Here is a 72,089-nt window from a genome sequence, read left to right on the forward strand (position 1 = left end):
TTTTTTTTATTTATTTTTTTTTATAAACAATGCTTACGAAAATCTGAAATCTGAAATTGTTTATTTTAAATTTTAAAATTTTTTTTTATTTTTTTTTTATTTTTTTTATTTTTTTTTTATTTTTATATTTTTTTTTATAAAGGAATAACAAAAACAAAAAGAATAATAATAATAATAACAATAGTAATAAATTTTTAATTTTAATTTTAAATTTTTTTTTGTTTTTTTTTCATGTTTTAGGTCGTCAAACACCGCGTGGGCATGCCAAGATTATAAAACATCCACTGACCTCAGGAGACACAAACACCGCGTGGGCACGCCAAGATTGCAATTCATCTACTGAGCTCAGGAGGCACCAACACCGCGTGGGCACGCCAAGATTGCAATTCATCTACTGACCTCAGGAGGCACCAACACCGCGTGGGCACGCCAAGATTTCACTTCCTGATTCAGTGAAGGAAATATTAGTATTGATACTACCCAACGAGTAAATGACCCAATGCAAAAGAAAAACAACTAGAAATACCAAAACAACTAGAAATAACAAAACTAATATTCGGGTTGCCTCCCAAACTAGCGTCTTTCTTTAGTGTCTTTGGTTAGACATAGCCCATAATCTGCTTAAACCAAGCAAATTGGGTTCTCCAAATGCATCATCTCTACCCGCTCAACTGGAACCTCATCATAATATGGCTTGAGGCGATGACCATTCACCACAAATTTCTTCTCCGTCTTTAGACTCTGGATCTCTACTGCACCATAATCAAAGACATTAGTTACAACAAAGGGACCAATCCAACGAGAACGTAGCTTACCTGGAAACAACTTCAATTTGGAGTGATACAGTAGAACTTTTTGTCCACATTCAAACGTCTTCCTAGAGATCTGTTGGTCATAAAAAATCTTGTTTTTCTCCTTATAAATCACAGCATTCTCGTAGGCTTCATTGCGAATCTCCTCCAATTCTTGTAACTGTAGCTTCCTTTGAATTCCGCCCTCTTCGATATCCATGTTGCATTGCTTGACCGCCCAAAATGCTCTATGCTCGAACTCGACAGGGAGGTGGCATGACTTCCCAAATACCAAACGGTAAAGGGACATGCCGATTGGTGTCTTGTACGCCGTTCTATATGCCCACAAGGCATCTTCAAGTCTCACACTCCAGTCCTTCCTATCTGGTCGAACCATTTTTTCCAAAATCGCCTTGATCTCCCGGTTCGATGCTTCCGCCTGACCATTTGTCTGCGGATGGTAAGACGTGGAGACTTTGTGCAAGACACCGTACCTCCTAAAAAGTGCAGCAATTGTCTTGTTGCAGAAATGGGTACCCCGATCACTTACAATTGCTCGCGGCATCCCAAATCGGACAAAGATATTAGACTTGATGAATTCTGCAACTACTTTGGAATCATTAGTACGGGTGGCCTTTGCTTCCACCCATTCGAGACATAGTCTACAGCAAGCAATATATATAAAAAGCCAAAAGATGAAGGAAAAGGACCCATAAAGTCAATACCCCAAACATCAAAAATCTCAACAAAAATCATTGGGGTCTGGGTCATTTGATCCCTTCGAGAAATATTACCTACTCGTTGACACTTATCACATGACTTACAAAATAAGTAGGTATCCTTAAAGAGGGTCGGCCAATAAAATCCACTCTCTAAAACCTTACGAGCAGTCCTCTTTGGTCCAAAGTGACCTCCACATGCGAAAGAGTGACAATAAGCTAAAATAGATTGGAATTCATTTTCACTTACACATCTACGAATGATTTGGTCAGCACCACGTTTCCAGAGGTACGGGTCATCCCAGATGTAAGACTTTGCGTCACTCCTCAATTTGTCCCTTTTTGCCTTAGGCCATCCTGCAGGAAACTTGTCAGTAACTAGAAAATTAACCATATCCGCATACCAAGGCAAAGACAAATTAATAGAAAATAAATGCTCATCGGGAAAAGTTTCTCTCAATGGGATATTATCTTCTTCGACTTGCACTCGACTTAAATGATCCGCTACCAGATTTTCAGCCCATTTCTTATCCCTGATCTCCAAGTCGAACTCTTGGAGCAGTAGTATCCACCTTATCAGTCGCGGCTTCGCCTCTTTTTTGGTCAACAGATACCGCAGGGCTGCATGATCAGAGAAAATAATAACTTTAGCACCAAGTAAATATGACCGAAATTTCTCTAACGCAAAAATTACAGCTAAAAGCTCCTTTTCGGTGGTCGAATAGTTCAACTGAGCCCCGTTCAAGGCTCGAGAGGCGTAGTATATAGCATAGGCTGCCTTCCCCACTCTTTGACCCAGGACCGCGCCCACGGCATAGTCGCTGGCATCGCACATGATCTCGAACGGTAGGTTCCAATCAGGGGGTTGGATAATAGGTGAGGAGGTCAGTAGCTCCTTTAACCTATCAAACGCCCCCTTACATGACTCATTGAACTCGAAGGGTACCTCTTTCTGCAAAAGTTGGAACAGGGGCGCTCCAATCTTGGAGAAGTCCTTTATGAATCTCCGGTAGAAACCTGCGTGACCCAAAAAAGAACGTACCTCCCGCACACTCGCGGGGTAAGATAAAGTAGATATAACATCTATTTTTGCCTTATCAACCTCAATACCCCTAGACGATACCACATGACCCAAAACTATCCCGTGCTCGACCATAAAATGGCATTTTTCCCAATTGAGTACGAGATTAGCTTCTATGCACCTTATTAGAATTAATTTCAGGTTATCTAGGTAGTTATCAAAACTATCCCCATACACACTGAAATCATCCATAAAAACCTCAATAATCTTCTCAACATATTCTGAAAAAATACTTACCATACAGCGCTGGAAGGTGGCAGGTGCATTGCATAGCCCAAATGGCATCCTCCGGTATGCGAATGTTCCAAACGGGCACGTGAAGGTAGTTTTCTCCTGGTCCTCAGGTGCGATAGCAATCTGGAAATAACCTGAAAAACCATCCAAAAAACAATAATAAGCTCGACCTGCTAATCGCTCTACCATTTGATCAATAAAAGGAAGGGGAAAATGATCCTTTTTCATGACGGCGTTCAATTTCCTATAATCTATGCACTGCCGCCACCCAGTGGGCTTCCGGACTGGCACGAGCTCACCCTCTTGATTTGATTCTACCGTCACCCCTGCCTTCTTTGGGACCACCTGTACTGGACTTACCCAGGGGCTATCTGATATAGCAAAAATTATCCCCACATCCAGTAGTTTTAGGATCTCTTTCTTCACTACCTCCATCATGAGAGGATTCAATCTCCTTTGAGCCTGCCGAATAGGTCTAGCGCCCTCTTCGAGTCGAATCCGATGTGTACATACCGCGGGGCTAATTCCCTTGATATCGGCGATAGTCCATCCTATCGCCTGCTTATGGTCCCTCAAAACTCTAATCAATTTGTCTTCTTGGACTGTTGATAAACTGGCGGAGATAATCACTGGGAGTGTCTCCCCCTCGCCTAAGTACGCATACTTTAGGTGTTTTGGCAGCGGTTTCAACTCTAAGACAGGCGCCTGCACCACAGATGGAAGTAGCCTTTGGTGAGGTTCAGGTGTAAACACGGGTGCGAGGTCATACCTTATCTTTGTGGTTGGCAACGTCTGCAACGTTCCAATCACACATTTGAGCTCTTTACTCAACTCTATCTCAGCGGTCATCTCTGACTCGAAGTGCCTGGTCAAGGCAACTTCCAGCTCATCCCTGCCTTCAATTTCGAAAACTTCACGTACAGTAGAGTCAATAGCATTTATAGAGAAGACAGAGCTAGCATGTGATTCTGACGGATACTTCATAGATTCGAAAATGTTAAAATGAACAATCTCACCATCAAATTCCATAGATAGGGTGCCCTTATTAACATCTATTTTAGTTCGAGCTGTGCTTAAGAAGGGTCTACCTAATAGTAAAGGTGATAGGTCGTGAGAGTATTCATCATCCATATCAAGCACGTAAAAATCAGCAGGGAAAACCAATTCATTAATTTTCACTAAAACATCCTCAATCAACCCGTCAGGGTATGCATTGGTCCGGTCAGCCAGTTGGATTATTATTCCAGTGTCTTTCAGAGGTCCTAACTTCAACGAGGCATATATAGACTTGGGCATCACATTAATTGAGGCTCCTAGATCTAACATAGTCTTTCCAATCAAGATATTTCCTATTCTACAAGGAATAGTGAACATACCTGGGTCACCGCATTTCGGTGGAAGCTTTCGTTGCAGGATCGCTGACACATTTTCTCCCACTACCACTCTCTCATCTCCCTTCAATCGCCTTCGATTGACACACAGGTCCCTTAAAAATTTTGCGTATTTGGGTACCTGCTTAATCGCATCTAGAAGAGGAATGTTGATCTCCACTTTGCGAAAGATCTCTAGGACCTCTTTCTCCTTGTCCTGCTTCCTTGGTTTCTCCAATCTGCTTGGGAAGGGAGGTGGGTTGGATCTAACTGGCATGAGTGGGTCCGGGATTACCTTTGAATTTTTATTGTCACCGCCCTCCTCTTCCAGCTCTTTTTCAATTCGATTTTCGTCCTTGTCCTTAGGAATCATCGGGTCAGGTCCTTGGACCTCCTTGCCACTTCTCAAGGTCATGGCGCTAACATTCTTCGGGTTTAATTCGGGCTGAGACGGCAATTTACCTTGGTTTTGGGAATCCAAACGATTGATTGTTATGGCCATTTGACTTATCTGATTCCTCATGTCCTGCATTTCAGAGTCCGTCCTCTGCTGATTTTGCGTGAGGGTTGCCATCACTTGTTTCATCATCTCCTCCAAAGATGGACCAGATCTTGGGGGCGGAGGTGGTCGGGGTTGGTACTGCTGCTGGTACCCTGGTGGCTTATTTGGCACGAAATTAGACTGCCTGTTCGGTGTATAGTTGGGCTGCCTATTTCCTCCATAGCTGAGATTTGGGTGGTCCTTCCAGCCGGGATTGTACGTATTCGAGTACGGGTCATAGGCTCTTCTTGGCGCGGGCGCGTGGCCAGCCATGTTCACCTGTTCTGCAGTTTCTTCCTGAAGCATTGGGCACATGTCTGCAGAGTGTCCCATACCAGTGCAAATCCCGCACACCCTGGCCTGAGTTGCTCTCTCTACAGCCAGTTGCCTCACAAACGAGGTCAACTCAGTTAGCTGCTGCTGGACAGATGGTGTCTCTATCTCGTTCACCTTGCGTATTGGGACATCCTCTCTCGTACCGAATTGTTGTGAATTTTCTGCCATCCCCTCTATTAGCTCCCGTGCTTCCTGAGGGGTCTTGTTCACCAGTGCCCCTCCACTTGCAGTATCAATTATGCTCCTGTCTCTGAATAGGAGCCCCTCATAAAAATACTGAATGAGCAACTGCTCACTTATCTGGTGCTGGGGACACTTGTGTAACAAGTTCTTGAACCGTTCCCAATACTCATAGAGTGATTCTCCTGGATGTTGCTTGATCCCGCAGATTTCTTTCCTTAGGCTTGCAGCCCTGGATGCAGGAAAATATTTATCTAAAAATTTTTTCTTCAATTGGTCCCACGTGGTGATGCTACCTGGTGACAGGTAGTACAGCCAGTCCTTCGCAGAATCTTTCAGGGAGAAGGGGAACGCCCTCATTTTTATCTGCTCTTCAGTGATCCCCGGGGGTTTCATACTATTGCACACGACATCAAACTCCTGCAGATGCTTATACGGCTCCTCACCTGGTAAGCCATGAAAAGAAGGTAAAAGATGAATTAGACCTGATTTCAATTCAAAGGAAGTGTTATCACTCAAACTCGGGAAAGTAATGCATAAAGGCTGCTGATTTAAATCAGGAGCAGCCAACTCCCTTAATGTTCGTGCATTAGCCATGAGAATTTCTTCTTGCTCTGAGTCACTCGAAGAATCACCAAATGAATCTGTTGGTTCAACTTCTGACTCAGGTCTCTGAGATGTAGCACTGGAGTGCTCCTCTCTGAGCTGTCTGGTCTCTTTCCTTATCCTACGCGCAGTCTTCCCTACCTCAGGGTCAAAAACCAAATTACCTGTACGAGAAGACCGAGGCATACACTAGAAAAAATACCAGAAAATTAGAGCGAAAATGAACGTAATAAAGAAACAAATAATGACGCCAGTCCCCGGCAACGGCGCCAAAAATTGACAGGTCGTCAGCCTGTGCAATAATAATAATAAATATAGAACCTAAATACCACTAAAAGCAGTCAACAATCAATCCTAGGTACTGGAGCAGGGACTCTAGGTGTGCAATGCGTTACTTGATTCACCCTGTTCCCGAAGAGTTTGCTTAACCCGATATACCATAATTAATTAATTGACAAAAATTACTAAATAGTAGACAGTGGCAAGTAGGGTCGTCTCCTCAGGGACTGGGGATATCTGTCTCTTTTTAAAGTCCAATTGATAAGGGGGGATTTCACCGGAATGAAACTAAAAATAATTAAACAATTTAATTAAAAATAAATAAATCACTAGCACAAGTAAAACAGGAATTAAATCAAGAATAAATAAATTCTAACCAAGGATACAACTACTCAGGCACAGTCCAATCATCCGATCATTGATGCAAGAGAGGTTCACTTAATGTATTAATAGGCTAGTTATAGTCTGACGACCAATTTTTCCTTAAATTATAGATGACCAAGGTACGACCATTAATCACCTCTAACCAGAAAAGTACTCCTAGGTACGACCGTATGAATTAATTTTCCAATTGCATTAATAACTAGAAAAACCTAGCCCTAATCAATAACACGCTATGAGGGTTATTTAAATTAGATTGCACGTTCCCCTAATGTGTAAACACACCAGTTGCCACTAACATTAATCAATCAAACAATTACGGATTTAATTGACTAAATTGGCACGAGATTAATAAATCACATTGAACATCGGGCCCTTGACATCCAATTAATAAAATAATCCCATGAAAATTCAAGCAGATAACGTGCAAATATTAATAAATAAAGGAACACGTGAAAACTAATTAGATCTCACAGATTTTCGGGACTGCGCCGTCGAGTTGACCCTTGACTAGATGGAAGATTTAGCCACGCCGCATAATTAAATCACCACACGAATTAATGGATTGCAAAGGCATAGCGTTTTCTATTAAGAAGTAAGGAATAAAAGGTGTTTTTCCCATTGGGAAATTTTGTCGAACACCTGGCGTGTGTCAGAGGCCAGTCAAAAGAAGGAAAAACTTAAAACTACACTAAAAGCCTAAAAACTAGAGATGTCCCTGCTACTCTACGTTATCTCTATTTAAGCAATAAAAGAAAGATGGCTAAAGGCTATCTAGGTGGTCCCCACACATGTGGACAAAACCTTCAAAGTACTTCCTTCCCCCAAGTCTCTTTCCATAGCTTCCTTTTAAGAGCCCAAAGGAATAGATGCCTTCCACTAGCTTGTGGTCCCCCACCAATTCAAGGGCCCAAGAATTGAAGCCCTTAGAAGTCTCCCTATTTTCCATAAAGTCCTTCCTTTTTGATGGTTTTCTACTTCATTCCTGAAATTAAGTCCAGATACCAAATATGAGTAAATATCAGCAATTAACACAATATTTATCAGGGATAAAAGGGGAAATCAATAATAAAATTACTAACAAATTGTACCCTATCAGGAGCGCAACTTACCAGGAAAAAGCTTAAGTCTTGAGTGATAAAGTAAGACTTTTTGCCCTACGACAAACGACTTTCTCGAAACTTGTTGATCATGGAAAACTTTGCTTTTCTCCTTATAAATTGCGGAATTCTCATAGGCTTCATTCCTTAGCTCTTCCAACTCTTGTAATTGGAGCTTTCTGTGTCCTCCGGCCTCCATGAGATCCATGTTGCACCGCTTGAGCGCCCAGAATGCCTTGTGTTCAAATTCTACTGGTAAGTGGCACGGCTTCCCAAAGACTAACCTGTAAGGAGACATTCCAATTGGCGTTTTATACGCAGTGCGGTAAGCCCAGAGAGCGTCTTCCAATTTCACACTCCAATCCTTTCTATCAGGCCTCACCATCTTCTCCAGGATCGACTTAACCTCTCTATTCGATATTTCGGCCTGACCATTCGTTTGGGGATGGTAGGGAGTGGACACTTTGTGGAGCACACCATACTTACGAAACAAGGCGGTGATCGTTTTATTGCAAAAGTGGGTGCCCCTATCACTCACTATGGCTCGCGGCATTCCAAAACGGACGAAAATGTTAGATCTTATAAAATCTGCAACCACTCTAGAATCATTAATCCGGGTGGCTTTTGCCTCCACCCATTTGGAAACATAGTCAACAGCAAGTATAATGTACAAGAAACCAAAAGACGAGGGGAAGGGACCCATGAAATCTATACCCCAGACATCAAAAATCTCAACAAATAATATGGGGGTTTGACTCATTTGGTCTCTTCGAGAGATATTCCCCACCCTTTGACACTTATCACAAGATTTGCAAAACAAATATGCATCCCTAAACAAAGTAGGCCAATAAAAACCACTTTCTAGCACTTTACGAGCTGTCCTCTTTGGACCAAAATGCCCTCCACATGCAAACGAATGGCAGAAAGTCAAAATAGAGTGAAACTCACCTGCACTTACACACCTTCTTATAACTTGGTCTGAACATTGCCTCCACAGGTAGGGGTCATCCCAAAGGTAGTGTTTGGCATCACTCTTTAACTTATCCCTTTTAGCTTTTGACCACCCTGCAGGTAATTGATTTGTTACCAAAAAATTAACAATGTCCGCGTACCAAGGTATTGACGAATCAATGGCTAGAAGTTGCTCCTCAGGGAATGACTCTCTCAACGGTAGATCATCTTGATTTGTGAGCAACCGGCTCAAATGATCAGCCACCAAATTCTCAGCTCCACTCTTATCCTTGATTTCTAGGTCGAACTCCTGCAGGAGTAAAATCCACCTGATCAGCCTTGGTTTAGCATCCTTCTTTGCCAGCAAGTACCTCAAGGCTGCATGATCAGAGAAAACTATTACTTTTGCATCCAATAGATATGACCTAAATTTTTCTAGTGCAAAAACAACAGCTAGTAATTCTTTCTCCGTCGTGGAGTAATTAAGTTGGGCTCCACTTAAGGCCCTCGACGCATAATAGATCGCGTGTGGTGCTCTTCCAATTCTTTGGCCCAACACGGCCCCCACGGCATAGTCACTTGCGTCGCACATAATTTCAAACGGAAGGTTCCAATCTGGGGGTTGAATGACAGGCGGCGATGTCAGTGACTCCTTCAATTTATCAAACGCCACCTTACATTCACTTGTGAAATCAAACGGCACGTCTTTCTGCAGTAGTTTGAACAGGGGTGCTCCGATCTTCGAAAAGTCTTTGATAAAGCTCCTATAAAAACCTGCATGACCCAAAAACGAACGCACTTCCCGGACACATACGGGGTAAGGTAGAGCAGAAATAAGGTCAATTTTAGCTTTATCTACCTCTATGCCCTTAGCTGACACGACGTGCCCTAAGACAATGCCATGATCTATCATAAAGTGACATTTCTCCCAATTAAGCACCAAATTCGTTTCTATACATCTTTTCAGAATTAAAGCCAGATTCTCAAGGCATTCATCAAAACTGTCCCCGTACACACTAAAATCATCCATGAATACCTCAATTATTTTTTCCACATATTCTGAGAAAATACTTACCATGCACCTTTGAAAAGTTGCCGGAGCATTGCAGAGACCGAAAGGCATCCTGCGATAAGCAAATGTACCGAACGGGCATGTGAATGTAGTCTTCTCCTGGTCTTCCGGTGCTATCGCGATCTGAAAGTAACCTGAAAAACCATCCAAGAAACAATAGTAAACACGACCTGCCAATCGTTCTACCATCTGGTCAATAAACGGGAGAGGGAAATGGTCCTTTTTAGTCACAGAATTGAGCTTCCGGTAATCGATGCACTGGCGCCAGCCAGTGGCTTTCCTGACCGGGACCATATCACCGTCCTGGTTCTCCTCCACGGTCACTCCCGCCTTTTTCGGGACTACCTGGACAGGACTCACCCATGGGCTATCCGAGATAGCAAAAATGATCCCCACTTCTAGGAGTTTGAGTATCTCCTTTTTCACAACTTCCATCATCAGGGGGTTCAATCTTCTTTGAGCCTGTCTTACCGGCTTCGCATCTTCCTCGAGTCGAATTCGGTGCATACATAAGGATGGACTTCTTCCCTTGATATCTGCTATACTCCACCCAATTGTCTCCTTATGCTCCCTCAGGATCCGCACTAGTTTGTCTTCTTGACTTGGAGACAGGTGTGCAGAGATGATTACCGGCAGTGTCTCCCGGTCTCCTAGGAATGCGTACTTAAGATGCTTCGGCAGAGGCTTTAATTCTAACTCTGGTGCCTGCACAACTGAAGGAAGCAGCTTTGTTTGAGCCTCTGACATAAAAAGTGAAGTAAGTTCATACCTTGGGGATACGGGTGGAAGTGAGTGTAAGGCTTCCACAGCATGGAGCAAATCTCCCCGTAGGTCCACATCAGGAGTTACACCCAACTCCAGATGCTTGACTAGAGCCACTTCCAAAGCGTTTTTGCCATCTAATTCGAAAATTTCCTGCACAAAAGGCTCAATAACGCTCAAAGCAAAGACCGAGTTAGATTCTTCTGGATACTTGATCGCCTCAAAAATATTGAAATTCACAGTTTCACCATCAAATTCCATTGACAAAGTACCCTCATTCACATCTATTTTAGTCCTGGCAGTGCTAAGAAATGGTCTACCTAACAGGATAGGTGACGGGTTTAATGATTTTTCATCTCCCATGTCCAAGATATAGAAATCTGCAGGAAAGACCAATTCATTTACCTGAACCAAGACATCTTCAACTAGCCCCTCTGGATATGCATTTGTGCGATCAGCTAGTTGGATTATGATGGCTGTTTCTTTAAGTGGCCCAAGGTTTAGAGAAGCAAAAATGGTCTTTGGCATCACATTGATTGACGCCCCTAAATCTAACATTGCTTTCCTGATCGGTGTATTCCCTATCTTACAGGAGATCGTGAACATACCTGGATCTCCACACTTGGGTGGGAGCTTTCTTTGGAGCATTGCTGACACATTCTCTCCCACCGCTACTCTTTCGTCCCCTCTCAGTTTCCTCTTATGGGTGCACAGATCCTTGAGAAATTTAGCATATTTAGGTATCTGCTTGATTGCATCCAGTAAAGGGATGTTAATTTCCACCTTTCGGAACACATCCAAAAGCTCTTTTTCCTTCTCTACCTTTTTTGTCTTCTCCAGCCTGCAAGGAAAAGGAGGTAAGTTAGATTTAATAGTGGGCGGAGAAGTGAAGGCTACCTTAGGATCCTTGCGAATACGCCCTTCCTCTTCAATTTCCTTCTCTATCTCCTCTTCATTTTTGCTTTTTGAACTTTCCACTTTAGGCCCTTCCAGTTCCTTGCCACTCCTCAGCGTCATGGCACTTACATTCCTGAGATTCACCTCGGGTTGCGATGGTAGTTTCCCATAAACGTGGGACTCCAAGCGGTTGATGGCAGTTGCCAGTTGACTTATTCGACCGTCTTGGTCCTTCTTGTCCGCTTTGGTGTCCTGCTGGAGCTGCGCGGTATTCGCGGCCAAGGATCTGATCTCCTGTTGAAGCTGGGTAGTAGTCGTGGCCAGGTTAGTAGTAGTCGTGGCCGGGTTTTTGACTAGATCCTCCAGGGAGCTCCCTGAATTGGAGGACGAGGGTTGAGATTTTGGTTGCCATGGCTGGCTGAATCCTGGTGGACGATTTGGAAATGAATTTTGCTGCCTGTTCCCATAACTAAGATTGGGATGGTCCCTCCAGCCCGGATTGTACGTATTGGAGTATGGGTCGTACTGCCTGCGGGGCGCGGGCACGCCTCCGGCCATGTTTACCTGTTCTGCCCCGTCCTTTTGCAAAATGGGGCACGAGTCTGTGCAATGGTCCATGCTAGTGCAGATTCCACATACTTTCGCTCGCGGCATGTCTCTCATGGCTAATTGCCTAACAACCGATGTTAATTCTGACAGTTGCTGCTGTAAGGATGAAGTCTCTACCTCGTTGACTCTACGGGGAGGGTTGCTCTCACGGAAGCCAAATTGTTGGGAGTTCTCTGCCATGGCTTCGATGAGCTCTCACGCTTCCCTCGGTGTCTTGTTTGCAAGTGCTCCCCCACTGGCAGCGTCAATGATACTCTTGTCTGTTGATTGGAGCCCCTCATAGAAGTATTGGATTAACAGTTGCTCACTAATTTGATGCTGTGGGCATCTAGTGCACAACTTGTTAAACCTTTCCCAGTATTCATACAGGGACTCACCGGGATATTGTTTGATGCCGCAAATCTCCTTCCTCAAGCTTGCAGCCCGGGATGCAGGGAAGAATTTTTCCAAAAATTTCTTCTTTAACTGTACCCATGTGGTAATACTACCCGCTGGTAGGTAGTATAGCCAATCCTTGAGAGAGAAGGGGAAAGCTCTAAGTCTTATCTGCTCCTCAGTGACCCCAGGAGGTTTCATGCTGGAGCAAACTACCTCGAACTCCTTGACATGTTTGTGGGGTTCTTCGCCAGAGAGACCATGGAAAGAAGGTAGAAGGTGAATCAACCCCGACTTCAGCTCGAAAGCAGTATTCTCTGCCAAAGTGGGGAATGTGATGCATAAGGGCTGATGAGTCAACTCCGGGGCAGCCAGTTCCCTCAATGTTTGGGTGTTGGCCATGCTTACTTCGTCTTCCGCTGATTCGTCTGCAGCAAATAAGTGCCTTTCTTTTTGTCTCTTGGTCTCTTGCCTCCGCCTACGCGCTGCCTTCTCAACCTCAGGATCGTATACCAAGTCACCTGTGCGAGAAGAACGGGGCATAAACTAGCAAAAATACCAAGAAAAATAAAATAAAATAAAAATAAAATAAAAATAAAATAAAAACTAAATTTGAAAAGAAACAAATAATCCAAATGCCAACTCCCCGGCAACGGCGCCAAAAATTGACAGGTGCCGAACCTGTGCAATAATAATTACTAAAAAGTCCTAATTACCACCTCAATTAAATAATTATAGAACAAATCCAAGTACTGGAGCAGGGACCCTAGGTGTGCAATGGGTTACTTGATTCACCCTGTTCCCGAAGAGTTTGCTTGATCCGAGATACCGATGTTGTCTATAAAAATACTAATTTTGCGTACAATGGCAAGTAGGGTCGATTCCACAGGGAGCAGGTAGGAAATTATTTCTTTCCAAATCAGCAGAGCAAAATTTGGGGGATTTTCAATGGGAGAGGAATAAATAAAATAAAAGTAAAATAAAAACAAAGCGAACTAAATTCAAAACCAACTCACAAAGCACAATTAACTAAAAATAGCAATTAATAAAAGTTCTACCCAAAGGATCAACTGCTCAGGCACTGTCCAATTAAATGATCATCGATGCAAAGATATTTCACCCATTCATCACTAGATTGGTTATAGCTATCAATAAGGTCTGACAACCAATTCTTCCTTACCTTTTCGACAGTCAAGGTACGACCATTGATTGCTTCCCTAACCAGATAACAACCCTAGGTACGACCTTAGGAATTTAATTACCCAATTGCATTAAAATTAGAAGAACCCAACCCTAACCAATAAACACGCTAAGAGGGTTTATTTAAACTAGATCTTGCATTTCCCCATCATAAAACCAATTATGGTGGTTGCCACGGGGTGTTAACTAAATGAACAATTACGGATTCTATTTAATTAACGTGGCAGCAGGCTATTAAATTAAATCAAATACCCGGCCGTTGATATTCAATTAATAAAATACCCATGAACAATTAATTCAGGAAATGCACGAATAGCAATTAATCGGAGGAAATAATGAAGATTCGGTTAGATCTCACAGATATTATGGACCGCGCCTTCGCGTCAACCTTTGGGTAGAGGAGGAAATTAGCCGGTCCTCATCGTTTCAATCCCGCGTGGTTTAATTGACTTCATTCAATTATTTGCCAAGGAATTGGGAAAGGGAAATTAACTGCAATAACAACCGAAAAGGCCCTGCCTTCGTCCCTGCTTCGGAGTCCCAATTACAAAGCCAAAGCTACGAATGAACTGTCCAGCGGAAAAGTTGAAAGTCAACAGAGAAAGGGGCGTCTAGCGCCTGGGAAAAGGAAAAAAACTAAAGCTAGCGTTTTTTATTCGATGTCAAAATTCCTATCTAATTTGCTGCCCCCGAAGAAACAAAAGCGAAGGGCGGCGTCTGACAAAAAGTAGCCAAAAAGAAAACTAAAGCTAACTCCCGATTCTGAATCTCTTTTTCCTTTTTATATGCAGTGCCGCCCAAGAGAAGTCAAGAAGCAAACAGACGTCTGGCCCAATTGATTGCAAAAGGTATCTCCTTTGGAGTTTTGATCCCACGCTCCGGGTTCACGTGGACCACGGTCCGTCTTTCGGTTTCGTCCACCTTCCAAGGCGTGGTCACGCCCTGGGACGACAAGTCTTCTGGAAATTTTTCCCCGCGATATCTTTTTAATGCTAACCACCTACAATTCACACAAATGTCAAATATGAGTGAAATCCCCTTCCTTAGCACCATGAATAGCCAAAATTAGGACAAGATGACAGTGCAAAACGTGCCAAATAACGGCTCTATCAAGCATGCTAATGGTGGTGGGAAGCAAAACTTCAGCATAGTTAAGAATTGATCATTTTGACATGAGTAGTTAGAATTGCAAGAACAATAATACAATCAATGGGAAGGGCCATAAACTTCAGCATATTCTCACGCCACGTTAAAATTAAGAAACAAGATGCAGAGTTGGGCGTGCAAGGTAAATTTGGAGAGCACATTGAAGTTTCCTCTGTTTATGCAGCCTGACTTAAAGCCCCAGTTTGTAAGGTAGAGGGATTCACTCGGAAGAAGATCAGCATCTCAATCCAGTTAAAACACCGTGGTAGATGGAAGCTAGCACTTGGAGTTTGATTAGTATCAAAAGCATATTCAATGACCTAATTTGCATCTAAATTCTAAATACATGCAGCTACCAATAGATTTCGGTTAGATAGTCATTAGCTTGACATCTTTTCACACTGTTAAAGGACACTCTGATTGTTATCTGCATCCATGCAAGCCATCTTGACAGTTAAGAGGTACTAACATTTTCAACATTTGCAGCTAGTTTGGGAGTTTTAGACAGAAAAGAAAAGAAGAGAAAGCTCAAGTCATGAAAGAAAAGAAAAGAAGAGATTTAGTTTTGATATTGTTTGGGATTTTAGTAAAGAAATAAAATGATATTGGATACATATGCCAATAAAATTTTGTTTAATAGACATTTAAGTATAAATTTGGTATTTTAAACAATTTCAGAAAGCTTGCTTCAACTCTGTTTTGTTGGAAAAGTATTATTAACTGTAAATGCATCCAAAATCTTCTCATTTTCTCTTTTTTTTTTTCCATCACTCCACAACTCCCAAACATCATAAAAGAGCTATATTCTCTCACTTTCTTCTCATTTCCTGTCAAATCTAAGCTCCCAAACAAAGCATTGGTCTCCACATGATTTACAATTACCTAACTTAAGCTCCAGTGTGCAAAATCTAATATCAAAGGATGAATTACGTAAATGTAACTTCAACGTCTACCAATCTTTTATTTCCTTTCTTTCATTACTACCTCCATTTGCAGCACCCTTCATATTTGAAATTTTGCAATTTTTGACAGCTATGGTGAAAAAAAAATAATGGCTCTAATGTCACAACACAAATTTTATTTCCACAATAATTTTTTGCATAAACTACTAAATTTGCCCTTCTCAGGTCCAAATGTAGTTTGGACGTAATGCGTCATTTTAACAAAATTTGCTCGGAAAATAAATTTTGAGCTATGGCAATATGATTTGTCCTTGCTATTGCTACTTAAGCAAACAATGACTGCAAATCATTAGCTTGTCCTCCCTCATCTATTGATACATGTGTCAAATATCTTTATCATTCCATTATCCAAGAATTAGAGTAAAATATATGCTTTAGTTTGCTATGAGGGACTCAATCCGTGCAAACACAAACATTAGAGTAAAATATATGCTATAGGATAGTAATTTTTTTGGAATTTTTTTGTAGGAAAATAGACTGTAGCACTTGTTTTAATATGATGCGTATGAGCTAAAAATATTATTAGAAAATGTGTCAAGATATATTCTTGGAAAAATCTGAAAAAATTTTCTACAAAAGAATACAATCCAAACAAGGTCTAAAGATGCCTAACTGACAAGTAAGCTTCTTTTTTTTTTTTTTTTCTCAGAAACAACAAAAGTTATATTGATAAAATCAGAACTTTACCCTTGTAGAGCAACGGTTCCGAGAGGCAATACAAAGGTGTTAAACACCTTGAGAATTATTCAATTCCTCATCACTACAAATACCTACTACATAAGTACTAACATATTTACTTATATTGTCATTTGCTATATCTAAACAAAAAGAGCATTTTTGCAACAAAGAGCTTAAATTGTTGATGTCATCCATCAGAGTGGCCAGCCTAATGTCTTTGGTTTTTCTGGGGATTAATACCACTTTGTCCCCCCAAACTTTGGACGATTACCCACTTCAGTCCCTAAACTTCAAAATGGGACACTTAAATCCCTAAACTTATACATACCTCCCACTTGGATATGTAGTTTGATAGATAATGGAGGTTCCTTGGTATATAAGTTCTAGAGTTTCCTAGCTCGAGGTCTCTGCTGTTTCCACACATTTTTGGCACAAGCTCAAACTACTCTAATGCTTCTTGTCTTAATATAACTACTGAATGTTGATAGCTTGAGCAGAGTCTATTGGAAAACAACTATGAATAATCTGGAGGGGTCGTGGTTTGGAGGCCTGATGTTTTCTTTATGGCTGTTTAGATGGGTAGAACCTGAAAAGGAAGCACGGAGAGGAGCTATAATGGATGTACCATTATCTAGGACGAACAATGACATTGTCCATTGGGCTACATCAAAATCTATAATGCAATCTTTAACATATTTCAGGTTTAATCATTTGAAGAAATTGTATCCACAGTCAGCATTTTCGTGATCAATATGTCAAAACCTACATTGATTTGTTGTTAAAGCATCTTCATTTACATATATGCATTACAGGGAGCTCATCCTTCTAATCTTTTAAAAAAAGGACTGGTCTCAGTATTCCTCTGAATCTGAAAGTAAACATAAAGAAGTATTCACAATCTTCTTTGATCTAAGACAAGGATTTTCAGATTCACATTTCCCCCGTTCATCTCTTCTTCCTTAATCTCTTGAACCAAACTTCCAACATGGCCCGGACAGCGATGCACCTGAATCAATTCAAGAGTTGGAATTTCCCCCAAACAAGAAGGAAGCTCCTCCAAGTTCAAGCAGCTTTCCAAAACCAATTTCGGAAGACAGGGGAGATGATCACCGGAGCACGTCCACCTGACAATGCACAACAATTCCAATTTCAAGAATTTGAGTTTAGGGAACTCCCCTTCTTCCATGTTCCATATTTCTTCCCCACCAGCTTTTGTACCCAGTAATTTGAGAACCTCAAGATTAGGTAGTCTTCCTATTGAGGAATCATACTCCAGGGAAATACTTCCAGGGTCAACTTTTTTAGATTCATGGGGAAACTGAACTCATAATCCTTCTCTTTCACACCCTAAAAAGACAGCTTCACTGACTCCAGTCGTCTCAGAAAGTCCATTGCCACAATCCTGTTCCAATCCCCACAAGATTTTTCTGTTTCAGCGAGACCGCATTTCAGTTTGCGGATATTTGGAAACTTCTTCATTATCTTATCCATGCTTTGCCCCAAATCAAGCTCAAGACAGTAAGAGCCATCGATGAGGTTCCCTGTTGAGCTTTGGGCCTAAAATCACTGCAAAGCACAAATACTCAAACTCAAGACGGCATATAGCATAGAATAAAGCCAAAAGAAATTTTCAGATAAGTGCAGGTTCTGTGTCATTGTAACCAAAGCCCTAAAAGAAAAAACTCACCATAAAAGTAGTAGCACCAACAATCATAAAAGCAGAGAGAGCTTAAGAGCCTTTATCAAGATGGATTCATTAAGAGCAGCAAGCAGGGTTGACTAGCTACTGGAATGCTTCAAAATAGTACAACTTCATTGCTTGAACAGTACATCTTCCTTGGCTACCTCAATAATATCTTCATCATGACACGATTTCTTTTGTTTTATGCATAATATGAAATTTTGAACCAATACATGAAATTGATGACCAATAGCTGCAAAACCTCCTCGATTGACCGTTGTCTTCATGGGGAGAAAGCCAAAACAAAGGAAAAATGTGTCAGAAAACCATCATATGTGACTCTGATAGCAATTACTAATCAAATGGTTCAGATAAGATTGCAAGTTCATTATCAAGAGGTAAAAGTTCAGAGAAACCATTTCATCGCCTTAGAATCACAAGTTTAAATGGAATGAGCTGACTTTAGCAATAATACAGAATTGGACATGTAAAATCAACAAAACTAGACTGCCAGTTGTTTTAAACGTTGATGGGCTATTTGGAGGAAATGCAGGCCAAAAGTTATTGAGTTCCAGCCATAAAGATCGTGCTGAAGAGGCTTCAAAATTCTGTCCTCTGTTCGTCTAAGCAAAAGACCACAAAAATCAGCTAGGAAAGTACTGGAGAAAGGAGTGTGCTTTGGCATACAAAATGCAATTACATTTTCCACAGGTGAAAGTTCAGAGAACCCGTTTCATCCTCATACAAATCGCGAGTTAAAGAGAGAGCTAATCTTAGAAATCATAATGTACAACAGATTGGCTGACATACATGATAAGCAAAGTCAAGTCAAATCTTAATTTCTTTAACATGTTGCTTGATTAGTTGATTGTTTCACTTCTCTTTTAAGCAAAACTTGCTTTGGTCACCCAAGAAAATCTTGTGCATTTGGTTATTAACTACAGAAACGAGATAATAACTCAAGCTTCCAATGAAGTCATGTAACCATCGCCTGTTAATGGTAATGTTTATAAAGTACCTATAACTTTGAATCATGATGCAAAAACCTAAGAAAGACACCAATCAAAAATGAAAAGAAGTACTTCATGCAATTCTTCAATTTTTGTTAAGTGACCACCAACATAAGATTTACTGAACATCATATAGACCAAGAAATTTTGGAATAACTAGGAATCTTATGGCAACAGAATCATTCTAGACATGCTATTTTTAGCTACAAAGAGAACATGAAAACTCAGAAAATCATGTTGTATGTAATGGAGCTAAGATGCAGCTTCAAGAAAGGTGGTGAGCAAAGCAATGCATATATCCTTGGAAGCAGACCCTCTAAAACTTTCAAACTCTTGTTACTTAATCATTTTTGTCACAATACATATATCACCTCAACTAAGGCAATAAATAAAATTCTTCTTAAGAGTTTCACTGGAGTATGTTCTCCTACAGAAAAAAGGAGAAAAAATCTACAATTTAAATGGTCTGAAATCTTTCTATGTTAGCAAACCCACATATTTCTGTGCTGGGACATACATTCATCTGACGCTTTATTCCAGAATATAACACATTATTTGTTTCTAGCAAGTAAATAAGTAAATAAAACTTTTCACAGTTAATGGTGGTGAGTACCTGAGTTGGATGAGCTCAGATTTAAAAATCCCAAGAAAGCATGCTGCCTGCATTATAAATAAGATTGAACAAGAAGTTCCATTACGTTTTTGAGCTGGAAATCTTACAGAAAGTAAGAGTTTCTTTTTGTTAGTTTTCACCCTAACAATAATGAGCAGGTAATAAGACTTGATACCATACACAAATATTTATTTGGTTAAAATAAATGTGCTAACCTCAGTGTTACTCTTGAAAGTTGGCAAAAACTCCAATGGTTAATGTGTGACTCTAATACGAGCTCTGTTGCCAACAAGATGCCAATAATGATCATCAGAAGGCCATGGTAATGATGGTTTCATAAAGTACTCCAGATAAGTTGGGGCAAGAAATTTTTGGCCAGCAGCTTGTACGGGCCAGTTACAGTCACTGAGCAATCAAAATCCAGACCTACAACTTCTGTAATTTAGCGTCAGTTAGTTTCAAAGATAAGAAGCCTGGAAAAAATAAGCAAATGCACAGTGTTATAGCATGTTAGTTTGGACAATTGCACCTCATGATTAAAAAGGCACATTGAGAGTGTGCAAGCTCCCAAGATAAGGACATCAGGCGTTGGCTAACTAAGGCACCAAGATGAAAGAAAAGAGTGCCAACATAAACATTTCAGTCTAACTGAAACAGGATCTGGTTCAACACAATTCTCAAAGATGCATGCTCTGTAATTATTAATTACCAGCCATTGTAGATTTCCAGTTGAGCTTTGAGCCTAAGGTCACTGGAAAATAGAAAATTCGATCTTAGACAGTATGTAGTGAGCAAGATATTTCAAATAGTTCAGTCAATCCAATGAAAAGCCAAAATCTGTGTCTTGTTGGCTTTTAAGCTAAATAAATAAGCAGTCACGTGTACAATTTGCCCTACTCTTAGTCTACTCTTGTTCCAAGCAGGAAGTAAGTAATTACAACTCATAACCTGAAAAAACGGTGGGCAATTTGTAACACAATCACAGCAAAAATAATTTAATATCAGCGATATGTATGGTGCTGAGGAAGATTAAATACAACAAGAATTTACTTTAGTTTTGCATGCAATAGACAATCATAATCCACTTGGCAGGAACTGGAAAAGGAGCAAGGTCAAGAGTTGCTGGTATGAATTGGAGGTCCAAATCTGTGATAAAAGAAGTGTGCTACTGCTGTATGTGATGGGAACATGAAACAAGAAAAGTATCTTCAAGAGATTAAATTTCAAAGCAGCCATTTTTCCCCTGTAGAATCTCAATTTTGAAGAGTTTTTTCTGAGGTTTTATGTTGATTTGGTTGACCACTTGTTTATGCGTACATCTTTGGGTGACCCATGAAAATCTTATGCATTCAGATGCTAGCTAGTTTAGAAAATATAACGCAGACATTCAATAAATTGGGCCATCACTTGCTGTTATACTGAGAGATAAAAGTCGGAACAGTGGCTTGTTTTCATGCTAATTCATGGTTACAGAGTATTAAGTTGTTAAGAGGGGGAAAATGAAGAGCACTAATGTTTTCAACCATATAAGATATGCTAATTACTGATACAATAGGACAAGAAAAAGGGAGGAGAGAAAATTGGGAAGAATAACCACTGGGAATTCAACTCTCTTGTTTTTTTCACGAGATGGATAATCAGAGGAGGAGGAGAAGAGAAGGCATATCTCAAAACGACAAAGAGATTGATTGTAAGGTGAATAAAAAGAAATAGAGAAGAAGCAATCTTACATGATTGAGAAGAAGCATTGGGATTTGATTTATTGACGAACTAACGGTTGACCATCTATGCTTATGTTTTGAATACGAGGAGGAACCTTGGACCACTCATCGGGGCTGCTGCTCTGAGAAGTGAACCTTTCCTTTAATAGTGGAGAACCATCAATAGACAGATATGTTAAATTGGCGAGGCAACTTATGGCATCGGGTAAGGTTTCTACTTCACCAAAGTCATGTAGAGCTAGTGATTTGAGGGTGGTCAAATCTCGGAGCTGACCTGGCAGAGTCTTCATGTGTGGCAACCCACGTAATTTTAGTACCTCAAGTGTGGATGAAGAGGAGGAGGAGGAGGAGGATGTCAATCCAGACCAATCAAATTTGTTGTAAACCAGAGAATTTTCTTCTTCATCATCATCTGAGAAGGGACCAATTGAAAGTGTCCTTAAACCAGTGAGGAAACCAAATCCTCGGGGCGTCGTACTAGTTTTCAGATTGGGACATCCCCACAACTCCATCTCTAAGAGAGAAGGCGTGTGTCGCAAATCAAGCTGAAAGGAGGTAAGATTGTGGCATTCAGTCACCCGAAGCTTCTGGAGAGAGCTACAAGACTGCAGCATATCAGCGGGCAGATTCGTCAACCCACCGCATTTATGAATCGTCAGCTCCTTAAGAGACGTAAGGTTTTGCAGAGGAGGAAGTTGTCTGCATCTGTTGCAGTTATCAAATCCCAAACTCACTAACTTGGGGAGTGTTGTTGGCAAATCCATTGACCATTGAGGAAATTGATCCCCCATGAAACCTCGAATTTTCAACTCCTCCAGATTGGGACATCCCCGTAACTCCACCTCTAAGAGAGAAGGCGTGTGTTGCAAATCAGGCTGAAAGGAGGTAAGATTGTGGCATTCAATCACCCGAAGCTTCTGGAGAGAGGTACAAGACTGCAGCATGTCACCGCGCAGACTCGTCAACCCACCGCATTTATGAATCGTCAGCTCCTTAAGAGACGTGAGGTTTTGCAGAGGAGGAAGTTCTGTGCATCTGTTGCAGTTTTCAAATCCCAAACTCACTAACTTGGGGAGTGTTGTTGGCAAATCCATTGACCATTGAGGAAATTGATCCCCCATAAAACCTTGAATTTTCAGCTCCTCCAAATTTGGGTGGGGTGGAAGGCCATCCAACACATCTACGTCGTTGTAGTCGTCGCCTTCTCGATCAAGGGCCCACTCAAGATACAGCCTAAATAGATTTGCCTTTTCAGATAGTTTTGCTTCCTCAGCTCCTTCCTTATCCTTCACCAATTGAAGATTGCGTATAACTAATTTGCCTTTGAGGTTTTTCAAGAATCCAAGCTCTCCAATTCGTCGACCCTTCTTTCGACCGACGTTGAAGAACTCTAGTGTCTGAAGGCAAGTCAGCCGCCCCATCTTCAATGGCATTTCAAATTTATCATCAGGATTCTGATAGTGGAGATGCCTCATGCTGATCAAATTGCTCATCTCCTTCGGAAGAGCTTTAAGAGTACCACTATTTAGCCTCAGCGTCTGCAAATTATAGAGTTTACAAACAGATTGGGGCAAAGTCCCACTTCCAGAATCTGAAAAGTCAATAAACCGCAAGTGTATCAGTTTGCCAATTGACTTTGGTAGCTTCTGATTTCTTACGCCAGACAGATTCAGAACGTACAAATTCTTCAACTTCATTAGCACATCACCAGATGAGCTACTGCTCCTTACAAACAATGTATGAAGCAAAGAAGTTTTTAGACTCTTAAAAAGTTCTTCTCTGTCTTCTCCAAGTGAGTCTACTGCAAGGTAACGAACCAGATCACCATTGTGTACATTACCAGTCTCCCTATCACTAATGACTTTGGTAGACTTTGACATTGACTTTGCATGTTTGTGCGCCACATCTTGCATCTTATAATATACTTCCCAAAAATCATGTCTTATTTCTTCCAACAACCAACTCTCCCATAAAATTCTCAAATGATTCATTCCAGTTTCCTCCATCATCGTTTGGTTATTAGGACATGTTGGGAGGAAACCTTCTGCCATCCAAAGTTCGATTAGCATATCCCGTTCTATCTTAGTATCCTTGGGAAACATAGAACAATATGCAAAACACTTCTTAATGGATGGAGATGATAAATTATCCAAACTCAAAAGCTTATCCAAAATTGATCCCGACTCCTCTTTTTTGTTTAAATCTAAGTTACGTAACTGAAGTCCAATTAGACATGCAGTAGCTGGTAGACCATCACATCTTTGAAGTATTCTCTCTTTAATTTTTTCCAGTTCATCAGGTGCTTCTTTTTCTCCAAATGCTTTCTTTAATAGGATATACCAACAATCCTCATCATGTAGTTTTCTTAAGGCATAGACTTCATGTTCTCTCCTCAAAGCAACAGACACACTACGTGCCACTGAATCTGAACGAGTGGTGACAAGACACCAGCTTCCAATGGTTTGATTGATTCTCTCCAAGGTGATGAATAAGTCATCCCACAATTTCGGATTATCATCCCACACATCATCAAGGACTAGGAAATATCTTTCTCCCTGTAATTGACTTCCAATTTGTTGAACAATGGCATTCCTATCGTCCTCGCCAAATCTTTTTCCCCGTCGTTGCTTCCCAATTTTTCCAACGATGCCATTCCTATTTTCCCTGTCAACCTTTTCTACCGTCAATTGCAATAAAATGAGTTTGAAAAGCTCCTCTATTGAAACTCTTTTCGATACACAAACCCACAACTTTACGCCAAATTTCCCCATTCTCTGGTGGTTGTATATTGATTTAACCAAATTTGTTTTGCCCAACCCTTCCTCGCCAGTTATGGGAATAACGGATACAAACTTATGATTAGATTCGTCCAACAACATCTCCAATATATTTGATTTGTCATTGTCTCTTCCAAATATTAGCTCAGGAGGAACAGAGTCGGTGGGCTGCCGACTTCTTGTGTCTCCAACAGCAGCAGGGAGGCCACCTCTCACCAATGGCCCCCCGAATACCCTGGCTTGGTTATAGATGTTATCCAAGTTAAGTTTGATGTCCCTGAACTTACAAACCATTCTCCAGCGAAGAATTGGATTAAACTTAGAGAAGGAGAAGAAGCAGCGTACCTTCAGCTTGTGTGGGTTTCGGGACTCCACCTTGTGACGAAGAGATTCATAGTGGAGCTTATCCAACACACTGCAAGCATTATAAGCAAACTCTTCGAGGCTCTTCAACCATTCTTGAGTTTCCTTAGTTGTCAGGTCCTGGTCTTGTTGCCTTTCCTCAGTTGCCAGGCCCTGGTTTTGTTGCCTTTCCTCGGCACCAGCCAAGACAGCATTGATAAAGGTAAGAGATTGTCTAATGTTGTCCACATCCTTCTTGAACCCAAGTAAACTCCCAATCCCAGAAGAGGCAAGAGACAGTGCCGTTTGCAAGGCGACCTGAACTATTGCACCGGTAACAGGGTCGGCCATTTTTTCTGCCCTGGATTCAGTGTTGAGATCAAGATGGTTTGGAAGGTTTTTTGCAGCCAGGAACTGGTAATATTATCTAGGCTTAGTATAATTGGCTATGAAGAAAGGAGCATTAATAATTACTCCGCATAGACGTACAATTCTTCTCTGACAAGGTTGTAAGCTTTTGCTTTGGCATTTTAACCGTAACTTTCTCAATTATTGTAGTTGTTGGGGCACCACGTTCTCTGGTTGAATGCTGGGGCCTCCAGCATTATTTTTTGTTGTAGACAATTTGAATGGTTGTTCCATCCAACGAGGACACTTACTTTGGTCCACAATCAAATTGTAAAAAAGGAGAGTGAGAATCATATTGCTATTTTGGTCACATGCATATCCTTATTGTTAATCCTTGGAGGATGAATTTAATACATAATTTGGTCTGAATCTTGTTTGGTTTTAGAAAGTGACCACACTGACCCATGTATATATAACTAAATTACATATATATATATATATATTAGTAAATTTATAAAATATTCTAAAATTCTATGATCATAAATCAAATACACTAAAACTTCATGATTGTTTTCTTTTTTCAACCTAATTCGAGTTATCATTATAATTAGTACATACAGTTAAAGTTTGAAAAATAAATAGAAGCAGTCAATAATAGTTATTTTTATCAATTCATAATATTGTATTCAACTTCTTGAATATTAATTTTATTATTTAAAAATAAAATTGGATGGTGTTTAAATTTTTTTTAAATCTATATATTTTTAATATATTTTTACTTTAGCATGTTTAGAAAAATACAATAGATACACATTAGATTACTTTAGCATCTTGGATCTGGGTTTGGATTTATTTTTTTATACCCCATACAGGTTTGGATCTCGATCAAGGTTTAATTAAATTTAATGAATCTGGATCTGAATCAAAGGAATCGAATCCAAATCCTATCCATTGAGACGGAGGTTAAGGGAAGGTGGGGGCATTATTTTTCCCTGCCTTAAAATGATGCTCCCCCATCCCATCCCCTGCTCCGTTCACTGCAAAAATAAAATAAATTCAATTAGTAATGAGCTTAATTATAGCTAATTAGTAATAGATAGAGAACACAAGACACAATTCAAATAATTTCTTGGAGGATATGATTTCAATTTTCAACTTATCATTGAACTAATCAACCAATGCACACGCTGCCGGTAGATTTATATGAATGAATGAAGCTTTGACTAATACCTATATTACTAGATAATATCTCTTGCGGAACTGAACATACTTGGGATTATATCTCTTGCTGGATAAGAGGAAGATAGTTGAGATAGGAGAATAGTATGATGAAGAGAGACCGGGAAAGCTGGGGTTGGGGGTGAATCTCCTTAGTTATAGTGTCATAAAACATAATATATATCTACCTATATCATAAATTGAATAATGTGATATTTTGTTGTGGGAAAATGATCCATTGTTATCATCAATTTATTACGAGAAAATATTTATTTCTTCTATCAGTTTACTTCTTTTTTTTTACATATTGTATGTTGTTTATAAAGAAAAATAGCAATTAATTTAGATTTTATGTAATATCAAATATGGATAAATGAATTCAAAAGATCAAAGCAATATTTAACATTATTTCACATTCAATTTTTGTTTTTACTAAAAATTAAAAGAATGATCAATTAAATCATTATTAGATATATATATATATGATAAAGTATAAAAATTATACAGCAGCCCCAAAGAAGTCACTGGCGTATACTGTTGTTGCTTCACCAGTTACTCGTGGACGAGGGGCTGGAGCGGTTGTCAAACAACCGCTCATAAACTTTTCATGGCCAAGATGTGGTGGGCCCATCATCAACAGCCAAAACGAAATCGAACAAAATGGAGATGAGTGTAGAGGATTGTTGCTTTAATACAAGCTTAACTTTTAACTCCGTTTGGTCTAGCCATTAAGGGTATGAAAAATTCAAAATCAAAATTTGAAAATCAACTTTTGGTACGATCGGCGAGGTTTAAAACTCTTTCAACTTAAAAAGATGTGGGAAGAAAATGGCGGTAGTGGATTTTCTCTGAATACAATACATTGTCGTTGTAGCTCCTTTTGTTCTTCTCCTCTCAATAAGCTCCTTCTGTTTTTCCCCTCTCAACAAATTATTTCGCATAACATAGACATAAATTTTTGTCTTCTTCTCTTCCAACTCTTAAATAAATCCTATCAAAACGGGCATCTTGTCTAAGGTGTGCACAATATAATTGTGAAGATCCGCTACAGCAACAATACACGCCGATTTAAGTAGTGGATGACTGAGATAGATATTCATCGAGTAACAAATGCATAACTGAGACTTGTGAGTGGCCCATCTGAAATTTACTGCATGGTGAACTCTGTCCAAGGTAAACGCTAATATTATATGTAATTTGATTGTAATAAATGTGTTATTTAGTGAAGCATGATTTAAAAATTATAAGAAGTATGTCATTATCCTTTTAGAGAGAATGGCTAGTTTGTACAATAAAGATCCCGTACAAAATTTTAAAATATAAATGAGGATGTGTACAAATAAAATAACATAAGCGTAAAAATAACTTAACAATGTGACCAACTTAAATAACTACACAAACGGTATAGATGACAATGTATAGATTTTGAGAATTCTGTCAAACCTTACGCTATGTAAAAGTGTATGAGGCATACATGCATTTGTTATGTTACAAGTTGATATAAAGGGTGTACACATTGTTATAAAGTGTGTACATATGATTGTAAAGTTTGTAAATACTGATATTATACACAAATTGGTTATAATATTTGTTTGAAATGTATATATTATAAAGTGAAATATGCTATGCAAATTATTAGAGTTATGTGATTACCTATTACAGAGAAGATACATATCCATAAAAATTATTTTACAAAATGTTGTAAGGTGTGTACACGTCGTTATAAAGTATGCACATATGTGAATACAAATAATTAAGTGCTTATGATGTGAATAAAGAAATAAAAAATAAATATAATTGTTTGTCCTGAAAAATAATAGCAAAAAATGCTTTTTTCGAATACAGCACAATGGAAGAAGCATTGTGTCCTAAGATCGGCATGGAGTTTCAGTCAGAAGATGAGGCATACAACTTCTACAATAGGTACGGATTAGTTATTGGATTCAGTGTTCGGAAAGACTACTTGAACAAGGATAAAGACGGTGTAGTTACATCGAGAAGGTACACATGTTGCAAAGACGGTTTCAAACCACGGTACGAAGGAGATGTAAAATCAAAGAGAACTCGGGCTGAAACAAAAACCGGATGTTAAGCTAAAATGGGGATAATTTTGAACAGAGAAACAATGAAGTATCAGGTTTGAGATCTGGTAATCGAGCATAATCACACACTACACATTTCAAAATGTGCTCATATGATGCGTTCGCAAATAAAAGTAAGTATTTTTCAAGAAACCCAAGTTGAGATTGCAAATGATGCAGGAATATCCTTGAAACAATTCCATGAATTCATGGGAAAAGAGGCAGGTGGATTAGGCAATATTGGCTACACTCATGATGACTTAAAACGCTATCTACGAACAAAAAGAGAGAGGGGATTAAAGTATGGTGAAGCTGGTGCAATGCTACGATACTTTGAAGAACAAAAATTGAAAAATCCGTCATTCTTCCACGCAGAGCAGCTTAATTGTGAAGAACAAATTACAAATATATTTTGGGCTGATGCATCAATGCTGATGGATTATACCTATTTTGGGGATGTGGTTACATTTAACACCACATATAAAACTAATAAGGAGTACAGACCATTAAGCGTATTTGTGGGATTCAATCAATTTAGACAATTGGTTATTTTTGGAGCAACTCTATTGTATGATGAGACCATTGAATCATTCAAGTGGGTGTTTGGTACATTTGTAGAGGCAGTTTGTGGAAGACACCCAAAAACCATCTTCACAGATCAGGATGCAGCCATGGCCGCTGCAATTTCGGCTGTTATGCCTTCAACATACCATGGTCTGTGCACTTTTCATATTAGAGTCAATTTCATGAAACACCTTGGGAACTATTACAAGGATGGTAGTAATCTTCCATATAGATTTGTTGAATGTATGTATGAGATAGAAGATGAAAATAAGTTTATCATGGCCTGGGATGCAATGCTAAAAGAACACAAGCTCGAAACAAATGAATGGTTGTGTGGCATTTATGCATGTCGAAAGAAATAGGCAAAATGCTTCATGAAAAGCGCCTGGACTGCAGGTATGCGTAGCACCCAACTAAGTGAGAGTCTAAATGCTTCCATAAAAAATATCTGAAACTTGATCATGATCTGGTTCAATTTTTCAAATATTTTAATCGAGTTGTGGATGAAAAAAGATATAATGAACTAAGAGCTGAGTATCACAGTCGACAGAAGCTGCCAATGTTGGGATTGCAACAGACTCCCGTACTGATCCAGGCAGCTTCTATATACTCTCCATACATGTTTGTTGCATTCCAGAATGAATACGATGAATCCACTACAATGGTGATCTTGGACCAAAAGCATACTGCAATGCATGTGGAATACAGTGTTAGTCAGTATGATGGAGAAAGGGTGAGAAGAGTGACATTGAATCCAATAACTAAATACATTACTTGTAATTGTAATCTTTTTGAGTAAGAAGGAATCCTATGCTCACATGCTTTAAAGGTGTATGATATGGTTGGAACAAAATTTATTTCTGATCAATATGTGATAAAGAGGTGGACAAAGAAGGCAAGGTCAGGAGGCAGCGTCAATTGCAAGGGTAGAGAAATATCATCAGATCCGTCTTTCTCTATTTCCCATCGATATCGACTATTAGCACCCGAAATGGTAAGACTTGCTACCAGGGCTGCCATGTCAGAAGCCGCTACAAAGTTAGTCAGTAGCGTAATGTCTGAATTGTCAAAGAGAGTCGAAATGCTATTTTGTGGAGAAATAGATGAAATAACACAGAATAATGGCTCAATGGATCTATGTAAGGAAATACAGGTGCAGAATGCAACTGGCCACTTTGTGACTCCAACGGGTTTGAAGAAACGAAGTGGCAAAAAACCTAAGAAAGTATTGCGTAGTTGGGTGGACAAGCTTCATAGGCAAAAGAAGAACTCTACATTGTCCAAGGCAAGCACTCCTGAGATGGTTAGTACTGAATCTTATTTTTTGACTTACATAACTATATCATTTCAATTGACTCTACTATCATAAGCCAACTCAGTTGTTGTATATTTTTGTCTTGTCAGTCATCAGAATCCTATCAACCCATCTAAAGCCAAACATCAAGTAAATGTTTGTCATCGAAATTCTGTGGCAGTAAGTAGTTATTTTTATACTTTACATAATGTGCATTATAGTTCACTGTTCGTTATTTCGATGTTACAAATTAATGTTTTACTTGTACACATTGGTTCTTAAGGTATGTATATTAGTGACAGGATGTTCATCACATGTTATTTATTTTTGACATAGTAATATCACTTTTTATACATATTTTATAGATTATTAATTTATTTGCTCACATTTATTTTTTAAATCGTACAAGTTACAATTATTTTTTACCCGTTGTTTATTAGTTTTGACATCGTGTTATTATTTTGGTGCACGGTGTATTTTAGTTGGTACACATTACAGCGATCTCTTAATTTAATAGCATTTACATGTTGTTATTTTATGTGTACAAACTGATATATATGTTGTACGCATTTATACATACCATGTACTACTGGTTACTTTGTTTTGAAATATCATTATTTTATTTGAACACATGATTACACCTTTGCATAAAATTGTTTACATATTATTCATTTATTTGCTCACATTTATTTTTTAAATCGTACAAGTTACAATTATTTTTTACCCGTTATTTAGTTTTGACATCGTGTTATTATTTTGGTGCACGGTGTATTTAGTTGGCACACATTACAGCGATCTCTTGATTTAATAGCATTTATGTGACGGCCCCACCTCCCCCTAGGGCGTACCCCAGGGTTTAGCGGACCGCTTGCCCAACTTTCGCCAGGACTCACTCACTCGTATCTCAAGAAAAAAACTAAGAACGTATATCCATAGAAAATGAATAACACATCCACTTAATAAATACATTGATACTCAAATCCAGATACAAAACTTCTACACACTAAAATATTCCAAAGTGTTTACAAATCGAGTACAATCAACCCTAGTCGGGTACTAGCGTGAGTACATATTCAAAATTCAAAACAACTAAATTACGCTAATCTGTACATGTCTCATGCCTCGCTCGTACCCCCTGTAAGGAAAACAAATGGCGTGGAATGAGTTAAACCCTCAGTGAGATTCCAAATAACAAATTGACCATTTTGAAAGTACGAATATCAACGTAACAAGTTAATGGGCATCAAAAGTTCATAAAAGTGAACAATAATACTTCAAGTAGCAAATCTCAAAGTGAGTGAGTGTAAAAGTTTTTTCAGAAGAAACAATAATCCAATAAATAATAATTATTCCAAAGTATAAGGATACGGATGGCTCTCAGGAGCCAAATTCCCATCACATCACCAGAGTTTGATCAAGTAATAGTTGACACTCCGTCAACCTTCAAGTAAGTAACCAATCCAGTAGAGCACCACTTACACTACTCTCCACCCACCATTCACACCCCCTACTGGGCCCAAAATCCTCAATAAACACGGGTGGTAATACTCGAGTATACCGATTAGTCGAGAAGATATCACTCCACTCGACATAACTAACGACCCATGGTTCGTTATCTAATCGACCAAACCCTTGCCAACTCGACTCGATTAATTAGCCAATGGGGTTTGGGTCCCCAAGAAATCGATGAGATAACCTCTCCAATCGACGGAATTAAGATAAAAGTATGGAGACGGGAATGAGAGGCACCTCCCACTCGGATTGAATGTGGTATATACTTCCGCTCCATACTTACAAATTAAGTACATGTATATCAAGTTAATTGCAACTATAAACAAGTATAGATCATGTTAGGGCAAGTGCGATAAAGTACACTCTTGCCCGATCAACAAATCTCATATCAATTATGTACAAGTATTGTGAATAAGTGTCCAGGTCAACCAGGTATTTGGAAGCACTCACCCAAAATGCGGTGCCTTTACGAGTTACGTTCGGGTATTACTCTGTGTGCGGAGTCCAAATCTGCGATAAAACATTGTTTAAGAACTTTTAAAAGTAACTAAAGTTCGAAACTTAAACGTTTCGTTCAATAAGAATCAAGAAATTGAAATTCACTTGGAGAATATTCGTGAAACACTCGCTCGCTTTTCAAACTATATAACTTTGTAACATTATACTTGGAAATGTCATTTGAGTCAAAAGTGCAAGGAAAACGTATTCCGAGCAGTCATTATTTTATTTCTAAAGGGTACAAGTTCGGCCAAATCCTTACTGATATACCTCGGTAAAAGAACATGCAAATATCCTAGATGGTTCAAGAAGTAATCACTCTTAACCCTTACTCAAGTTGCAAGTATGTCTACCTAGCCCTTGAACGTAAATTTGGGCAGCACGCCCTTTGTATTTTCCTATTTTTCAGCTATTTATGGATTCATTCTTTTCCTCAATCAAACCCAAAGTTACACACAAACAATCTCATTTCAATAGCCGTTCAATAGGCTCAAGGTAATACAAGTACAAAATCAAGCTAATGACATGTACGGAAATGAGGTTTAGCAAAAGACAGATTTGACGTGTTTTTACGTAATAGACACAACCAAAGCTACGCTTATCGGATTGGAATGCAATTTATACCGTTTCGAAGCTAAGACATAGGGCTACAATTTTGATGAAGATCACTTAGTCCAAATTCCAGTGTAACCCAGTCAAATTCCCAATTCACAGAACCAAATTCTAACTAACCGGCTAATTAACCGTACTACATTTAAATGGACATATCTCAAGCTACCAAAGTCCGCTTAAGACGTTCTTAGAGGCGTTAAAAATCTAAGACAAAGTACTAAAACTTTTATGTTTTGACTAAAAGCTAGTTCAGTACGTATCAAGGTGAACAAACTCAACTAACTTAGTGTACTGTCAAAACTGTCCACTGACTTTACTCCTATGGCAGTCGGGGTATTTTCGTCTTTTCACAAGCTACATTGATCCGATTGAACTGAAATTTTGTAGATAACCATAAAATATCATTCTCTACAACTTTCCTGTTTTGTAGCAAGCCTAATTCAGCCTCTAAAATGATGAAATAGAATCGGGCAGAACTTAAGCTAAATTTTCCAGAAATCTGGAATTTGTATTATTTTAAGCTATAATTCATATTTTCACCTTGAAACTACCACTACTATCACCTTTACAAGATCATATACCACATATATGCATCATACAACACCTAACCCACAAGAAACCCTAACTCAAAAGTCATTCATTCAATCATCAAAATCACTTGAAACAAGCATCACAAACACAATACCAACATTAATACCCAACTTAATCATGATTAATGGAGAAAGAATGGTTGATCAACCATTATACCTCAAGACACAAGCTTGCAAGGATGATCCTTCACCTCTCCTTGAAATTCTTGGTTCCTTAAACTTCCCAAGCTTCCAACTAGTGATTAATCGGTTTAGTTTTTTTCTTGGTTGCACTCAAATGGTTGGATTCAAGGTAGAAGATTGAAAACACTCCTCACTCTCTTCCCTCTCCTTGCTCTCGGCCAAACTAGAAAACAAATGAGGGAAAATGAAGCAAGATGAGAGATAAGAAGGCAAGACAATGGTTGGTCAAGACACCATAGGTGGTTGACACTTGTCACCACCAAGACCAACTAAATTTTCTCTTTCTTTTCCTTGCATTTTGGCCACAATTTTCGGTCACATGGCTGAGGATAAGGGGGGGATATTTTGCACAAATATCAAGGGTATGTGGTGGTAAGGAAGTGGTGGGTTCAATCGGTAGTGATCGATACCCGTCGGTTTGAGCCGATTTTTTTCTTAAATCGCGTATACTAGGATTTTTACCTTCTAATCACTATCTTGTTATTATCACTTCTAATCATATAATATTTCCTCATCCAAAATTCACTCTTACCTACCAAATTTGATCCCCAGTCTGTACCGAAAAATCACACTACGAAAAAATGTGAAAACCCTAATTCGCTCTAACTGGAAAACGGACAACGAAACCCTTACTTCTATATTCATTTACACTTATTGTGGGGTGATTGGGTAGTAGAGTTATTATAAAATAATAATTTTCAAATAAAAGAGCATTTTTAAGAAAATATAAGGAATTTGCAAGTCCTCACAATTTACATGTTGTTATTTTATATGTACAAACTGATATATATATATTGTACGCATTTATACATACCATGTACCACTGGTTAATTTGTTTCGAAATATCATTATTGTATTTGAACATATGATTACACCTTTGCATAAAATTGTTTACATATTATTCATTTATTTGCTCACATTTATTTTTTAAACCGTACAAGTTACAATTATTTATCACCCGTTGTTTAGTTTTGACATCGTGTTATTATTCTGGTATACGATGTATTTTAGTTGGTACACATTACAGCGATCTCTTGATTTAATAGCATTTACATGTTGTTGTTTTATGTATACCAACTGATATATATGTTGTACGCATTTATACATACCATGTACCACTGGTTACTTTGTATTGACATCGTGTTATTAATCTGGTACACGATGTATTTTATCTTGTACACACTACAAAAAGACCTTTGCAAATCTGTTGCATAGTTACTTCAATTTTAATGCATTGGTTATGTGTTATATTCATAGTAACCCATAAGCTTGTAGTATAACTTTACAGTGTATTCATTTATGGTGACGTATGCACTGAATTTTGGATTTTCTTTAGATTATTGTCGGTTGATCTTTGTTTACATATTGTTAATTCAGTTGAACACGTTGTCATACATTTTGTACACATTTGTTTCATAATTTCCGTACATCATAGCATCTTAAATTTTGGACACAATGTGTATTTATTTTTTACGAATTAGTTATTTTGCTGTTTTACACAGTGTTAGTATGACTTTGCAACTAATGTAATGTGCCACTCGTGATAACAGTCATTTAGTGAATCAAATTTTGGATCATCCCCAGTTATTCACTCAGATATGCAGTCTTGTAGGATGGTAAGTGAGAGATATTGCATTTGTGTGGATAATCAAGATTTTGGACAAATTTACAGTATCTTATTCAGTACAATACTGAAATCTAGCCCGGTGAACCTGGAATCACTCCCCAAATACTGGCTGCTCATAACATCCGTATTGAAGATTGTAACAATCTTTCACTTTTGATTCCTAACGATCCTGTGAGGAAGACAAAGTACAGCTCATTCACCGAATTCTTAATGGTCAGTAATTCTTTGAAAAAATTTATTTAAAGTTATTATCTAGAAGTATTCGTACCTTGCTACAAGACTATTGTGTGGAGAGGTTTTTATGAACACTGAATATTTGATTTAAATAATTTATTGCTTGTTTCAATGATTGCCAAACCCCCATTGTGGCTTCTGTGGAAAGGTCAAAGAGCAGTACTCCCATACATATAAGCGACGAAGAAGTGCAACTACCTACGATATAAATGGGTAGAAGCTAATTGCATTCCATGAATATGTATGCTAAGATGTCAAATCTTGCGACCCTTTTGGAACTAGATTGGATCAATGTAATACTAAAATGATTGTTTTCTTTTTATATTAGATAGTAATTTGACAATTGCAATCAATGCAGACTAGATTTAGACAATTTACATCTCTTTAATTGAGTATAAGAAGTTATATATTAACCGTGGTGTGCCAACCCTATCTACTGCAAAAGGTCAAAAAATTCTAAATGTACCTACATTATGTACCTACTAATAATATAACTTAGTTTTTAATTATATTCCAAGATAGAATATAAATAAACTCTTATTCACAGTACATATACCTATTGTGTGGAGACTGTTGAGGCACATCTGCAACTTGCAATATAAATTCTTTGAAATCCACCATCCTATCAAATTGTTTTGCCATTATTAATCCCAAGGTTCGCTTCTGCAACATACAAATATAATTGTACTGATTACACTTTCACACTAGTTACATAATTTAAAGCCATGGAACAGATATATTAAAAATGCAAGTTATAAATAGTATTTAGATTTCACCAATCGTCGCAAGATGTTAGTCTCTCGAACCCGTGACGAATCAACTCGTGAGTCAAGGAGATGAACAATGCCTTGTGCAACATCAAATGAGTATACAAACCAGTGATTTTTGTTCACCACTGGAACCAGTATCTAAAAATATAACGTGTTAGACTTTACAAATGCAACACATTTGATATAGAGTAAAAGATATTTGATCCAGGAGTTATAAGAGATTGATCACAATATCGGCATTTGCTAGACTTGAAGCATTATCTGCTCTTATTTTGAACCACTTGTTCAATTGCGAATATAAGTCATTATCAGACATTTTCTCAAATCGGTCCACACGTTGAATGGCAGCCTGCCCAACAAATCAATGAAATTGGATCGAAACTTATAGGATAGTTAGAAATTGCAACACTGGAACCAATACTACTTATTAAATATTGGAATCAAATTTTCTAACTTAACTAACAATGAGTGCAACTGTATATGCATGGTGTTAGTTGGTTGTTAAAAAAAAGTTGACCATTATACTCACAACAACACATGGCTCGACAATGTACCACTTAACCTTCATCAGTCTTTTACTCGCATCCATATTCAACAACTTTGCATACATATCAATGACCTAAAAGAGAGGTGAGTATAAGTGCAAAATTTTTTTAGCATTCCAAAAGGTGAAACTATCTCCAAAACTACAATAAGTAAATTAGTGAAATAAAAAAATTTTGATTTTTCTCTTGGCTTACGCTATCTGATACCCATTGGTTCTCCCGCAAGGATTGCATATCTTTTCGATTAAGGCTAAATTCGAACATATCCACTAATATCTCACTACATTGAACATTTGAGTCAATAATGTTAAGTTGAATTATCAACAGTTTTTGAATAAAAAAGGCATATAACTCCGAATATTATCACACACTAATGATTTTACCTCTGATCTCCTGTGTCTTGCCATGTGAAATTCGCAATCTTCCTTTGACATTGTGTCAAAGTAACCTGGATTTGGAGCTGATAATCAGTAGACCTAATGAGGGTGTTGTGCCTTGTCGTCCGCAATGTCTTGTGCATTCGACCATCTTCCGCATCTATATTAAGTCAAGAATAGCAAATGTTTTTGTAATGATCAATTTTCATATCATTTACAAAGTGCAATAACAAATGGAAGCTGAATTTTAACTATAACATATATAACTTGCCTTCGCGCTCTCTTTTTTCATATCTAGACCGACCCTTCCATTGTGTTGCAGCACATAGCGAATGTTGCTCTACTGCAGCTCCTGATGGGGAAGTTATACCTGCATCCAAGCAATAAACTTCTGCAATTGCCTTGGCATCATCTTTTTTTTCTTTATCTTCGGGCTCATTTGCCACATTTTCACCAAAATCATCATTCCTATCCCCAACACATGTCTCGTCTTGGTCGTTTTCATATTCAGATTTATCTGTATCAGACTTTATAACAACCGTTGCCTTCTCATGATGGATCATTCGCTTTTTTACCTGTTTTCTTGTGATCTAACGGCTGGCTGGGAAGATAATGCCATGGCACTACGTTGCGAGCAAAGGATACTTGCTATATTCATTACACTCTGTTGACACTCAATCGCTATCTGCTCGGCATTTGCAGCTTTTGTATATAGAGTCGCTAGATGAACCTGAATATAAAAAAATTAATGCAATTAATCCTTATATTGGTATAACTTGGGACATATTTGAATTCGTATTAGATTTAATTTATCATCTTACAACAATATCTCCATGTCCATTATTCACCATCTGGATAATCACATCCGATAGAAGCTCAGTAGGTTCCTCTTCCTCATCTTCTGCTCTGTCCGTTTTGTTTGACCCTACTTTTGTGGACCAAAAAGTATATTGTAAGTTTGACAAAATAGTTAGTTGTGTAACATAATGTCTTACTAACTCAAATTATAAAAATATCATTGTTTCAGCAATACTTACTAGTTTTCCTTTGCCAAATTTTCCAAGACCACCCAATTCTAGTGTTTCTCTTTCCATTATATTAGCATCAGTCCATGCTTTTGCTACAGGGCAGATCCTATGAACACAATGATTGAGTATACTTACTCGATCATAATAATGTAGCTGTAAAATAATAACAGCTTATCCTTGTTACATATAATTAACAAATATAAGGTAAGTCACCCAATAGTTGAGATTTTCTTAACTTACCAGTAAAAATAGGATGCAACCTCCAACATTTTTGTGGGCATTGCTTTGCATATTCAACAATTTTTTGCATAAATCAACTCTCACGAACTCAGCCCAATTAAATTTTGCTATTTCTGAAGTTGATTGTAAACTCTCCCATAAATTGGCTTTAATTTCAACTCGTGTTGTTGGAGCAAGCAAGCACTTACATGCAAAAATAACAAATAATCTCTTGAATTCATCCCCAACCTCCATGGATATTAGCTCATCTTCTATATCATGCCAATTATACTTCTTCTTCCTAGGATAATGTGGTTCGCTATCAATTCCATCATCTCTAGTATCTTTAACCGGCACTGGCCCTTCACCTGGAATTCCAAGAGGCTTTGCTATATCCTCTGATGTTACAGGCAGTACACGTCCACCTTCAAGTTGTATATATGAGTGAGTTGGATTGAAATTATTCACCAACCACATGCATATAATACTTGGAAGGATGTGGCATTGGATCTCCAATAATCCACCAAAACCTATTTCTTTTATTGCAGCTATTTTTGCCCCATCAATACGCCCCACAAGCTTTAAAAATTTAGCTGGTGTGCACCTAAACCTGTATGCCTGTAAAACAATATAACAATGTTGATAAAAATTAACAAATAACAGCCCAATACTTGCACTTGCACTTTGAAACTTCTAAATCATTTAATTTAAAAAATATAAAATTTGATGCTACGTCCTTACTTGTTTCGTTTCATCACTTTTTATGCTTTTTCCCGTGTCTGCTATAGACTCCTTGTAGATTTTCATCAGCTCCTTATATTTCTTCATATCTGCTTCATTCTTCCATACAAGCTTCTCCTCATCACTCAGTTTGTTCCATGCATTTCTAGAGGCTATGTTTAGCTCCTTCATTGTTAATGCATTTCCCTTTGTTTTTTGCTTGCGTGCGAAGTCAATCCTACCATGATTTAATATGATTAGATGCATCACATAGACTTATGATTTTATCATGAGTTTTTTAGCTAATTAAAAGCCCCAAATGTACACAATAATCCTTCTATAAAGCCATATATACCTGTACGCAATGAAATCACTTGGTGGCCTCACGGGTTTTACTGGATTATTGTCATGAAGTTCCTCAACCTGCTTGCCTTTATCTTTTGTAACATTCATCTTCTTGGTTCCCTGACGTCCCATTTCAAACTGCAACAAAATAAATGACATGACAAAAGCATAAGGGATAATTTCAATATCGTATCCCCTGAGGTTTCTTCACAGAAGTGTGACACGCTTCTGTTGTTACAAATGTACAAGAGGTTTACATAAAGTTATAAAATGTTCAAAATGAATTTTTTCAGAAAGAAGAAAGATTAAGAATTCCAAAATATTATAATACATCTTTGCTGGATAAATATTAATTAAACATTATTTACACTAGTGTAACATTATGAATTTCCTCTGCAGAAAGAATATAAAATACACTTATATCTTTCCAATTTCAATCATACAACTTAAGAGAGACAATGTATTCCAAAAATAATTGTCTGAGTTTGGATTTTTTTTTCACAACACACTAAATAGTCTGAAAAACAGCCTCCAATGTTGACAAAAGTATAAGCTGTTTTTAACTTAATTATGGCATTCAAATTTATTAAGTTCGAAGACACGTATATGTATAAAAATATAGTGTTATTCCTCTTAGTTGATATTTCATTACTAGGAAATGAAAATTCAAAACTCAATATGCAATGCAATACTTAACTTCAAAAAAATAATAAAATAAAAATCATACCTCAAATTTTGGTATGTTCCTCCTTGTTCCACCTTCAAATGCAAGTATAGGCAAAAATGCCAAAGTTGGTCCTTTAATGTCCACAAGAAAGTTCTGCCATGACAGTTATAGTCAAATTCTGACACTAGACATATAGCTAGTTTACCAACTTAAGAACCCAATTATCAGCTAAGACATTAGACATATCATCTTCACTAAATGTAACCATTATCATAGTGCATTATGAACCAGAACACACTTATAAAGAAGACAAAGGGATTGCAATGATGCATAACATCACCCTTCCACACTCTTTTCCACCATGAAGCCCTCAATCCTTCCCAGTTACTCAACTTTTGCACTATGTTGCATGATACTTCCAACAATATAATGGATAAAAAGGGAAGAGAGGAATCCCCTGCCTTTAACCTGTATAGTTATCATATAGATCCTTGGTATCCATTCAAACTGGCTTGTAATCTGATGGTACAGATACAAAAGCAAATCATTGGACCTACTCTTACCGATTCCTTTGCAGCATTAGGCTTGAAGTTTCCAAATTATGCAGTCAACTCACCCCCTCTTTTTTCTTCCCATCACGTCCTCTTTGACTGAACATAATACACTTAGATTATAGATATCAATGAAGACATCCCTAGATAGTTTGTATACAAAATAAGATATGCAAAGAAACATACATGCATAAAGTTAACAAGAACATTTTTGTGTCAGTTCAAAACTTAATATTTCAAGTACCCAAACAAGTTTATTTCTTGAGCGTTTGAAAACCTTGTCTAGTCTTCTTTTATATGACAAAAAACCCGGGGCAGGGGCAATTAAGAACGCTGCAGCCCAGATGTTCATGGGAAACCAATACACATGCACATACTGCAAATAAGTCACATCTTCACTACACATAATGAAATAAGGTTAAAGTGTTATGTCCATGCCTACCATATTCAATTAGGTATAGATAATTTCAAAGGGCTGTCTGGAAATTTTGGAAAGAAACATGTATAAGTTATCCATATGGAACATTAAAATCACCTACTCTACAAGTGATATCAAACTTTCTGTTACTACACAAATCAGATGCAAGTCAAAATATAATAAATAGTGCTCTAAACGATTACTAGTGTAGAACTCGAGGCCCATATTATAACCACATAGGATGTTCCGCCCATCACCTCCATCTAGTAATCCTTTATCTAACAAATAAAACCAGGAGCTATATTTGCTGAAACTGTGTCATAGCCATGCATTGATCACTGAAAACAAAAAAGTACCGCCTTTATGTTACTATATTTTCTTTTAATGAAGATTTTACTTCAGAAATCTGAGTCCTAAGTGGCTTTATTATATCACAACTTAGCATCAACAATTCAATACTCCACTCAGAAGCCAACATCACCTTCAACAAGATCATTGTAAATGTCATTAATGTGATGGACCACCAGGTTACTCAGTCTTGCTACAATGATATTAGGCATATATATCTATGTAGAATTTGAGTATTCTCAAACTCTTAGATATTAGACCCACATAAACCTTATTCTGTAAATAACGAAGAATATAGTTTCAGGAAATATAAGGACATATACTAAGATATGGTGGCCTGGATTATCATGTTTAAAATGTTTTAATGATTTGAAACAAATTTTCCCACAACTGATAGAAGAAGAACAAAACTTCTCCTAATTGAAAACATTTTCACTAAACTGCTTTGCACAAAAAAATAAGTAATCATCTATCTAGATAAAGTCCACAACATCAGCCTTTCTCAGCAAGCTCATGTCTGAGAAATTTAAGCACAAAACTTACCCTTTTCTGCGAGCTTTCAACCCAATACTTATTTGGCTTTGAAAACCTTAGCACAACATCAGCATCCTAAAAATGATAGCAATGCAGCTTAAGTTCTCATTTTCATTCTCCTTCCGCATCTTCACTTATAATTTTGGGCTCAGGCCACTACGTTTTTAGATAGAGTTTAAGTTGATTTAATCTACTACTCGAAAATTTTAAAATTTAATGAACAAGACAACAACGACAAAGGCAAAGGAAACTTTTTGAGCTTCTGGAAACCTTAAATTCAGCTTGCCCATCAATAGGCAAAAAACCAAATATTTTAGCATATCATGATTGCGAAAAGAAAAAAAAAACTTACAATTAGCTTGAACAGAATATAATGCAAAACTGAACAAAACAAGATCAGATTTTTTTTGTCAATTTCTCATCTTTTCCTTTTGTTCTTCTAATATTGCGGGTTCTTTTGATTGATTACTAGATTTTCAATAATTTCGCAATTAAATAAATTAATTAAAATCGAAATTAACCACAACAACTTAGGCAGAAAAGAATTGACATTAAAAATCGAAAAATTCAACCAACATAATTGAGAGGGGTAAAGAAAAACCCTAGTGAAAACGGAGACATTACAGGAGACATTAAAGAGAAATTACTAGTTTGTTATAAGATAAAAATAAAAAATCAGGAAGAAGACGTTACGAACCTGTAATATCTAGTTAACAACGAAATTATTATTGATTACGAACTAGTAACAACAAAATTACTAGTTCGTAACAACAAAATTACAGAGACATTACGAACCTCCTCAAAAGGTTTGTAAGCAGGAAGAAATTACAAGGGCAACATAGGAGCAGAGAGTGTAAAAGATCCCATCTTGCCTTGCAGAGAGTGTAAAAGGAGGGGGTTTGTGGTAAATAAAAATCTGACACTTTATATGCTTTCTAAACTACCCTTGATGACGATGGAACTTTTGGTATAAACAAAAACTTATCTATCTTTGACAACTAACCACAGCCAATATATTTATTTTTTTTACCAAGTAATACGTATTTTTTCATATTCTGTTTTTCAACTTATTTAGTAAATCTTAATTTTAATTAGCAACTACCAATTATGGTTATGAATAACTAGAAAGCAACTACTTTTTATAACTTTTATTTTGGTGAATTTTTTATATATGTATTTTCAAAATATAAAACCAATTTTCATGAAAATGATTTTAATAAATATGTTCAAAATATATTTTCTATTAGTTGCAGGCGCATTAGGGTGTGTCTTGAATACTAGTACATATTACGACATGAAATCTTAATAATTTGTACATAAATTTGTATTAATTCATAATTATAAAATATATATTGTATATAAGCATGTATTTAATTATGAGTTTGGATCAAACCCGATTTGAGACTAAATCTGAAATCCGAAAGCCCAAAATTAAAAAATTCATGTAATTTATGAGCCAAACTCGTGCTCGCTACCCGACTCAAATCCCGGGGCTGTTCATGTAATTGACGCCACCTTAAAACCCGGGGCTGTTCGGACCTTCCAGCTGTAACACTGTGATGGAACGCCAAAGTGATGCACCACTTCTTCTTTTTCTTTTTCTTTTTCTTTTTCTTTTTTTTCCGTTACTAGTTATTGTAACGGCATCGTTTTCGTCCAACCGCAGAACCCGTAGGCGTGGCCCGCTGCGGTCCCCCCACTCCTTTTTGTTAGAGGACCGCCGACGAACGGTCTTCTTCTTGAAGGCGACATGATTGGGGCCCAGATCCAATTGGTGTAGCGCTTCCTTCACAAGCTGTGGGAATGCTTTTGCAACGGAAGTTGCTTGGCAATTTCCCGTAGACCTTTCTTCGTTGGTGGGATTCTTCGTCTGCTTTTGATCTACGAGCTTGGGGCCCTTGATCGTGGAAAATTCCACCCAAGAAGGACAAGAAACTGGGACATAATAATTAGTTTTTTTCTTTTTTAAAAAAAAGACGGCAATGATCATTTGGAATCTCACTCGTTAATTCTTGCGACATAAACGTAAAATTAATTTCACGATCCTTGGGGATCAGATTTAAAACATATATAAGTACTCCTTATCTGGTTTGCTTTCTGCAAGGGATTACGCTAACACAATAATATCGTGGCTTAAAATCCTTGAATTTATTTGCAGTCCAGAGACCTCAAAGTTCCCCATTTCCACGCCAGCTGGATGCTTTTATTTGCTTTTCCACCGCTGTAGAAGACTAGAAGTGCTGCAGCAGTGCATCTTTGACAAACTTGGATGCCATTTTGACTGCCATAGACAAGTTTGCTTGGCAATTTCACTCTCTATGGGTCCGTTTGGATTCTTGTTTTTGGGCCTGTTTTTGAAAAACTGTTTTTCACAATCCAAATGCTACAGTAAATGTGTATTTCAAAAACAACTCCAAAAACACCAATATCCAAACAATATATCAAAAACAACTCCAAATACATATTTAATATGTTTATTTCAATTTATATATTTCAATTATGTATAGGATATATATATATTATATTAATTTAAATATATTTATTTATACATATTATAAATATTTTACTTTATATAAAATATATTTTTATATATTTATATAAATATTATATATTATATAAATTGTATATATTATAAATATGTTATTATACATTTATATAAATGTTATATATTATATATATTTAATATATACATAATATATATTATATATATTGAACATTTATATAAATGTACATTTAAACATAATATATATATTTATGTATATTTATAATATACATTTATATTATGTATTATATATAATATATTACATTTATACATTTATATTAATATACATAATATTAATTACACATTTATACATAATATTAATAAATGTATACATTTATATTTATTACATTAATACATTTATACATAGTATTAATATATATTTATAATATATTAATTTATACATTTATATAATATTCATTTATAATTTATACACATTTATAATAATATACATTTATATATTTATAAATATATTTATATTATGTATTATATATAATATAATACACTTATAATACATTTATATATTTATTTATAAATATAATACACTTATTTATTTATATATAATATATAAATTTATTTATAAATATAATATACTTATTTATTTATACATAATATATAAATTTATTTATTTATAAATATTTATAATTGTATTATAAATGCATAAATGTATATAAATAAAAACATAAAAATTATAAATTATAAATTATAATATTCATTTATATAATATTCATTTATAATTTATACACATTTATAATAATATACATTTATACATTTACAAATATATTTATATTATGTATTATATATAATATAATACACTTATAATACACTTATATATTTATTTATAAATATAATATATAATAAATAAATAAATATAATACACTTATTTATTTATATATAATATATAAATTTATTTATAAATATAATACACTTACTTATTTAGAATAATATATAAATATATTTATTCATAAATATATAAATATATTTATTTATAAATATTTATAATTGTATTATAAATGCATAAATGTATATAAATATAAAAACATAAAAATTATAAATTATAAATTATAATATACATTTATATGATATTCATTTATAATTTATATATTTATAGTAATATACATTTAAACATTTATAAATATATTTATATTATGTATTATATATAATATAATACATTTATATATAAATATATGAATATATTTATTTATAAAAGTACAAATATATTTATTTATAAATATTTAAATATATTTATTTATAAATATTAATAAATGTATTATAAATGCATAAATGTATATAAATATAAAATTTATAATTTATAATTTATACATTTATATAATATTCATTTATAATTTATGCATTTATAAATATATTTATATTATGTATTATATATAATATAATACATTTATATATTTTTATATAAATTTATTTATTTATAAATATTTATAAATGTATAATTATATATTGTTATAAAAATATAAAAATACTCGAAAATATGTTTTAAAAATACATCTAAAAATAATCCATAAAACATCTACAGTAAAAGCTTTTTATATAATTTTTGAAAAACAACCCAAAAAACAACTAATCCAAACGGACTTGTATTTGAAAAACGAAATGCTACAGTGTTGTTTTTGAAAAACAACCCAAAAATAGCTAATCCAAACGGACTAATGTTTTCAGAACCGGACCGGGTGCCGATTCGATCAAGTTCAGGGGTCAGGGGTCAATAGGTTCAACTGGATTCGATCGGCGTTGAACCTGATGACGTTATAAATAAAAATTATTTAAAAATTAAAATATTATTTGTAAAATATCTAATAACATGTTAATATTAATAAAGGTATATTCATATATATTTGATGTTTCAAATATATTTAATAAGAAAATACAAAGAAATTAGAACAATCAAGTAGTAATTTATATTATTTAATGAGTATTAACAAGTTTAGAATTAAAATTATGGACTTAATTGAAAATAACACCAAACTTTAAGACAACATTTATAAAGTATGAAATATTTGACGTATATTAATAATTTTTAACAACCCAGGGGTCAAAACATAATATTAAAAAATTTTGAAATTTTTTAAAAGTGTTTGATTGAACCGGAAAATCGATTTTTTCAAATCAAACCCGATTTTGACCGGATTTGACTGGATTTTTACTTACCCGATTTTTTAGTATAACTCGGATCGGACCCTTGGCCGGTTCCGATTCGACCGGCCGGTCCGATCCAAGTTTTAAAACACAAATTTCACTTGGCGTTTGTTGATCAATGCTTAGTTGAAGGTTTCATCTTTTTTTTTTCGATTGAACACTAGATGGGGCCTTTGATTGTGAAAAATATCTCTGGGGGTTGTTGGAATGGTGGTTCAGAACATCCTTCTTGGATTGTTATTTTTTGAATTTTTTTGTAAAAAAATTATTACAGTAATTTGATATATGTAAGGTAAAAATATGATTGAAAAATTTGATCACGAAAAACATAACAATTTTTTCGAGAAAAGCTTCAATCTCATCATTGGAAATTTAATTCTTCGCTTTTTACATTTGTCAAATTGTCAAAATAGTCACTTGTATTTTCAAAAGTTTTCACTACAAGAAATTTGACCTTTTGTGACAATAGAAAGTCATCACTAAAAATTAGAAAGTCGTCATTATATGAGTACAGTGACGACTTTTTCTATTGTCACCTCGTTGTCACTAATTCTATGTCACAAATGGGTATGTGTGACAACCTCTACAAAGTCGTCACTAAATATTATTATTTAATGACGAAGACTAAGTCGTCACTAAAGAATAGTATTCTATGACGAAGTTTCTTGTCACTGTTTCCAAAATTTTTTTATCATAAAAGATAGCAGAAGTCGTCACAAATTTGAACGCGCACAGTGACTACTTGAACTTGTCACTCTCACTTCTAGTATTCAGTGACAAGAATAATCGTCACTTAGTGAACTTACAACTTTGTCTACTAGAGCTGCAATTCTATTGCATTTTCAACAACCATAGCAGAAAATTGTGGCTCGACTAATGCAAAAAACGATAGTAATTAATGTACAATGAACCCTCAAATATATATATATGGTTATAAACATCTCTAAATTCATCACAACACACATTAACCAAAATGGGTTCCAAAGCCCACGTTAGTTCAAGTACTAACAACCATTATCCATCCAAACAATAGAGTACTAAATTCACATCAATTCCACTAGTAACAGCCATTACACATCCAAAAAAACAAAGTACTCTTTCCAAACAAAAACATAGACTAAAGCAACAATTTGTGTCAAACTGAAGTCATCTTCATGAGCATATCCAAATGCCAACCTTTTTCATCTCCTCAAGAGCATTTAATAGCATTGTACTGCATTGAAAGAAAAGTATCATATGCATTAGAATCGATTTCAGTCAAAAAATATGCCATTACAAGCATACACTATTGAATTTGAATGAATAGTCATATTGAACAAAAATCCAATTAAGTCAATATGATAAGCTCCCACCAACATCACGTACAATGTCACACCACAGGACCATACATCCGCAATCTAGAAATTAAATAGACAGCAATTACAAAATGAATGAAGAAAAAGCGAGCCTGCGTTTTAACAATAAGAAAGTCCCATAAGTATCTCTCTATAAAATCAATGCCCAAAGAAAATGAGATCAAGGCAAACGAAATATATTTTGCATGTGTTTACACCTCATCTTCATTGAATCCACCAGCACTATAAATTTTTGCAAAGAGCTCTCCACCAGCAGCATATTCCATCACAATAGCTAAATGTGTCGGAGTTAGCACGACCTGCAGACAAAAGTATGCTTCAAAACATGGCTCCATCATTTTTATCACAGACATCTCCCACTAAGGAAGTTGAAAGTACAAACAATAGTTTCTCATCCTGATTCATAATCTAGTTCCATTTTCTATCTTGTCAGCTCTCATCTATGACCTCGAAGACAGCGCACTTTTCTATTTAATTGAAGCCGAAAACAGGGCCCATTCCATTCCCTCTAGAAAAAGTGTAATATGAGTGCCAAAGTCTTGAACTACCGATTAGCAACCAACTTCGGCCGAATAAAAATGGTACTCTTTTATGCTACTACTGCCATTGTCAAACTAAAACATGTTAGAAAATAGTAGACATCATTGCAAAGTAGAGAGTTTCTGCAGCAAAATTAATCAAGTGCAAGAACATTCAACCATTGATTACTTAGACTATCTGAAAGAAAAAAAGAAAATACCCTTACAACCTCAAATGTTTGACAAATCCAGTTAGTAAATGTTCACATCATTTGCTGCAATTAAAACTATGTACAATTAAAACTAGGCACTGCTTTAATAATATTATAACTATTTAGTGCATCGAGTTAGTCTAAAAATGTCCAACATTATTTGGAAATGCACTTTGGCGGTAGACAAAATCTGACTCCTTTAGGCATTAAAGCAGTAGACAATAGTTTAGGCACTAAAGATGTTTACCAGTGCTATGTAAAGGTAAACAATATCATTTTAGTTGAATAAAGACTCCAAAACTAAAGAGGCTACATTTTCATGCAATAGTTGAGATGGATAACCAGTTTGGATTGCCAAAAATGTTAAGAACCAAATGATACTTGAGTCTTTAATCATCCTCAGAAACAAATCACCAGGAAGGAGATGCAAAATGTGTTACACCAGAATTTACCTTTTACCAGATTTGATAGACCATTTTCCTTCAAACTTCTTGAAATCACCATCAACCATGGAAAACTGGAGTTCACGGTCATTTGCCTAAATAAATTTCATTTGCAAATAGTTAACTGAGATAAAGTTATCACATAAGAATGCCTAGTTACTGCTACCTACTCTATCAGAATGAAAATGCAGTTTAACATCTCACATTATATTACTTGCAATAACTGCTTTGTTGTCTTTGCCTTTTGTAATCTCACAAAGGTTTAACAAATCACGTATCACCATCACAAGAAATCTGTTTTCCTGCCACAGTTGATGCAAAAAAATAAAAGTAAGAAAATGGTGAAAAAGAAAAAGAACCACAAAACTGAAAGTTATCCAAACACAAGGTCTCATTTTGAGTAGAAAGAAGCCAGAAAATAGTCACTCAGCGAAGAAAGACTAAAAAATAGGAAAAATATACAGCATAAAGCAATACACTTGTTCCTCCATCATTGATCCTAATATAGATCCTATTGCCCAGCACAAGGTATTTAGGTTGTTCCACATCCAATCCTCACCATTCAGCTGTTTACTTAACTTCCTCAGCATCTGTTAACAAGATTCATCATACACGTCAACACCTTTTTTAAAAAAATTTTACATGTCAACTCCTTGAACAAATATAGAAGAAAATCATAATAACTATAGCAGTTTCGACAAGGAAAGATTTGAGCCCCATCATTCATTTATAACCAAGGTTGCCATAGACTTCTAGTTCAGCTTGTCTCAACTATGGATATTGGGTGGTTCTTTTAGTGAAGATCTTAACAGCATTGAAGTGACGATCTTAATACATTCAAGTAAGTAAACCAAAGAAAGCAGAACATTCATTAGTCCATGCCAAAAATACCATTCCTATAATTGCATTAACATGACTACAAGCAACTCGATCACCAGGGCAAATTATAATCTAAGTACACAAGAGAAAGCATATTAGTAGAAAACTTATCTGATTATTCTCATAATCAGATTGAAGAATTCAAAAAATCACATCTGATATCTAGAAATCAACCACTCAATATTTATAGATTAGCGCTTCAATATACAAATGCAAGGAATTCATAGAGAATCTAGGATGCCAAGAACGAGCAAATTATCTCTGCCTTATGACAAGAATAAAAAATTCTTACTTTGCAATCTCCTGCTTATCCTTTTTTTTTTTTATCAGTAACAAGAAGCACCAGCATATAATCCATTAAACCCAGAAAAAAGGTGCTACCACATGTTTTTAAGAAATTCCTTAGATTGATTTGAAGACCTAGAGCAACCAAAACTATAGATAAGTCTCAATCAACTACGTATCTCAACATGCATAACTTTCAACTGCAACATCTGAGAGCCTAAATTGCAAATAACATAATTCAGCTCTCAAGAAGGGTCTTATCACTCACTCAAGTTCTGAGCTTTATGCCAATTCGCACCACCAATTGCTAATAAAAACCTAAAATGGATTTTGTCAAACAGTCCTTGAGTTCTCAGCTTTCTGGCAACCCAAATCATCAATTCGTGGGTGGGATGGGGGAAACAAGAGGGATTAGCTACAACTTCGAGAAGACAAAAAGTTTTCGTCCAAAATAGCCAAATTTGAAGGATTTCGAATAGCAATAAACGGGTTAAAGAGATCCAAAAATAAATAAATAAGAGATAAGTAATCCAACTTCAAGTGCTGATATACGTGTAACAGATGTAAATGAAACTGAGGATAGCAAATTCTTGCAGAATTACAAAGAAAGAAGGATACAAACCAAGTAGACGTCTAGCCAAAATATTCGCGCAGGGGAAAAAAAAATCCCGGGCCCAGGCAAAAAGTGGGTGAGAATTAGATCTCTGCAGTGAAACTTAACAGGGGCGGCCTTCCCTTGTAGAAGGAACGTACACCAGCTGCAAAGAAAGATCCAACAGGATGAAACAAAAAAATTGTTCCCAAAAAAAGAAAAAGAAAAGCTTAAAATGGTACAAGTAAACGGCTGTGCTCAAACGGCCAGGTTAAGGGAGACGAAAATGGAAAAGCAAAAAAAAAAAAAAAAAAAATTGATTGAATGAGAAGGATTCTATCTCAGATAGGATTTGCGGTTTGCTGTGCGTTCTCTTCATCTTCTTTCTCTTTTATGTTTGTTTTTTTTCAATTTTTTTTTTGCAATCAACGGGAAATATTACTACTAATATAACATGGGAGCAATATAAATAATATAATACTGGTTTACTACTTCCCATTTTTTCAATCCGGCTCTCACCACCAAACTCATCAGAAGGTCCACGGGACCAGCACGATACCCCTCCCTGTCACCAAATCTGGGCCTATCCCCATCAAACCTTGGTGGTCCGCGAGGGCGGTCACCAGGAGGTCCACCCATAGGACGACCGAGGGGCTTGACGGACTTCTTAAGAGTAGCAGGAACAATTTCAGAGGGAAGATTGAGGTAAGTCCTCAGGAACTCGATGCCGTCGTTCGTAAGATACCAGTAGTAACACTAGGCGGCCTCCGGTGACCCGATTGTGCAGCAGCTCCTCCTCCTGATTAGGGATTTTTGCTGCACCGATCTAGGGATTTTTGCTATCTGCAACTCCACAAAATCTACACAAATCTTTTGGGTAGCTCAAATTAGGGATGAAAATGGTGGCTCAAAGTGATTTTTTGGATAATTTCAGTGTTATGGTATTGAACCAATTAGCAGCAATGGTGACAGATTAGTTGCAGCAGAAGTGAATTAACTCCTGACGAATTTGAATGGAACAGGGAATGGAGATGATTATTGGAGCTTCAACTTCTCATTAACAATAGGTATGTCAAATACAGGAACAGAATCAACGGATTTAGGATTGAAAGGGAAAGATTGAAGGAATTAAGAGAGAAGAGAGGAGGAAGTTGGCAGGGCCAATTCCACTTTACAAACAATGGAAATAATATGACAAAAATCTATGCTAACTCTCGGATTCTTCAGCCTTTTATGGCATTTCCAGACTAACTAACTTGTAAACTAGCTAATCAGGTGAGGCCACGTGGAAGTTCTGGAATCATCAGCTCCACTTGCGCCAAACAGAAGTATAATTCTGTTATATCAGGTAGAAGGCGTGATTTGTAAGTCACGCCTTTCTTCATCAAGTTGAGCAGCTGCGCCTTCAATGCAATCTAGAACACGCCTCCTGTTTATTCTTCATACTCCATGACAGAGCCTCCCCCTTAAACAATCCTTGTCCTCAAGGATGTCGAACAAAGTTCCAAGCTTCCAAACAAAGTCTTCGGATTGATATTTGGCAATTCGCAGCAAGCAAGTAGTATAAGAAAATGGCAAAGCTTGCTGATTCTTCTGTTTTAGCTGAGCAACAAGAGCTGAAATTCTAGAAGTAGCACCACCAACCATATATAATCTTTTAAGAGCAACTTGATCCGGATAATGCAAACCAAGGAATTTCTCTACTGCCTTTAAAAGGTCTTGCATGTTAGCATCAACACACCCAAGCAAGGTTTGAAGTCCTGCTGTTACTCCTGGATTTGAAACAGATAGGAGAATTCCTATGTAGCCATTACAGGCCAAGCCAGCCAGAAATTGCAGACCAAAGTACCTATTTGCAGAAATTGCAGAAATTGGTACCACTGTTCTAGTACCAAGTAAAGAGTTCATGTCAAATGATGACTCAACTTCCATCTCTTCTATGTCAATAGTGTCATATGTCATCCGCTCCTCAAATTTCTCATCAGAACAATTAAGGAACCAAGCAAGAGAACATTTCAAACCCTTCTTTCCAATCATTGCATGTCTTGGTTTAATAGTTGACTCAAGACCATAAGTGAAAAAGGCTGGGAAAGAAACCAAGTCATCCAACGGTCTTGCCATTTTTCCCTGGAAGTAATCAAAGCTTACTTTCATGACATCAAGATTTAGAGCAAGCAGTTGGGGACAGGCCATCACCATCTTTCTCACTTGTTCCAAGGAAAATCCGCATTCCTTGAGGAAATCCAAATGCTTCAATATGGCAGTATTATTGAGGCTGACAATCTGTGGCATCTTCTCTACAACTCTCCCAAAACCAACAGGATCCAATTGGATGATTGAATTAAGAAAGTCCCTTCGAGTGCAAAGTCTTGTTTGAACATCTACTCCTATAATTTCAGGATACTGTGCAATGACAGATGCAAGCAACGATTTCCTAACATTGAACTCTAAAAGGGACTCAACATTTGGCTTGATCCTGTCTTCAAGTCCAAATCCAAGAATAAAAGGTCTTTTCTCTATTAGTCTAGCTATGGCTAATTGTGGTATTCCCAAGCTTTCTAGATAATCCACAAATGGTTTGACTGTACGGCCAACTCTCACTCCTAATATTTGGGGGTATCTAGTTAGTAGCCCACCAATTTCTCTCCTTGCGACCCCTATTCCAACCAAGTAAGCCACTAAAGTACTCATGGTGCCTTCCAGCTTAAACCCCAATACTTCAGGATACTTCTCCAGAACCCGAGGAATATCATTTGGCTTGATATCCATTCCTTGAAGATACTTAACTACCGGTGCAAGATCGACAACAACACTAGAATGGAGGACTTGTGGGTATCTACGCAAGAATTCTGTAAACGTAGATTTTTTAACACCCAACTTGCCGAGGTAATCAAGGACGGGAACCATGTTTTTCTTGACACTGTAGCCAAGAACCAGTGGGTAATTGTTTATATCCTCAACAGTGAGGCCTAATCTGTGAAGAAAGTCCACACGTTCGCACATTACATCTACAGTGACAGGGAGCTCCAATCCATCAAGCTCATCAGGGAAAACACCAATTCCCCTCAAGAAATCATAAACAGGGGCTCGATTGGCTGCCTTCTCACTCCTAATCTGTGACAAACTAGGATGAGCATACAAAGAGGAAGAAGCCTTTTGCCTTTGAAGCCCTTCATTACCAGAATTGTCCTTGGACAAAGATAAGTCTAGAGAAGTAGATGAAACGGTTCTACCAGAAACTGAACAACTAAACCGCATGAATCTACATCCATTCATGGAAGAAGAATACAGTTGAGGCTTACAGAAGGAAATGGCAGGCACGTCACAAATGACAAGGGAGAAAGTAGGCCGGGCAATGGCCCTGTAGCCTATGATCATCATGATTGGTCTTTTAAATAAAATCTCAATGAACTTTTGCTTTACCTCACGGCTGACCGAAGACCAATTTCTGGGACAGTGGAGCGGTGAAGCAGAGTTAAATATTTCCTTGTCTATAGAGCCTTGTTGCCAACCTAGCTCCCCTGTAAGCAATTCATAGCTAAGCCCTTGAGAGATAACACAATCGTTGTGAGCCAATCTATCACACACTTGGTTTTTAGCTTTTTCTTCTTGATATTCCCTTGCTGATGTTTTATGTTGGTTCTCCTCTAAAAAATCCATTGGAGTCCTTTGGCACAACCCATCAAACATGTGGCTGACTACACTTTCATCCTTCAAGTTAGTGATTATATCATTGTGTTCAGCCTCTACACCCTCATTTTCTTTCATAAGCTGCTCTCCTTTTGGTGAATCAAGAGCAGAATCATGCTTCTCCATCACGGCTTCCTCGATTTTTGCTCGGAGATATGCTTCATACAAGATCTTGGGTGGACTCCTAAATCTCTTTAGCTTCATCTGGATATTCCAATCAAGCCCAAAGTTAAAACCATCAATAAAGTATTCCTCACTGAGTTCTGGTTTCAAAGCCAACATCTCGTTTCTCCACTCTTCAAATTCCTCATAGTACTCTACTACGTTAGTTGCTTGTTTAGGCTTATTATGCTCTACCAGGAAGTAATTCAGCATTTTAGAGATTTCTTCAAGGGTCTTCATATATATATATATATATTGATTGGTCAGAAAAGAGATGAAGATGGATAGGGATGAAGGTGAATCAGAAGTGAAGGAAAAATTAGGAGGAAAGATTTCTAATCAAGCAGCCAAACCCAGACGGACCGTAGCTGCTCTGATACCACTGTTATGGTATTGAACCAATTAGCAGCAATGGTGACAGATTAGTTGCAGCAGAAGTGAATTAACTCCTGACGAATTTGAATGGAACAGGGAATGGAGATGATTATTGGAGCTTCAACTTCTCATTAACAATAGGTATGTCAAATACAGGAACAGAATCAACGGATTTAGGATTGAAAGGGAAAGATTGAAGGAATTAAGAGAGAAGAGAGGAGGAAGTTGGCAGGGCCAATTCCACTTTACAAACAATGGAAATAATATGACAAAAATCTATGCTAACTCTCGGATTCTTCAGCCTTTTATGGCATTTCCAGACTAACTAACTTGTAAACTAGCTAATCAGGTGAGGCCACGTGGAAGTTCTGGAATCATCAGCTCCACTTGCGCCAAACAGAAGTATAATTCTGTTATATCAGGTAGAAGGCGTGATTTGTAAGTCACGCCTTTCTTCATCAAGTTGAGCAGCTGCGCCTTCAATGCAATCTGGAACACGCCTCCTGTTTATTCTTCATACTCCATGACATTCAGCAAGATGGCAGTGGAGAGAAGAAGAAGATGATAGTGTCCAAAACTGGCAAGAAGAGGGAAAGAAAATTTTGTCTGAAATTTTTGCTAAGTGTTGTGAGTGTTTTTATCAAACAACAAAGCCAAAACTATGTCGTTTCTGTTTCTTTTGTTCACCCTCATGTACTTCTTCAATTTTCAGCTTCCCGCTTCCATTTTAGCTAAGACCAAAAAATAACACTTTCATCCTCTTTTGTACGGCTAATTGATCAAATTATTGTTCGAAAAAAATTGCAACAATAAGGTTATTATTTTGAGCTTTTTTACTTCACAAGTTGTATTTGGAACTTTATTTGTTACATTAAAACTTTGAAAATTTAGTGTTTTTGGATAATTTTTGGAAAATTTAGTGTTTCTGGGATTAATTTAGTGTTTTTGAAAATTAATGTTTTTGGAATATTTAGTGTCTTATTATGTTTATGATTCAAAAAAATCTTTTAATGCAAATATTTTTGGTATTAATTTAATAATTTTATTAATTATGTACGAAATTGTGGTCTGACAAGGCCTAACAATCTGTTTAGTTGATCAATTAACCAAAATAGTTTGCTAATACATGCATGAAACACTAAATGTATTTAGTACAAATACCGATTTATAAACCATAAATAATGTGACTATTGTAATTAATAATAAACTCCAACCATGCTATTGTCAAGATTTTACTTAATTTCATGTTGAATTTTATTGTTCTTTGCCATTATTTTTACACTATGCTAGTCAATAATTTTTCATGTGTTGTCAAGACAATTAGATAGGGAATCCAGGATATTTTTTAACCTTAGCTAAGTTCGGTACAAGTTATTAACTAAGGTTGGAACAATTTTAAAAATATGTATATATATTTTATTACAATATCTTTCTCATTTTGCTAATGAAAAACATCAACTAAAGTGTAAAGGATAGGGCACCATAATAGAATTAACGAAATCGGTTTATCACATACGAGGCTAAATTGTAAAAGATAAGGTGTCATGATAGAATTAATGGAATCAGTTTATTACATATGGGGCTAAAATGTAAAATTTAGGGTGTCATAATAAGATTAATAAAATTTATTTATCACATATAAGCCACATTGAAAAAATTAGGGTGGCATAGTAGAAATAATGAAAGTGAGTTAGGAACAAGCACTTTAAAAATATGTTTATGATTCTAAAAAAGATATTTTAATGCAAATATTTTTTGTATCAATTTGATAATTTTATCAATTATGCACGAATTATGGTCTGACAAGACCAAACAATCTGTTTAGTTGATCAAATAACCAAAATGGTTTACTAATACATGCATGAAACACTAAATCTATTTGATACATGTACTGATTCATAAACCATAAACAATTTGATTATTGTAAATTGTAATACATAACAAACTCCAGTCATGGAATTGTCAAGATTTTTACTTAATTTCATATTAAATTTTATTATTCTGTTCCATTTCACACTATGTTAATCAGTAATTTTCCAAATGTTTCAAGAGAACTAAATAAAGAATTCATGATATTTTTTAACTTTATAACAAGGTATTAGCTATGTTTAGAATAATTGAAAAATAGGTAAACATTGTTTTTTACAATATATTCCTAATTTTGCTAATGATAAACACAACTTAAAGTGTAAAAGCATAGGGTGGCATAATAAAATTAATAAAAATTTTCTTTATCACATACGAGACTAAATTGCAAAAGATAAGGTGTCATGGGAGAGTTAATGAGATTAGTTTACCAAATACGGGGCTAAAATGTAAAAGTTCGAGTGTCATAATATAATTAATTAAATTTACTTGCAGCGTATGGGCCATATAGAAAAAATTAAGGTGGTATATGGGGTTAAAATATAAAAGTTAGGGTGTCATAGTAGAATTAATAAAATTTGTTTACAACACATGGGTCATATTGAAAAAATTAAGGTGGTATATGGGGTCAAAATGTAAAAGTTAGGGTGTCATAGTTGAATTAATAAAATTTATTTACAACATATGGGCCATATTCAAAAAATTAAAATGGTATATGGGGTTAAAATGTAAAAGTGAGGGTGTCATAGCAAAATTAACAAAATTTATTTACAACACATGGGCTATATTAAAAAAATTAAGGTGGTATATGGGGTCAAAATGTAAAAGTTAGGGTGCCATGGTAGAATTAATAAAACTTATTTACAACATATGGGCCATATTGAAAATATTAGGGTGACATAGTAGAATTAGCGAAAGTGAGATGGGAATAAATGATTTGGACAGTGACGACTAGTTGTTGTCATTAATTTAGAACTGACAACGATATTGTGACGATATTTTAAGTTGTCACTGTAGGACGAGTTTCAGTGACAACATGTTTTCTAGTCGTCACAACGGTGATCTCCCGCCACACTGAATAGTTGCGCGCCATCCATATTGTGACGACTTATCTCGTGTTGTCACTGTTGACGGGTGAAACCACGATCAAGTATGACGATATTAAAAGTCGTCACTAAAGTTTTCAATAGTGACAACTTTCTCTCTTGTCACAGAGAATGTTGTCACAAAAGGCCAAATTTCTTGTAGTGTTTCTAGCACTTCGAACTTATAAAATAGGTAGTTAAGAACTCACATTTTGACACAAAAATGTCTTGTTTATGTCCCATATACACAATTTAAGTGGTGAGACTTTGAGGAGTTTCTTCATTATTATTATTAGACTACAATATGCAATCGACTGAAATTAAAAGCAAAATGGACCTTTATCTTATGCTGTATTTATATACTTTGCCTGAATTTGGATGTTTTGGAGAGGAGGAAGTGAGCATGTTCTTGTGGATTTTGATTTTTTACCATTGAATTGTCTACTTTGAAATTAGCACAAGTTTAACTTAAATAGAGTCGTCAAACAAACTAGAATATTGTCTAAACCTGACAAAAGACTTTTGAAGGTCGAGACTGAAAATGAGTGGTTGCAATCAATTGAATCTAATTCAAATTAATGATGGAAATGTACATGAGTCACAAATGCTTATAAATTGGATAAATTATATGTAGCTCCCATATAATTTCAACTATTGCCGCATGACTCCTTTCTAACGTTTCAAAATCTCCACTTCACTTCCCTCCAAATGATTTTATGTAAAGTGAAAACTTGATAGAGAACTATATAATTTCGTTCACTAAAATACCAATAGTGCCCTTATTTAAATGCTAATCAATCGACAGCTTAACCACTTTATATAAAAGCATAGGGAGATTACGTGGATAAATGTGAAAATCACAAGGGGATAAAATGAATATTTATACAAATCATAAAGGGTTTACATGGATATTAAGATTTCACAAATGCCGTAACTGATTCTGTATTCCATTCATTTTCCACTATACATACAATCACAGGGGGAGTTATGTGGCTATTTTAAAATCTTGAAGGGTCATTTGGCATTATGCAAAATCACAGCGGGGTAATAAGTGCTTATTGATTAAAATTTTCATATTTTAATACAATTCTACTATAATTAAGCAACTGATAATTAGCTAGAATAAAGATAGGATATAGTTTAAGAATTGATAGATAATTGGCTAGAATAAAGATATGATATAGTTTAATAATCCCTAGATAACTAATCCTGTATTAATGATAGACTCTTTGTTGTAGTATCAAGGATTTATATTTTACAAAAACACTCCATAAATTAGGATATTTTATATTATATAATTATCCACGATGACAAAGGAAACACATCTTTTAATATACCACTTTAATTAAGGGCAAATGAGGGATATCAAAAGAGTAAAAACATCCCTATGTAGAGCATTCAACACACTTTTATATAGAGTATAGACTAGTAGGAATGGGTGGTGCATAAGTGCTCATGGAGATGTACTCATTTCTACCAAGAAGTCTGGAAATTTTAGTTATAGAATAAAGCACCAAACATTTATGTAAAGAAGCGTATTGTAAAGTTAACAAATAATTGAATAAGTAGCTAAATAGATGAGCAATGCAAACAAGAGCTCATCAAGTAACATGAAAAGGAGAAAGTTCACAATTTGTGTTCATTGTTTTATGGTGATGACCAAGAAGGAAGCTATGAGAAAATAATGGAATAAAAGCTGGTGAGTTTTAATGTGCGTCTTCAAATGTAACTTTTTTCTTTAATTTTATAAAATAGTTCATTTTAAAAAGTAGTAAATGGTAAGGAAACCATTCTATTGAATTATGGTTGAAATTTAAGCAAAGATATCAAAATTATTTAAAAGTTTTGATCAAAAAAGGAAACTATTCTATTTAAAAGTTTTATCATAATTGAACCGCTTGAATTTTAGAAAATATCTTTTTTCTTTATATTGCCCTTTGTAATTAAGATGACCTTATCAAAGATAATCATCATGTGCATATGTAGACGGTAGAAGAAATATACTAACAAAAATTTGATTATCTAAGAACGTAACATAAAAAGAATGACAATTTCTACATAATCTATTTATTTTAGTCTACAGGTTAAGGAAAGATTAATGTAGTCTTAGGAAGAAAGAAGCAAAAATTATCAGCCTAAATAGAAACGATATTATTAGTTAAGAGATACATAACATAAAAGTATAGCAACATAGCTAATGTAGTCAACGTGTAAGTAGATAGAAACTATAGTATTTATGCAGGTATCAGGGCTCAAGAATCAACAATCTTGAGTTCTGAAACAAAACATCATTGTACTTAATATAGGCTCCTTATGAGTAGCAAAAGTTAGACAATTATAGACAAAAATAGAATTGTCTACAAGCTCCATGGTAAGCAGTATTTTTGGTTTCTATCAAGGGCATTGAAGAGGTGCGACTTCTTCTTCATTGTAGCTTGTAATTATAACATGACCGGTGCCCTTGATTGTTTTTTCATATGGACTTGATGTTTTGATGTAATAAAGTAGTACTCTGCCTTGGATAGCTTAAGTAATTTGATGTCACAGATTCATGTTCTATTCATGGAAAATAGTAAATATTTTGTAGATAAAAATATTAGTAATGAATGTGGCTTTAGATTAATATTGTACCTTATTGTCAATTTGTTGCAAGTGACTGGCATTGATGCACATTAGCGTTTCAGCTGCTTCTCCCAATGAAACAGCGTGTATCTTAGCAGTTGAATTAGTTATGATAAGGGAAATGCAGGCTCTATATGATCAAGTTGGTTTGTTAGTTATGAAAGTGATAAATATTTTGTGTTTATAAGATGTATGCAAGTATCAAGTATATCACTGTGGTAACTACATTTGCTACTTGCTTTCGAATAGGGTTAGTTTCCACATCACATGATTGGCATTTCATTCCCCATGTGTCTATGAAATCATTAGGCTAAAGATGCAGAGGGCAGGCTAAATACCAAAATGGTCCTTCTATGCAGTTAATTTGAGCTCTACCTTTAATCCAGGCTATTGGTTTCTGCTGCTATTAATACAAGAAATGTTTAGGTGATTGTGATGCAGCAATTGTAGGTGTCAAATGGACATTTTGAGCTCTTAAAAGTTTACCATTCTTGTTGGATGAAAGACTATCCAGATTTGTGTGATTTCACTGTCCTGTACTGGAGAAATAGCTTTTGGATTTGCAAAGATTCTTTCATGAATGAGATGGGCTAAATATGACAGATTGTTGTGGATCCTGTGATAGTGTGCGTATAAATAGCAGAAGCTATAGTGTGAAATTGTTAATGAAATATAATAGTAAGGCTTTATGGTTACCAATGATTAAGTTCCATTGATTCTTGAAGATCAAGTGCTACCATTATGATAGATGTTGACTGTGTTACGAATGACAGATCTAGGTAAAGTATAGGAGGAAGAGGAGAATTTCATTGTCAAATTAAACAACAAATGCAAAATTAGAAATTAATAAAACTTTTAGTTTTCTGTAGTCACTTTAAGCCTCAATGCTAGGATAACAGGTGATTCTTCTCTTGCTGCGATAGAAGCACCTTCATTAGTTTGGAAATCATTGTAAAGTGTCACAAGTAGTGGTCTTCTTTTGAAAAGGAGAAAATCTTATGGTTAGTAGATGATTATTACAGTTCAAGTAAACTATAAATGTTTTTATAATGAATGATGTTGTACTCTTGTTTGATGATAATATAATCTCCCTAGCTAGAATTGTCTGTCTCTGAACTCAAACCTCTTTCACTAGTAAAGCATGGATCACGATCCCAAATATATCTAAAGTAATTTTTAGTTAAATGTGTAATCTAAATATAAACAAAAGTACTGAATTGAAAAGATGTACGATACTTATATATCTATCAGCGCGTGCATGGGCATGCAGGTTAGGGATGTTGTCCAAAGGCAAATATGGTAGAATAGTTGGAGTTTCAAGTGCATTGATTGGTTGTATGAGAGTTGTAGATGTCAAGATCCAATAGGATAGATATTGTTCTGTTGAGCATGCTCGCTGATTGAAACGAACTGTTGCATTAGATATATAGTATTTTCTGAATGGGACAAGTAAGCCATCAACAAGTGGAATGTCATTGTCAATTATGATCGCTTGAACTGTGATTTCCTGAAGAATTTGAAGTTTATTAGTGTATTTCTAGGAAAACCGGTTCTCTATATAAAGGGAAAATGACATGTTTCATCCCTCACATTTCACAAAAATATTCTTTTCGTCCCTTACTTTTAAAATGAAGCAATTTCGTCCCTGACATTTAAAAATTAAAGCTATTACATCCTTGAACCCAATTTTCAATCTGAATCAAATCAACTATCAACCTGATTACAAATTTTGGAGGTTTAATTGGTAGATCAATTAGTTAACTCAACTTGAATATAACTCAAATTGAATTCCTATATTGTCACTGTATACACTGATGGTTTTATGTACCTACCATATCATTTCAATTTAAATTTAAACACCAAATTTTTTATTTATGATACACATCTAGACTTGCAAGCGAATATACTAACAATGCATTAAAAGATTTACCCAAAAGAAAAACCCGACTATTCCAAGACAAATAATGGCCTTTATGTTATAATGTTTATTTTTTTGGTTTGATAAATGTCATGTGAATATGATGAAATCGACTGAGTGACCTATCAATTTTATCTCCGAAATTTATTACTGGGTTATTGGATGGTTTGATTCAAATTGAAAATTAGGTTCAGGGATGTAATAGTTTTAATTTTTAAATGTCATGGATGAAATTGCTTCATTTTAAAAGTGAGGGATGAAAAGAATATTTTTGTGAAATGTGAGGGATAAAACATGTCATTTTTCCCTATATAAATGATGTAATGTTTAAACGCGTGCTATGTAATATGATATATCTACTTGTGAATTTGAGAGCAAGAATTGACAACATCCTTTGACTCTTAGGAATTTGCTGGTGGTGCGAATAGGGGTTGCTTCAATTACTTGTATGATTGTAATCCAATTGGCAGAACAAGGTTTGATTTCAGTTAACTTGCAAGTTGCCATTGCCATTGTTTCCTACTAAGATATTAGCATGAATGCAAAAGAAGAATAGAAAAACTGGTTGTGTAGAAGAATTTGTTGTTTTTATATGTTGCAAGTTATAAAATTGTAGAAGAAGAATGGAAGGAAAAATATATGTACAACTTGAGAGTGAATGCAGACCTGGCTATTTTTTTCATGGATTGAGTGTGAATACTTGGGAGTAATAAATGCTCATTTGTACATAGGAAAGTCTTGGGTATATATAAGGACAAATATAGATGGCAGGAGGTCGGTGTATTAGGTAAGAATTGAATGAGTAATATGCAATACTAACCTTGTAGGTCACGTAAAAAGGTGTTGGAGTTAGCTTGTTAGTCATATGATTATGCAACTAAATTCACTGTGGTATAAGTTATGTCATCTACTCTATCTCAAAGTCAGTGAATCACAGTTTGTTTGTAATGATTCTTTACAAGTATAATTGTCCTTCAAAAATCTTTTGTTTGAATTTTTTGCGTAAGTTGACATGTATGCAGTAAGGTTAAATAGACTTAAATAATGACTTGTTTGATTTTTTTCAATTTAATCAGACAAATGAGTTTGCTTTTTCCATAAGTTTGCAGAATCTACAGGTTTGTCAAATTATTATTTTTTATCATGTTTATCTATGTAGTTTAAATGTTCAGTTTATGTAATTTATGCAGCTTATATTAAAGACTATGCCTAATGTGTTAGCATTTGGATAATTTATGAAATATAAAATGCTGAAGCAGACTTCAAGTTTTATAGGTTCAGATAGATCCACATTCATTTTTTCAAAGAATACAAAAGATTATTATGATCCATTAAGTTTGTCAAGCAAAGATAATGGATCATAATATGTCAACAAAAGAAAGAGTTTAGACAATGTGACAAAAGGGAACCTAACAATCTTTTGTTTTTGGTTTAGACATGGTGACTACTCAGATTCAATGATGTTGTTTAGCTTCTTTGATGGACTTGGTTCTACATTTTTCTTTGAAGAGTTGCTTTCTAGTAGCAAAATGGAAGAATGCATGTCAGGATGGTTTTGTGGAAGTTTTACTGATGTTTCATGTACAGAGGGAGTTAAAATGGCTCCGATTTCTTGCTCAAAGTACAGGCTTCTTTTGTTGAAATCTTCAAGCTTGACTTATCATGGACACCAGAAGCGGGCATAGTAATTTCTTCAAGTACTAATTTGGTTGTTAGAGAAAACATTTGTTCTTCTGGTTTGTACTTTCATTCCAGGATTGCTGGTGTAAGAAGATTGGTTCGGATTTCTGAGAGTCAGTCAGCAAAAATCAACGAAACTGCTTGTAGGGTGCAGTGCATGCCACATGTACATTTCCTCTTTCAGCAACTTGAACAAGAATAGTCCATGGTCCAGTTTGTTTATTGACATTGAGCATCTCAAACAAATGTCTGCTCATCTTGTCCTGAAGTAATAACAATAGAATGAAGACAAGGCATATATGAATCTTCATTTGAGATTTATAGGTTTTATAACAGAGAAAATGCAGCAAGTAGAAATGGATATTTACTTTGAGATAAATAATAAGATTGGTTCAATATTTCTCCATAAACTATATTTTTATGCAATCAATATCATGAGAGCTAAAATATTTTGGTTTAATCAAAACTCGCATAGCATTGGATGTTTTGCATGGGATAAGGCAACATATAATTGTCCATGCAAAGTATAGGTTCCCTCAAATACATACCAACAAAATCAAGTATTTGTCCTTTAGATTTGTTGATAGTTATAGCAAAACATAATTGAACAGGAAACTGAATCCTTTTATAGGGAACAGGATATTACTCATCATTTGAAGGCTGCAAAGGAATCCTATGCATGAAGACTTCTTTGCTAGCAAAGTGACCATCTGCTATCTGTGCATGAATGACATTTTTAGCCAAAGATTTGCTGATTAGTCTTGTTCCATTGCATAACCCCTCTGTTGGATCAAGATTTTGTAACAAAATTATTGATGCATTTGGCTTAAGCACAATCCTATGAGGAGGTAAATCTCTTGGACTTATGTGTGTAAGGATCGAAGACAACCTAAGAGAGGGGTGAATTAGATTAATTAAAAAACTAACCAAATTATGAGACACCATTTTGGTTAAATATGAAATTTACCCCCTTTTTTTAGATGACCACACAATGAAACAAATAATGAGAAAGTACGAATGCTCGTGAGTAGAAGAGATGAACAATTTATATTGTAGAATAGTAAATAAAAGAGATAGAATAGCAAACCAAATATTTCCAAACTCCTCTTGAGCTTGAATATTACTTTATAGAACAAGTCTCTTCAAGTTGATCAAATACATCCAATCTTTGTGTACAAGAGAAGGATCACTTCCTCCTTACCCCAAGCTACACTCGATCAAGTTAATATCTTTGGACGTTCGGTGGTGGAGTTCTTCATGCGCCCGAAGTTGCGCAATGATTATCGGATGTTCGATCCAGTCTTCTTGAGCGTCCGACAGCTTCAGCATCACACTTTGTCTCTTTCAAATATGTTTAATCTTTGAACCTGATTTGCTTCATTTCTGAAAAGATCTTTGAGGAGATGTTAGTAACATCCATTTGTTTTGTAATTATCAAAATCTACGGACTGAGATTAACAATCTCCCTTTTTTTATGATGACAAAATAATGGATGAAGGAAAATAATTGAGTCAAGACTCCCCCTCACTTAATGCATCCTAAAAGTAGATATTCCCCCTCATAATAGCTCCCCTCACGCATTTACCAGATTATATTTCCTGGCAACAAACTTGTCATTTATTTTTCCCCCTTTTTGTCATTATTAAATGATTTTAATAGCCAGTGGCATCACTTAATTCCATTAGATTCAATATCATTAATTTCAAATCCAATATCAGATTCAATATTATCAGCAATATCTAATATCCAGTAATATCCAATATTTAACAATATAAACAATCATCAATATCAGAAATCAGCAATCACAGAATAAACCACATAGAGGATAAACAACAAAAGTAACCAATAGATAACCAAGAAATAGTTTACAAACCAATAGAGTTAACCAAGTAAGCAGAATCCTAAGTACAAAGTACTTGAAATGTCAAAATGCAAAAGATGCAAATGTCAATTCTGAAATGCCATCCCAAACATTTAGTGCAAGTACCTAGAAGTGCCTAAATTGTGATCTTGGTCGATCCAGGTCTTCTCCTTGCAAGGCAAAACTGAGCAGGATCCATTTCTTCCTCCTCAGTTTCCTCATCATCATCACTGTCTTCATTTGTTGGAGCCTTTCCCTTATCTTGTGACTGAGAACTGAAGGCACAAACCTCTGGAGTGGATTCAGTATGTGGAGTTTGCTCAGTAGGCTCTGTCCTGGGCTCCTTTTGATGTACATTCTCCTCTTCTGGAGGGATAGGAGGTACAAGCAAATTCCTTTTGTCAATGAAAGTGGCTTGTTGGTCAGGTGACATGGTCATCATCAGACCATCTTCAAGAAGTAGAATGTGCTGTTTGAGATCCTCAAGCAAAGAAATGACCTCAAGAGTGGATGAGGAAGGCTGAGTGAATGATTTTCTGAGATGAATAGTGAAGGGTGAAACAAACTAAGATTGATCTCGAGGAGTTCTAAGAGTGACAGGAGTTTCATGACGACTCTTTATTCTAGACTCCAAAACCATTTCCTTGTAACACCATTTACCATAAAAAAATCTCAGATTCTTTCTTTCAAAATAAACTTTTGAAAAGACAGTGGGGCACCCTTTTTTGGTGACACCCTAGTGAAAGAAATCTTAAAGTGAGCAAAGATTAGAGTTAAAAATTTTTCATATGAAAGTTTCCTATGACTATTAGTGCTGATTGAGTAGGAATTTACACATTATAAAATCAAAATCAATGCGGATTTTTTCAACAAAGTAGTAAAACAAGTAAAGTTTCATTTTGTTGGTATCTATCCTATGACCATCAGTAGGAACCAAGAAATTTGAAATTATTAAAAAAATGATCAGATTTTGGGAACTGAGATTCTCCAATCTAGCCTCAGCAGGAGTGTTAAAGTGTGTTTGAAAATAAGTCATCAACTTTACAATATGAAAATGATGATAGGCAGAGAAAAATTCTTCATATAAGAAAAAATTTACAATTTTTTTTGAAACCATCTTCAATTTTGGTTTTCAAAATAGCATTAACAATATCAGGATCAAAAGCAATATCACTGAATTGACTCAAGAAACAAAATCAGTGTGTGAACTACCCTTTTTAAGATTAACAAAGAATTGATAAAGCATATCATCAGGGTAATAGGCATTGGGAATTGTCAGAATGTGAGTCCATTTTTTAAATTCAAAGAATTTAAGGACAGGTTCAAGGTCAATCTTACGAAAATCAGAAGGGATAATGGTCCTTTATATGATGAAACTCTTTTGTGAGATCAAATCAAATCTCTCCCTGGCCTCATCATCAATGAATTTGGGTAATGGAGTAGGTTCACTTTCAGGTTGGAGTAGGTTCTCTTTCAAGTTGAGTCTCAAATTATTCTCTGGACAGGTCATTTCTTTTTTTCACTGCGTTGAGCAGTTGGTACATCAGTATGTATACTAGTCCTTGTTCTTGTTGATCTCCTAATGGGAGGCTCAGCAGTTTGTTGTTCCTCAACAGTTTGTTCAGCAGATTGCTGTTCTTCAGTAGTTTGCTCCTCAGTTTGTTCAACAGACGGCTCAACAATTTGAGCAGTCTGTTTCTCTCTGACGGACTGTTTCCTCTTCCCACCATGATTTCCAATTTTCTTTTTGAGTGATTTGAGGGAGGGTTCGACAACTTCAACATCTTCGTCAATAAGTCGTGTAGTGCGTCCGACACCAATAGATCCTCCTTTCATTCTCACCATGATGAAACACAGAGTATTTTTGTTGCAATGTATGAAACAAATGTATATGAGATTGACAAGAAATGCGGTATAGACAACAATGCAGGCTTGAATCATCTAAAAAAAGTGAATTTTAAGTGGCTAGGGTTTCGGGTGAGAATTGAAATTTATAGGGTAGTTGGCAGCTAGAGAAAGTTATGAGGGATGAAGATCGGGCAAAAAAAATGTAATGATTTTGGACAAATCAATTTCTTGAAACTTGTTCAGAAGAGAAACGAATTTTGAAATTTGAAAGTAGGAGAAGATAAAGAGTTGCGTCCGAGACAACGGTTAAAAAATGGATTGAATGAAGAAGAGGACAGACTTATAACAAGTATTTTTTGAGTGTCGGATGGTCGAACGAAATGAAGCGTCCGACACTATCGTCTCAAACAAGATTTTTTCGAAAAGAGACTTAGAACACTGATGAACGTGCATTCATCAGGCATCGGACGTCCGATAAAATGTGACCAGAGAATTTTTCAAAAATTCTTTTTCAAAACACCCAATTTTGTTCTCAAGTTTTCAAACAGTTCTAGTAGTAAGGGTTTTGTGAGGATATCAGTAATTTGATCTTTTGAACTGACACATTGAACACAAATTTCACCATTTTGGAGAAGATCACGAATGAAAAGATGTTTTATGTCTATGTGTTTTGTCCTAGAATGTTGAATTGGATTCTTTGTCAGATTTATAGCATTAGTTTTATCACAATACATAGGCATACAATCATACACTAAACCAAAATCATTCAAATTATTTTTTATCCATAACAACTGAGCACAACATGCACTTGCGGCAACATATTCTGCTTCGATAGTGGATAAAGAAATAACATTCTGTTTCTTACTAAACCACGACACTAAACAATTACCAAGAAAGTGACATGTACCTGTTGTACTTTTTCGATCTATCCTACAACCACCAAAATCAGCATCCGAAAAATCATATAAAGAAAACTCACAGCACTTAGGATACCAAAGACCATAGTTCAAAGTTCCTTTTAGGTATCAAAAAATTCTTTTAACAACATTTAAGTAAGATTCCTTTGGACAAGATTGAAAGCGAGCACACAAGTAAATAACAAACATAATATCATATCTACTTGCGGTTAAGTAAATTAAACTACCAATCATACCTCTATATTTCTTTTTATCAACATCTGTACCTTTTTCATCCTTGTCAAATTTGATAGATGTGCACATTGGCATACCAACTTCTTTAAATTCTTCATGCCAAATCTTTTGAGCAGCTGCTTGGTATATTTTGATTGATTGATGAATGTTTCTTCTTGAGTTTGTTCCACTTGGAGTCCAAGGAAGAAATTCAACTCTCCCATCATACTCATCTCAAACTCTTTTTGTATAATAGTGAAAAAAATCCTTACACAAACATTCATTAATGGCACCAAAGATAATATCATTAACATATATTTGTACAATTAATTAATCATTGGAGCTTTGTTTGGTGAAAAGAGTGGTGTCCACAATGCCTCTTTTGAAATCATTTTCAAACAAAAAATCACTTAAATGTTTATACCTTACTCTTGGAACTTGCTTTAATCCATATAAAACTTTGAGAGGTTAAACACATGATTTGGAAGCATTTCATTCTCAAAATGGGGAGGTTGATCAACATATACCTTTTGATCAATGAAATCATTTAAGAAAGCACTTTTAACATCCATTTGAAATAATTTAAAATCTTTAAAATATGCAAATACCAAAAATATTCTAATCGATTCTAGTCTAGCTATGGGAGCGAATGTTTCATCAAAGTCTATTCTTTCTTCTTAAACATACCCCTTAACTACTAGTCTAACCTTGTTTCTCACCACTTCACCTTTGTTAGTCATTTTATTACTAAACACTCATTTTGTGTCAATAATAGGATGATTTTGAGGTCTTTCAACTAATATCCACACCTTGTTCCTTTTAAATTGGTTTAGTTCATGTTCCATAGTTAAAATCTGATTTTCATCTTTTAATGCATCGATCACATTTTTTGGTTCAAAATGTGAGACCAAAGCAAAGTTGTTCATCAATTGTTTAGAAAAGGAGCGAGTCCTTACTTTTTTGGATGGATAACCAATGATGAGCTCCTTAGAATAATTTTGAACAAACTTCCAAACTTTCGATAGATCCCTAGGTGCATCATTATGATTGTCATTTTCTTCTGATGCTTGATTGTCTTAGGGATCATCTTCTTTTGAGTTTTCTTCTTGTGGAATAATGTTTTGATCATTAATTGTGAGTTTCTTAAGTTCTTTTTGAACACCTGCATCATCATCTTCACAACCACTCTTGGAAATATCATCATTAGATTCACCAAAAGTGATATGTATGGCTTCTTCAATAACAAGAGTCCTTCTATTATAGACTCTAAAACCTCTTTTGTTCTCACAATATCTCAACAAAATGCCTTCATCAGATTTCTTGTCAAAATTTTCAAGATGCTCATTGATATTTAAAATGAAGCATTTGCACACAAAGATTTTGAAATAATCAACAATTGGTTTCTTATCAAACATTAACTCATAAAAGGTTTTGTTTAAAATAGGTCTCAAAAGAACTCTATTCATAGCATAGCAAGCGGTACTAACAGTTTCACCCCAAAAATATTTTGACAAGTTACATTCACTCAACATGGTTCGTGCGGCTTCTTGAAGAGTTCTGTTCTTTTTCTCAACAACACCATTTTGTTGTGGTGTTCTAGCAATTAAAAATTCATGTGTGATTCCATTGTTATCACAGAATTTCAAAAAATCACAAAATTTAAATTCAGAGCCATTGTCACTTCTAATTTTAATAATTTTCAGTCCAATCAGATTTTGAACTTTTACAAATAATGAAACGAAATTTTTGAAAGTATCATCCTTGTGAGTAAGAAATATCACTCAAGTGTATATAGAATAATCATCAACAATGACTAAACAATATCTTTTACCACTCAAACTAACAATTTGTGTAAGACGAAACAAATCAAGATTTAGAAATTCTAAAGGTTTTGAAGTAGAGACACATTTCTTGGGTTTAAAGGTGACTTTGACTCATTTTTTTTAATTGGCAAGCATCACAAATTTTGTCTTTTCAAACTTGATTTTTGACAAATCTCTAACAAGTTCCTTTTTAGAGATTGCTTTTAATAGATCCATGTTAAAATGACAAAACTTTCTATGCCACAACCAAGGGTCTTTATTTACAATTTTAAGATATTTAAAGTTAGAAGGATCAATATTTTTCAAGAATAACTATATAAATGTCATTCACTCTTTTTCCCTTGAAGATAATGTTGAATTTTGAGTCAAGAACAAGACATTCATACTTTTTGAATAGCACAAATAGATTTTTATTACACAATGTTGAACTTTGAGTCAAGAACAAATTTTTCTCAACTAGAAGAATATTATGAACAAAAGTTTGACCATTCTTACCAACATTTCTAACTCCAACTGTTTTGACTCTGTTATCATTTCTAAATGTTATTTTTTCAGTTGATTTTGACTTGAATTTAATGAATTGTAATGGATCGCCGGTCATGTATCTTGAGTATCCACTATCTCTGAACCATTTTAATTCCTTAATGATATTCACCAAGTTCACCTACACAAAAGTTCACAAGATAATATTTTGGTGCCCTTTACTTTTTGGGTTCTTGAAAGTTAGTATTATGTCTAACTATCCACATGTATTTAATACCATTTCACATATTCTTCCTAACATAGCAATTATTTTTCATGTGATCAATTTGACAGTAGAAACTACACATGGTCAGCGAACTACTTGCATAGACAGGTTTAACAAACCAAACTTGCCTTCTCTTATAGATGGTAAATTCGTTTGCATCAGTGTTCAACCTTTTCTTATGCATGCCAAAATATGGTTTTGAATCATTTCTTTGAAAACAGTTTTGTTTCTTATGGTTAAGCAAATCATTTAGATTATCCATTTTTCTTTTCAAATTTTCCTTTTTTTTTTGAACAATTCGCAAAGTTTTGTTTTTCTATCAAGATTAATACGCAGATTAGTCTCAACCACTTTGATGTTATCATTTTCAGATTTCAGATTCTTATTCTGTCGAAAGAGACTTGCATTGTCCTGAATAAGAAAATTAATTTTTTATTTTAATTCCTTTTTTCTAGCATAGGAATCTTTCAAACTACTATGCAATCTTTCAATGAAGGAATTAACATCATCATCAGATTCCTCATCACTATCAGATTGAGAGTTGTAAGTGGTTACTTCATCATCACCACTGGCCATGAAAGTCATTTGAGCAAATTCTTCTTTTTTT

General features: G+C 35.8%; 4 protein-coding genes and 2 non-coding genes across 16 annotated transcripts; 3 read left to right on the top strand and 3 right to left on the bottom strand.

The window, feature by feature from the left end:
- Positions 1-5,370: 5,370 nt before the first annotated feature.
- On the top strand, positions 5,371-5,477 carry LOC113719375 (small nucleolar RNA R71). Its single transcript, XR_003454871.1, has one exon. It is a non-coding gene; the product is annotated as a small nucleolar RNA R71 (small nucleolar RNA).
- Positions 5,478-12,219: 6,742 nt separating this feature from the next.
- Positions 12,220-12,326, top strand: LOC113719369 (small nucleolar RNA R71). Its single transcript, XR_003454870.1, has one exon. It is a non-coding gene; the product is annotated as a small nucleolar RNA R71 (small nucleolar RNA).
- A 4,682-nt stretch (positions 12,327-17,008) lies between these two features.
- Positions 17,009-24,996, bottom strand: LOC113700052 (putative disease resistance protein RGA3). Of its 3 annotated transcripts, none has more exons than XM_027220495.2 (6): positions 21,305-24,996; positions 20,284-20,325; positions 19,790-20,009; positions 19,575-19,621; positions 17,958-18,232; positions 17,009-17,836 (listed from the first exon to the last, which is right to left on the bottom strand). In XM_027220495.2, the coding sequence occupies exon 1, from the start codon at positions 24,763-24,765 to the stop codon at positions 21,334-21,336; it is 3,432 nt and encodes a 1,143-aa protein (XP_027076296.2). In that variant the 5' UTR covers positions 24,766-24,996; the 3' UTR covers positions 17,009-17,836; positions 17,958-18,232; positions 19,575-19,621; positions 19,790-20,009; positions 20,284-20,325; positions 21,305-21,333. The 3 variants fall into 3 exon arrangements, with proteins under 3 accessions (XP_027076296.2, XP_071906883.1, XP_027076288.2); XM_072050782.1 differs by lacking the exon at positions 20,284-20,325 and having other exon boundaries at positions 21,305-24,307; positions 24,418-24,534; XM_027220487.2 differs by lacking the exon at positions 20,284-20,325 and having other exon boundaries at positions 21,305-24,994.
- A 2,833-nt stretch (positions 24,997-27,829) lies between these two features.
- Positions 27,830-28,987, top strand: LOC113690744 (protein FAR1-RELATED SEQUENCE 5-like). Its single transcript, XM_027208772.1, has 2 exons — positions 27,830-28,001; positions 28,242-28,987. The coding sequence occupies exons 1-2, from the start codon at positions 27,830-27,832 to the stop codon at positions 28,985-28,987; spliced, it is 918 nt and encodes a 305-aa protein (XP_027064573.1).
- An 8,935-nt stretch (positions 28,988-37,922) lies between these two features.
- LOC113700067 (uncharacterized) lies at positions 37,923-41,951 on the bottom strand. The gene is made up of 5 exons (XM_027220533.2): positions 39,907-41,951; positions 39,190-39,317; positions 38,856-39,072; positions 38,136-38,732; positions 37,923-38,001 (listed from the first exon to the last, which is right to left on the bottom strand). Exons 2-5 carry the CDS (start codon positions 39,309-39,311, stop codon positions 37,972-37,974), a joined length of 966 nt encoding a protein of 321 aa, XP_027076334.1. The 5' UTR covers positions 39,312-39,317; positions 39,907-41,951; the 3' UTR covers positions 37,923-37,971.
- A 5,334-nt stretch (positions 41,952-47,285) lies between these two features.
- Positions 47,286-54,754, bottom strand: LOC113700102 (uncharacterized). Of its 9 annotated transcripts, none has more exons than XM_072050802.1 (7): positions 50,705-54,754; positions 49,396-49,508; positions 49,123-49,220; positions 48,928-49,013; positions 47,943-48,044; positions 47,756-47,787; positions 47,286-47,603 (listed from the first exon to the last, which is right to left on the bottom strand). In XM_072050802.1, exon 1 carries the CDS (start codon positions 54,737-54,739, stop codon positions 52,115-52,117), a length of 2,625 nt encoding a protein of 874 aa, XP_071906903.1. In that variant the 5' UTR covers positions 54,740-54,754; the 3' UTR covers positions 47,286-47,603; positions 47,756-47,787; positions 47,943-48,044; positions 48,928-49,013; positions 49,123-49,220; positions 49,396-49,508; positions 50,705-52,114. The 9 variants fall into 9 exon arrangements, 8 of the variants coding, with proteins under 8 accessions (XP_071906903.1, XP_071906916.1, XP_071906899.1 ...); XM_072050815.1 differs by having other exon boundaries at positions 47,743-47,787; XM_072050798.1 differs by having other exon boundaries at positions 47,756-47,837.
- Between the last annotated feature and the right edge of the window lie 17,335 nt (positions 54,755-72,089).

The sequence above is a fragment of the Coffea arabica genome, chromosome 1e (genome assembly GCF_036785885.1).
Source record: "Coffea arabica cultivar ET-39 chromosome 1e, Coffea Arabica ET-39 HiFi, whole genome shotgun sequence".
Classification (NCBI taxonomy): domain Eukaryota; kingdom Viridiplantae; phylum Streptophyta; class Magnoliopsida; order Gentianales; family Rubiaceae; genus Coffea; species Coffea arabica.

What these genes read in the sequence shown, in the direction of transcription:
- LOC113700067 (XM_027220533.2), bottom strand. Translation starts at nt 39,311, where the DNA reads ATGGGACGTCAGGGAACCAAGAAGATGAATGTTACAAAAGATAAAGGC. An exon ending in AGTGATTTCATTGCGTACAG is followed by an intron (nt 39,073 to 39,189) that starts GTATATATGGCT and finishes AAATCATGGTAG; the next exon opens with GATTGACTTCGCACGCAAGC. An exon ending in AAAGTGATGAAACGAAACAA is followed by an intron (nt 38,733 to 38,855) that starts GTAAGGACGTAG and finishes ATTGTTTTACAG; the next exon opens with GCATACAGGTTTAGGTGCAC.
- LOC113700052 (XM_027220495.2), bottom strand. Translation starts at nt 24,765, where the DNA reads ATGGCCGACCCTGTTACCGGTGCAATAGTTCAGGTCGCCTTGCAAACG.
- LOC113700102 (XM_072050788.1), bottom strand. Translation starts at nt 54,739, where the DNA reads ATGCTGAATTACTTCCTGGTAGAGCATAATAAGCCTAAACAAGCAACT.
- LOC113690744 (XM_027208772.1), top strand. Translation starts at nt 27,830, where the DNA reads ATGGAAGAAGCATTGTGTCCTAAGATCGGCATGGAGTTTCAGTCAGAA. An exon ending in GTACACATGTTGCAAAGACG is followed by an intron (nt 28,002 to 28,241) that starts GTTTCAAACCAC and finishes CAAATGATGCAG; the next exon opens with GAATATCCTTGAAACAATTC.